Here is a 72089-nt window from a genome sequence, read left to right on the forward strand (position 1 = left end):
CATAGTTTTGACTTCTCTGACATTAAAAGTTGGCCAAGGTCATATACAAGGAGAAAGTAGTTTTCTATCTCAGGTGTATATCAGACTGTTGTTTACACTGTGGCTTAGACAGTTTTCTAGCTTTAGACAGTTTTCTAACTTAAGACAGTTTTCTAACTTCAGACAGTTTTCTAACTTTAGACAGTTTTCTAACTTTTAATTAATGAGCTGACATACAGAAACTGTCACACAAAATCACAAGCACTCTATGTCAAGTAAGCTGAAATAGAGAATTATTGAATTATGGGGAAAAACAATATGAAGACAGTTCTACTCTTTACCAATATAGATTTAATCAGTTTATATAGCGTCAACAAAGACACACTCAGTGTGTTTAGTACACATATGGATTTCTGCAAGTGGATTTACAAACATGATCTGGCAGATAAAACACAATGAACACACATCTGCTTTTTCATACACTGTATACTATTCTGGCAGATGATGATGGAAAAGGGAAGACAAGTTCTGGTAAAGGAGCTTACCTTGTTGACCTCCGAATTTTAAATCTTGTGAAGAATTTCTGTAATTTTTTTTATAATGATTCAATACACTTCTATAAGTCAATAAACCATTACAGGGATATAAATGTACAGTGAACAGTCTACAGAAGCTTGTATGTTTATACAGTGAACAGTCTACAGAAGCTTGTATGTTTATACAAACTGGTTTATTGCTACTTTCAATGTAACAATACAGGCATTCATTGGGATGGACCTTCAAATATTAATACAGACCTTTAAAGGCTTTGTCAAAGCTTGTAAGAAACAAGGTAAGTTCAGTAGGTCCATCCTTATTTCATAAGCAAACAACCCTGGTCCAACTGGAAATTTGATAAACGAAAACGACCCTGTTTATATCAAATACAATGAGGCTAATGTATGTGTTCAGATCAGACAGAGGTTACTACATTGTACGCAGCTAAATCTTCATTTTTGTACAGATCTATCTAATTAGCAAATAAGATAAATCTACCTATTTAACATTTACCCAAATTTATCTCACCCTCTTCAACCTTCATCTGCCAATTTTACATGTAAATATATTTTTTATTCATATATTGCATAAAACAGCAAGAAAGTATTCTGTATTTCCTACAATAACTTCCTGAATTTGTTGACTCTTTCAACAACAATTCCTAAATAATGAAAAATTTCAATAGTGCTAGCCAAAGAAATTTCTAAACGTACATATCTCTGTCTTAAGTCACAGTGAAGACAGTAAATAAATTCAACAATCTCTTAATAAGTGAAAGTTGAAACAAAAGATACCTTCATTTATCACCTCCTATTACCAGCATTGAACTGGAAATAAGCACAGCCATGAAATATTATGTCATTTCCCTGTAATAAGCCCACCTCTGGCATTGGATCAGAGGTTGTGATGACCCCTGGTGTCCTTTTATAAGCCCAACCCCGATAAATATGGTGATTATTTTGTAAACCTAAATCCTCAGGATGAAAAATAATCACTTAAAATGAGTTAAAATATGAAGCATCATGTGTAGTACAGCCCATCACCATTCTTTGGAAACAATAAACATAAAAACAACTTGCTAAGATTGTTCTGCGGGACACAACTGGATTTCAAATTAATAAAATATACATAAATGTCTTCAACAGAATTTTGTTTCTCAAATTTTTTCAGATTGTGAATGAAATAAGAATTTTTTATATTTCTTCCATCAACATACAAAATGTTAATCCAGATAACAGATTATTTCATTTAAAATGTGAAAATTTGATCAAGCAAATTAAGTCGTATGGACAGCATTTTTTTGGCAGAGGGACAACACCGTACAAATTAAAACGTAAAACAATAAAAACAAGGAATTACATTATCCACATCAATTCCCTCCCAATCCATGGTTTAAGAAATAGTGTTCACGTAAAGAATCATCCACTTATCACAATTAAGTAATTTCATAACAACAGACAGCTTTGGATGTTTCTAAGCCTCTGTATTAATGTATCAAACACATAAACTTAACTTTGATACAGCCAATGTAAAATAAGTCTAGATCAACCCCAGTAAACAGCTCCTATCATTGATCTTGTGTCATCTATTTTATAAGAGAAATTTTCCACATTTTACCTAAGATTGCACATGCACACAAAACAAATATCTTAAAAAGCACCTTCTAACATTTAAAGCAGGTTCATTTAATTAAAAAAACGAAAAAAAGAAAGAAAACTTAAGTATTCCATGCATGTTCACATACCAGTATATGATAAAGACTATTACTACTGTATTAGATCCATAAATTTCAGATGCCTTTTCAACAAAACCCATTACCTTTTTTTGTACGAGCTTGCTTTTTGTGAATTTTGTAATTGAAACATTGAGACAGTTTTAATAAGCATTTTTAAAGTATAGCCTAAATGTAAATCTCCACCAATTTGTTGAGGTGAGAAAATTCAGCAAAAAAATATTGGTTTACAGTTATACATGTGGGTTAGTGGATTAATGTGTGTAGGTTACCAATATTATCTGTAAAAATCTGCTTCAAACAATGTTTACAATAATATTGTGTCACAAGAATGTCTCTCTCTCCTTCTTTCTCTCTCTCATTTCATAACTTCAATAATATCCATCATACACAATAACAAAAATGTATATCACAAAAATTCAGATGTACATATATCCTTCACAAAATTCAGAAATGTCAGTGTGAAAAAATACGGCACTATCACAGAAAAAAATTGTTTCTTTATAAACTTATTTAGGTACTCATCATTCAGATACATTTCAGAAATTTACAAAATGTTTCCTTTCCTTTGACATGAAAGCAAGTTATTCACTTTGATTTTATTTCAAAAGTAGGGTAAACATTTTTTCCTGTGTACAGTATAGATCTCTCTAACATTTTTCTTTTATCCATCAGTAAGCCCATGTCAGATAAAAAGCCAACTCTCCATCATTTGGAGTGTAAGTATACTTTCAAACAAATACTATATCATAGTTCAACTTGGAGAGAGAGATTACATCTTATCCCTATCCTTTTTGGGTTTATTGTAGAAGAAATAAAATATCTCTTAAAGAGTGGTATCTACATGTCGTTTTTATATTTGATATGACGCCTGAAGCAATGTCCTTTATTGTTGGTAACAACAGCTGGCCTTTTAGTAAATCAAAGGTTTCAGTAGCCATCTAGCATTAAAATGTTTTCAACCCTTCCATATTTCTTTAAAGTTCTTTAAATTTCTCCAAATTTTCCCATCAAAACACCTTTACCATGTAGCTGGTAATATTTCATTCTGACCCACATTATTAGATTTGACTGTTTTCTTTATAAAAACATGCAAGTCTGCTTTCTAAATGTACTTTCAAAAGCAAAATAAGAACTTGTGCATTTTGTGTCAAATATGGTAGTTATTTATAAAACTGATATATAATAATTCTACAATAATCCAGGTGGTCTATGATCATTTTGTGCTTTTTCAGCAGTTCACAACACTAGGCATACTGAGAACTCTTTTTTTTACATAAATTTAAATCAAGATTTACATCGGTATATCTATATACCAGTATATCAAATGTCTCTGTAAACGAACTCACTCTCACGATAAAAAAAAAACCCCAGTTCTGAAGATTATGAGAGATACTTCTTAAGGCAAACATTGAACTACAAAATGAATGTGATTTTTTAATGAATCAAATATCAAGGTATCCAAGATGGACATTGATGTCAACCATTGTTTGATATATATATTCGTGAAAAGTTTCATTATTTCCCATTTTTCTTTTATTTCCTATTATTTGCTCTTAATTGTAAGTAATTTGAGATAATTATTTGAGAGTTATTTGAGAATAACGATCTTTACCTGTCAGAACAATGATAGTCATCATCAGCCATTTTGTTTTTCTGATCAGTCCCAAACTCAATGAGCAGAACTAAACCAAGGGGAACATACTTATGAAATTTAAGAAAGATCCAAAGTGAAAACAAACATTCATTATAAATATTCAAACTGGGCACGTGTCAGTTATTTTGCTTCTCTTAACAGCCCAAAAATCAAAAGAACACAACTGGGGACCAAAGGAAACCTTCATTTGAAATTTAAGAAAGATCCATTTAGTACTTCTAAAGAAACATTGATAATAATAATTGTTTAAGGATGGGCAATGGATGGACAAACAATGGACAGGAGGCGACTCGCACAGCCCATAATAAGCTCACAATCTTAAGATGACGGGCAGAAAATACCAATCTATAATATAGAAGCTCTTATAAATAATTTTTCTTTTTTCTATGTTTGTTTTAGTTTGATATGTTACTAAAATAATTTGAATTAATTTTTAGCTTGAGATACAGAAATTTGGAAAAAGATATGTTGGAATACTAAAACAGCATAATAAATTTCCAAAACATTGGGAAATATCTGAACTAATATACTGCTACATGTATATGCTACCTGAAATACCTGTTGCCATCTTGTAAATAATTTTTTAAGCTGCGATTTCTAATTAAAAAAAAAAACGAAAGAAAAATGTTTTTACATGTTCATCAAAATAACAAAGTTGAATTCTGAGCACAATAACGATAAAAAATAAGACAATGTTACTTAATGGAAGACAAAACAAAACAAACAAACAATAAGAGTACTTCCATACAACAACCAAAAAGATATTGTGAATATTCTTCAATGTGTTTTGGCATAATATTATAAACATACATAAAATCAAAATGACAATGTACATATTTGAAGCTTAGTGATGTGAACACCACCATTCCCACATGAATTTTTATCATCATATTTTGAAAAAATTTCTAAAAAATACTTGTAATAATGACCTTGACCTTGAACCACAAGTTTATCCAAAGTTCTGAATATTTACCAGTTAAAGTCAAAATCCCTAAAGAAATAGATTTGCTAGTGACGACATTGATTCAGAAAGGGACAGAATAGAAGAAACAAGGTAAATATTTCATGTAATGCCCTTTCTTGACCTCCCCATTGTAAACTTGTAGAAATATAACCAACTGGCCTCAATCAGAAGGAAATGATGAATGATTCTAATCATTAAAAGCATGTGTTTAATTACTACAGGTGCCAAAATCCAAGTCTGTGGTGTTACCGTCAGACCATCGGGTAGGAACTGTGGATGTGGCGATTAATATGACAATAAACCTGGTAAAAAGCCTTATAACATTCTTGATAGAAATACTAATGAAAGCTTTATAATCACTGTGTAATAAGCCTGCCCCCCTACATGGTGTCTTAGGTTATATACACATGATATTGGTTTATTGCAGAAAAGATACTGTAACGTTAAACCTAATGATTTGAAGCATGAATCTTGGGCATAATTAAACCCATACATATGCCTTTCTCACTTCACCAACATCAAACAATGAGAAATGACAGATTGGTGTAATAATTTTTTCCCAATTAAACAGTCATCAAAGCCAACCTTTGACCTTTTTGACAGTAAAACCTGCTTACTCAAAAAAAAGGAGTCAATAAGTCTCAACAGTCAACAAAATTTTTTTTACTAAGCATATTATACTGTTAATCACTTTGATTTTAGCAAATATTTTATTTCGCAAACTTTCGTGAGATTTGGATTCTTCAAGACTCTGATATTGGTTTATGAATCAACATGGATGCTATCCAGAGTTATTTGAGAGCAAATGACAAGGGATTTAAATTTGTGATTGACTCTCCCTGCATATAAACACGAAAATATATCCCAAATGTAAGTGATTCACAATATATGAAGTTACACTCACTAAGCCAAATTTTTCCATCCAACACGCTGAGAAAAAAAACCAATATTGTATTTTCTACGACTTTATGAAGAATATGAACAGATCTTTTTTTGAAAATATTTGCATAATAAAATATTCAAAGGGTGTTCAAAATCACCTTACAAATTGAATTTTACACCAACATTCTATCTTTCATGGATTTAACTATTTGAAATTTCGATACTTTGTCTATAAACACATACAGGTACCTGCACAGGGTTTAAACAACTTTGTGACCATTAGGAACATGGTGATATCAAATAAGCTATTAATTTTTGAGTTGTCGTTGAAAAATAACACTGCTTAAAAATTTATGTATACTATTCAACATGGTGCTAATTCACTTGTAACACCAAGGATGTGGTCTGTAATGAATCAATAAAAATAAAGTTGCTGTTAATTTGCGTTGACGGCTTGAGGTGGCTGTGGTATTAAGGACGTAAAAAATGTTGATATAAAGCACCAGATAATAGCTATGACACTTTCCCTTGGAGGCGGTTGTTCAGGAGAGGTTGGTCTCTCTTCTTCTGATGGATTCTCCCCTGCAGGTCTTTCATCTGTTTCTGGATTTACCTGTGAAAATATGTAGCATAACATAGTTAGACTTGACCTAAACTGTATCTGTTTCTTACACAATACCATAAAGGTTGTTTTTACTGATAGTTATTATTCTCACAGTTTAGCCAAAGGCCTTCAGAAAAATGGATGTAATTTATTCAAGAAAGTCATAAATGGACTATCTTTTCTCCATTAATTGAATGACTTTAAGGTACCTGTTATTGCAATTTTAGTTCAACATCGAAATAGGGTAATTAATAAATCCTCGAAAATTATAAAACATCTACAGAGGAAAAGAAAATGATTTGCACGACAAGTAAATCATCTATTTCTGGATTCAATACGAGATGTAATCTTTCTTGTTAGTTTTGAATTTTCTGATGTCGTTTCTTAAGTAATTGATAAATGTAACAAAGCACTTCAGTGTATTGTTTTTATACAAAATATGAAACCCAGGCGAACACATATTAGGAATTTGTTGCTTAATAAAACTTTGAGACTTTAGCGCCCATGTCAAAATTGCAAAAGAAACTGGGATTTTTATCTATAGTTATTTCCCTGTTTGGATTTTTTCTGTAAATGCATGAGTACATACAGATTAGATAACATGACATACCTACATATACTTCATCACTTTCTTAAGCAGGAATACTTCTCCTAAATACTTCTTCTAATACACACTAGCAAATCTCTTATTTAATAGTACTGATCTGTTTCCATTTCTGCAGTTGAAGTTACAATTTACACTGGTACATGTAAGCTATATTCATTTCTAAGACAATGGAATTGCAAAAAATGAAAATACAGAAATTGAAAACAGTACATTTGGAGTATTGTACATTGCAAATATCACGCTGTACATCTTCTGTCGCAATTCTCATCAAGTAAACTAATGGCTGTTTAGTATACATTTGTGTAATATAAAATCTCCTTAAACTTCGCCTATCAGAGCAAGAAACTTATAGAAAATAAAGCATTCTGAGATTTTGAATGTGCAGATTAACAGCTTTGTGGTTTATCCCCTTATAACAAGAGGCCCGCAGGACCTGTATCACTCATCGAGATATGGAAGTCAATAATACAAAACTTTACATTTCTTTTCCCCTGATAATCCTCACCCCCACAGATACAGCTTCGAATTCCCTAGGGATGGGGACAGAGATCAGTTGTTAATCTCTTGATGTCGAGATATTAAGCTATTAAGTTATGGGATGATAATCTCAATGGCTTCAAAGATATAATCTGTCCTGGGGTGGACCAAACCCCAGGATAATTAATCAGTTATGATTGTGTTTTTCTCCTGATGCACAGCAATGCTATAGTTATTCAGTGGAGATAAGAGCTTTTTCAAACAACCAATGATCCAAATGAATTGTTCATCATGCAAAGCATTGGTAAGGAAATTAACAAAATTTTGTTGGGGTTAGATTTTCCCTGTTGTGCCCCACCCATCTGGCCTATGGGGGCCGAAACCCACGTTATACAAAACTGATTTTCCTTCACCCTAGCATGCTTTAGACTAAATATGGACAATATCCTGCAATTCCTGAAGAACAAGATAGATTTTTAAGAAATTCATAGATTTTTTCTGTTGGGCCCTGCCACTCTGGCCCCAGGGGGCTGAGACTGAAGGTTTAAACAAAACTGATTTACAGTCACCCATGCATGCTTCAGACCAATTCTGGAAAATATCCTATAATTCCTGAAGAATGGGATAAATTTTAACTAATAGCTTTTCCCTATGAGCCCCACCCAACTGGCCCCAGGGGGCCGAGACCCACCGTTTATACAAAACTGAATTAATTTTACCAAAGCAGGCTTCAGACAAATTTTGGACAATATCCTGCAATTCCTAAAGAAAAAGATTTATTTTAAAGAAATTGATAGCTTTTCCGTATGGGCCCCACCCTACCCCTCAGACCCCCGGTTGGCCAGACCCACCATTTACACAAAATTGGTTTCCCTTTCCCCAAAGCATCCTTCAGACCAAATTTTATTTGTTTATGAATAGTTGCAATATATAGTAAAAGTTGTCAGACGACGCACAGACGATGCATGCGCTTTGGACCTGGTACGTTAAAAAGTCTCCTTAAACATTTGTCCAATCAGAACAAAGAAATCTGTTGACAACCCAGTATCTCTAACCTGTTGTTGTTCCTCCTCCTGATTTTCCGTTGGCTGTTGCTCCTGTTGTTGGGCATTCACTTCCTGCTGATTTTCAGGAACTCTCCTTGCAAGCTGGAACCAGCCAGTCTGATATCTATCAAGTTTATAAGAAAAACCATTTTCAAACTTTACACGTAAAACAGGACAAAGACAATCACTATTGGAAACCAAAGGCCTCTAAACCAGGACAAAATTTATTTAAATGTGACATCAGAATTTTAGAAAATTGTTTAAATATCAAATAAATCACTATTCAGAAAAAAAATATTTGTGTGTACTGAATATCCTCCAGGTTTTACCTATTTTAATGATGATTCTATGTTCTGTACTCTGTAAAACGTTGGACCAACATCAGACATCAGTCAAATATTCAATAGGACACAATCAAGTTGCTGACCTTTTGTAATATTTAAACTTATCAATCTTTTATCTATTTGATTAATTACAAAAATGATGCAAAAAAACATCCAAATATTATGATATATATATATATAGGATCAAAATCAAGAAGATCATTACTGAGCTGTTTGTGAGTATAACAACAAACACTGAGAACTACAAAAGTAACATACATCTCAACAGCTTCTCAACACACAAATATTTAAAACAAAAAATTCCACTTACAAATAAATGAGGAAAAAGAAAGCAAAGACAATCAGGAAACGTGTAAAGTTGGAGTAGAAGTAGACAATGCTTATGAGTACAGCAAAGCGAGCCAAGGTGTGCACATAGTCAAGCCAATCCCTTTGTCCGAAATCCTCGTCATCATCATCGGCAGCCATCATCCCACCTTGGGCATTCATCACCAAATTATTTCCATTACCATCGCCACCATTAGCTGGAGCCTGGTTGTTAAGATCATTCTGATTGGGTGTTGTGTCCTCCAATGGTGTTGTAGGTGTGTTAGGAGGGGTAGGGTATAAACCTGTCTGGTAGCTGTATGAAATTGATATCAATTAGACTACAGGTCAAATCACCTAAGAAGCTGTTTTAACAATATCTCTGATTAACTGCATTCTATATTGTACTTCAGCACTGTGGTGATATAACAATTATGGTGGTTACAGATGACCAAGCTTTGTAAAACTTAGTGGTTTATAATGATCATAAGTGCCATAACAAGAGAATTTTTCATGTTTACATCCCTTATCTATGTTATTGCCTATGTTTTAATCTAAGATAAACAACTCATTACTGAAAAGTATAATTTGTCAAGTGGAGCAGCCATTTTCAATGAGACTTGTAGATTTTCTATACCCGTATTAATGACTTTTGTTATGGACACATCCTGGATGACATATATTACAAATGTCACACTTAAAACACTTCATACTAGTTGGTAAACCTTGTGTCATTCCAATGCAAAATACCCTGTATAAAAGACTTATGTAGGCTTTTCTCAAGGCAGAGTAAATACTATATCATGTACAAAAATGTATGTTGAAAGTTAAAGCATTTATGCATTTCATATCTAATTTAAGATATTTCAAAGTGGTTGAATAATTGGGAAACATAAATAATTTCATTTGTTTGACCAAATTTGTCAAAATAAAAACAATATCAATATCATTTTACACACTTTCCTGTGAACAACTTTGAGGCAAGAGGACACATGTTCTCATAAATCTATAAAAGGAAATAATTAGACATTGATAAATGTATCTTACTATTGCATGTACTGCGCTGTTGCCATTTGGTAGTAGTAATTGTGCATCATCATCATCATCTGCTCCTGTGTATAAAAGGCTTCTGCACCAGGAGGCATCATCATCTGGGCCATCTGTTGCATCTGGGGCATCTGTAAGTTTGCCTGAGGTATCCCACTGCAATAGAAATGAAAGTCAATGGAATTAATGTTAAGCTGACATCATCAAAGAGGTTTACTTAATTACATAATCATAAAACAAGCTATTGTCCCTGCAATACTCTAAAGTAATTGCTTTTTGTAAGGGTTTTATTTTAACCATTTTTTTTAAAAAGCATTTTATTTACTAAGATACATATACAACATAGCAAAACTTGTCCTCTCACAGGAGGGCTCTCACTCTCCACATACATCAATCACACTGTCACAGGAGGGCTCTCACTCTCCACATACATCATTCACAGTGTCACAGGAAGGCTCTCATTCTCCACACACATCAATCACACTGTCACAGGAGGGCTTTCATTCTCCACACACATCATTCACACTGTCACAGGAGGGCTCTCATTTTCCACACACATCATTCATACTGTCACAGGAGGACTCTCATTCTCCACATACATCAATCACACTGTCACAGGAGGGCTCTCATTCTCCACACATATCATTCACACTGTCACAGGAGGGCTCTCATTCTCCACACACATCATTCACAATGTCACAGGAGGGCTCTCATTCTCCACACACATCATTCACACTGTCTCAGGAGGGCTCTCATTCTCCACATACATCATTCACACTGTCAAAGGAGGGCACTCATTCTCCACAAACATCATTCACACTGGCACAGGAGGGCTCTCATTCTCCACACACATCATTCACACTGGCACAGGAGGGCTCTCATTCTCAACACATGTCAATCACACTGTCACCGGAGGGCTCTCATTCTCCACACTAATCATTCACACTGTCACAGGAGGGCTCTCATTCTCCACATACATCATTCACACTGTCACAGGAGGGCTCTCATTCTCCACACTAATCATTCACACTGTCACAGGAGGGCTCTCATTCTCCACATACATCATTCACAGTGTCACAGGAGGGCTCTCATTTTCCACATACATCATTCACTGTCACATGAGGGCTCTCATTCTCCACACATGCCATTCACACTGTCACAGGAGGGCTCACATTCTCCACACACATCCTTCACACTGTCACAGGAGGGCGCTCATTCTCCACATACTTCATTCATACTGTCACACGAGGGTGCTCATTCTTCACACACATCATTCACACTGTTCATACTTTCAAGCTACATGCACATACACATTGAACATACACATCATTCTTTAGATATACAAACATTTTAATGACCAAGAATCATGTACATGTACATTTACAACATGTACTCACCCTCCTATCACATGTACACAAACATTATTCAACCTGGCAATCATCAATCTATCATGTTAAAATAATTCATTGTTTAATTACAGATAGTTCCTGAATAGGAAGACTAACTCTCCACACACCTTATCAATTGCCAACCAAAGAGAAATTTGTTTTGAAAAAACCAAGAAACTACAGTCCAATAAAGATATTTGATTTTACTGCATTTACTGTCTATAAATCATAGTCATTTTTCCCAATGCATTTACATATATTATGGTCACATTGTTGCTGGTAGTCAGAAATATAGTTTTAGTTACAGGGTTTAACTATACTGATGTTTGAAATGTCTGATTTGATGAAACTGTTGATGACATTTGCCAATATGAAATTAAGTGCTAAATAACCAGAGCTATCACATTTAATGTGAAGAAAGACTTTTTTGTTTGTTTTACTTTGTGTTCTATTACATGACCAATGAAATCTTATTGAAAGACCAAATGGATGGAGTTACCTACCCTTGAGACACTCCAGGAGTTGTATCTGTGCTGCCGTGATTCCTGTGACGCAGACCTTCTGAACTAGATGCTGTTGTGTTCATCACATTTGGAGGGGTATTTAAATTATAACTGGGATCTGGCATGCGGTATGTTGTAGGCTGTGTAAACATATTAGAGTAATAATAATAGGGCAAAAAAGAGGACAAAAACATGCAGAAATGTGAGTCTAATAGTACTACAAATGAACATAAAAAGGTGATCAATTAAGCAAAACAGAAAACATTTAACATGGATCACCTTATATTATCTACTGATTGCCATCAAGTTAATCTCCACTATCAAAAAGTAACAAAGGGCAATAACTGTGTTGTGAAAGGACATAATATGTGACCAGATTCAAACTTATGACACTCACATGTATCATAGCAAACAAACATTAATAATTACAATAATATCTCAATGAAATGATCTCCTTTACCTCAACTGTAGAGATATCCCTATAAAGCAGTGAACAATGGGCTATAACTCTTACAGAAGATATAGTCTCTCTTTTTGAATCACATATCAAATTTGTCAACCAAAATGTTCAGCAAGTATATTTAATTCTCTTATGTAATAATCAGTCATAATCAACAGTTTTGATTTATAGAGTGCTCTGTGAAAGCATGAATTTTGTAAATTTTTTCTTTCTATCAAGAATATTCCAAATCAATATTGCAACTGAAAGTCATTGATCTTATATAACAAACTTACCTTGTTTTCTAGTGTAGGGTTGAAATCCATCCCTGTAGAACACACTAGATGGACTGTATGTTGGGATGGACATCCCTAAAAACAATAAACATGACAAAGGTTGAACAGGGAGAAGTGTACATTATGTATTTTTGAAGTTGAAACTTGCACATTGTCAGTCTCCATATATTTGATATTCTTCAGAAAATTCTAAAATTTAATAATGTACTAGATAAACAATATACCAGTTCATAAGGTGCACAAAATGACACATTCTTTCATAACCATTTAATTCTAAGCTTGTGACGATAAACTTTGTTTGTTTCCTGGGTTTATTGACCCATGTACAGCCAGAGTAATTTCAAGGTGGAGTTTCCTTGTAGTAGTTGGTGGCTATCTCACTGAACAACATACGGGAGGCCTGTCACATGCTATCCAGAACAATGAAAATATCTTGCCTAGGGACACAACCAAGGTAGCACAAACCACTAGAGGTGACTATAGGGATCTTCAATCCACACACCTCACTTGAGGCAATGTTACCAGCACTCTAATAAACAGCTATTGCTTCTGACTTAAGCATTTACAGTAATCTATTTAAAAAAGCACTAGTTATCAAAAACAAATATATCATACACATACTTCAAGAATTAATTACAAGCAGGTATAAATATTAGCATTGGAAATTGGTTGAGATTTTAACTTTGAAAATGGGATATAATCAATTGGTGCCAACAAATTGATTTTCAATTATAATCAGCCTACCACTATATTATCCTTAAAAAATGTTAAGGTTATTACATGTTTTTTTCTTCTTTTTTTCCATATTAGCCTGAATGCTCGAGTTGTACGAGCACACTGCTTGTGCTTTGTATGTCCCACTGATGAGTTCTGAGTATACTATAGCATGAGCACTTCACACTTTAACTTCCGAAGGATGACACACTCAATAAAATACCGGTAACTTTTTTGACTTTTGACATAAAACTAGGCAAAATAAACAATAAATAAAATTTAAATAATGTTTATTTGATATCATTATTATTATTAATTTTATTCAGTATTTATGAATGACATAGAACTATCGTTTTCTCTTAGTGAACATGAAAGTTAAACTTGTACATCTGGTTTTGAAAACTACCATCAACGTTGATATCTACAAACCAATTGTCTGGAATCAGTTGCCTTTTTATGTTAAACATTGATAATCAATCATTGGAACAACACTAATAAACATAATACAAGTATTGAAATTACTACCTGTGACTGTCTCAATACATCCTTCAATGTTGCATCATCTGGTAATAGCTTTCCTGAATAGATCAATTTCTGTTGTGTTTCTTTCTGTTAAAAAAAGAGAATTTTTTCAATATGTGTGTTAAACTCTAAATCATGCATACACTTCAAATGTTCAACTCAATGTTTTATTTAAACACAACATCACGTGAAATACAAACCAAATCAACAATGAGAAATATTAATCTTAAAATGATTGTGCTGTACATGTATTATCAAAATTCAATTGAATCAAATAAAAAGGATACTGCTTGTTTGAGTTTTCTCCAGGCAAGCTCCTACACTTATTGTCATGAACACCAGACATTCCATGTTTTGACAGAGGTCTAGTTATGATCAGTTAATCGATCTCTATCCATTAAAATGTCTTAAACAGCTGGTGTAAGAGCTAGTATTTTGAATCAATCATTCAGTCATGCGTTACCATAGACAAATATTAATTTCAAAGTAGACATACATCTTCTGATATATGGCATTCCTTTTGCTTAAACTTGGCTGGGAGACCACCCAAAATCTTTATTTCACGATTCAAATTTATAAATGAAGAGTATATGAAACTATAATTGTTTAATTCAAGAAATGTGCTTATTGAATGGATGTCCATTAATTTCAGAACGATACATGATGTAAAAGAACAGGGAAATTACACTTTCTTGTTGAGTACCACAACCAGGAATTGAACCCTGCTCTCTGGCGTGATAATCGACCGGCTCTCCCAAATGAAACATGCCCCGTCAGCTGTGTGACAGAGACTGTATTCAATATTATACAACTCACACTGTCCCACATATTTTGTAACAATTTTTCAGTGACAACTGTGTGAAGCAGACTCGATACACACAACACCCTTAATACAAAACTTACTGGTTTACTGGGATATACGTTTTCAAGATGTTTCTTCAGCTTCCTAACCGTCCATCCTAACATACACTCGACAGTCTGGTCTTCAAGTCTCTGGTTCGGAGCTTTGATAACTAGTGTGATAGGACTATCCCCCAAGTCCATTTTTATACCAAGGATATTACAGACCCTATTTTGACAGATTGATCTTTAAGTGCAAAGAAAGATGAACACTTGCTATAGAAGTAGAATCTAAATAAATTATCATCAACAAGTTGACCAAATCACGAACGATAAGGTCAACCAAAACAAAAAGTAACTTGTTATTCAAGTGAAACTCGATAATATGCCTGTGTTGAAATCTTCCTTAACAGGGTATTATCACAACGAAGAATCCTTCAAGTTAGTAAGTCGGTCTTGAACATGTACACTGTATTCATATATCGACGTCAATGGCCTGTTGTGCTCTTCAATTCTCCGAAATTTGTTACAGAATCCCTAGAATGACACCCATACCAAAACACTCAATGATGACGTCACGATTTCGACACGGAACGGAGAGTTGTCGTAATCTGATTGGTTTAATAGTGATGCGTAAATTACGTTTCTTTGCATAATACTTCAAAATTTATAACAAGTCGTATTTAAAGACAAGTGATTTAATCCACACATATTGTATTAAGACAGCTCTATAATAATTTCTCAAGTCTGACTTTATAATTGTACGACATTGCAGGGGAGAAAACTCGCATAGTTTCAGAAGACACCATGCAAACTAGGAGTGATGTGTAGGATTAACTGGTTCCTATGTCAGTGGTTAGTAGCTCACGTTTGAAGACATGTTGATGCGCACTGGCCCTCTTGGCGTGCATAAGTAATGCTAAATTCAAAGGCATTCACTTACCAACGGGACAATGCATTTGGTGAGGTATTTAATGGGTACAGTGACGTTCGCAGTACCAGCAACTGTCACGTTCTTGAACACAATCGCCTATGTTGCAGAGGTTCGGGGAAATTCAATGCAACCTTGCTTGAACCCATATCTTTCGAAGTGTTCAGATTACGTTTGCCTAAATAAGTGGAAAGTTAGGAGCTACCGATTTAAAAGGGGAGAAATTGTGTCCCTACTTTCGCCAACTGACCCTAGTGTCAAATTGATCAAAAGGGTCGTGGCTTTGGAAGGCGACAGTGTGTGGACCCGTGACGGGAAAAAAAAGGTTAAAGTACCCCGAGGCCAGATCTGGGTGGAAGGTGACTACAAAACTAGTATGGACAGTAACAGTTTCGGACCTGTTCCAGTAGCACTGGTCAATGGCCGTGCAACACGCATAGTGTGGCCACCTAGTCGGTGGCAAAAGTTGCCTGTATCTCCACTTTCACACGACAGAGTTTGTTCATATTACAGTCAATACTGAAAGTTGATTTCTTTACTGTCTACAAGCTAGGACCCTGACACCAATGACTTTATACACACATGCAGATTTTTCATTCAGTCTGACACGTGTGTACTCGGAAAATATAACCAGGGTGGCTTTTACACTGGGTATTGCCAGTGACGTTGACTTGTCCACTTTATGTATGTCTTAATGAAAGACAGAGACTTGGATCTTTATTCTGAAACTTATATGTTAAGGAATTGTCCATTGTTTTTTGACTGCGTTGAAAAGTATACTGTACATGTTCTTGATGTTAACATATCCTTCTGTGTATATTAAAAACAACTACAAAAATATAAAAGATTCCTTTAGTGTTGTTACCTTTGTACACCGTTAGTTAAAGCTGTGTTGAATTTTGATTCTCCAATATTAAATTACATTTCTAGGTAACAATATTTGTCATTGCTCTAGTGTCATTTTTTAAAAATATGTTGACATATCTGCATCTAGTAGTTAATACTTGGAAAAGACTTATTTTTTTTCCAGCATGATTTTATTGGAAAATATTCTATTTCCGGTGAGATATCAAGTTAGATGTGACTGTTCAATGCTCATCAATATGTTCGGTGATCACCATGCCTGAATTTCAATCTTGCTCAGAAACATTCTATTTGTTAGATACTCAATAATGTGCCTGTTTGTTTTGTTGTTAAATACCTTGTTCCTAATTGATAGGGTGTTGGTTCTTACTTGGAATGACAAGATTTTCCTAGCAAGTGTTAATCTTTGATGGCACAAAAGATGCATGTGTTTGCACTTGTTTTTGGTCCCTAGTTATGAGAATTATTATACCGGACATAGATTAGTTAGTGATTTACACACTTTACATGTGTAATTCTAATCATGTTAGAAACCACATGTCTACTGTATTACAGAGACTGTAATAGCATAGCTTCGTTGAACTATTGTTCTTTCATTTTAAGTGATTGGTAGTTGTCGACATGCTAACAAATATCTAAATAAAATACCAACATATCCAGATGAATTATATTATTTTTGTTCAAAATATTATATTTCTGTTTAGAACAAATTGGCTAATAAAAGAGCAAAAAATACTGACGTTCAGGGACTTTGCACAAATGCCTGACCCACGATCCATACATGTATATATCAACAAACATTTACATATAGGGTGTTTTTTGGTTAGAAGCAAGCAGTAGGCACCTAGGCCTTGTTTTGCGAATACATGGTCTATACCTCGTTTCTTTTATAATGCTATGAAGTTGTAGAATGATTAATAATATTTGTAAAGCTATATATGGTATGCATGTCTAAAGGATGTTACCGGGAATGAGTAGAAGTGAATGGTAGTAAGAAAATACATTCATCATTTCATCAAGCTATTGTTTTTTGTTTCAGGTGTCACAATTAAGGTGTGTCACTTTCAATAAAAGACAATGATTTTGTTGGAGATTAACAGTTGTCAAAACGTTAACAAAGTTATTGCTGTAACATACAATGTAGATAAGTGTAAACCATTTTATTATTATAGGCAACCAAAATTATTTTTTCACATAGGTGCAATTGATTGGAAGGAAAGTTGCGAAATATTCTGCACTTTTATAAATCTACACAGAATGCCTGAAGTTAAAATTTCTCAATGAGAAAATAACTGAAGGTTTTTTTGGTAATTGTAGGGACAATAAATTTGAAAAACGATGGAAAAAAATGCCCCTAATACCTTCAGAGCTGATGGCATGTTTCCATAACATTCCAAGCGTCGCTGATTAAATTGTGGATACAGTTTAACATTTTTTTCGAGGTGAGGAAAGGGTGCATTCATTTAGTCTACACAGTAAGTCTTGTTATAGTTGAACAGTACATTAGTTTATATAAATAGTTAACTTTTATTTCAAGTTTGACTTGACTGTTGCAGTGAAATAGCAGTCATTTAAGGCACAACACTCACCACCAAACCTGAGGAAAGTTATACTTGTATAAGTTGGTTTGAACATGCCTTCAGCTTAGTCTTTTGAATGAACAATGTTTAGAATTTGTTTGGAATGGATTTCAGCTTAGTCTTTGGAATTAGCAATGTTTAGAATTTGTTTGGAATGGACTTTCAGCTTAGTCTTTTGAATGAACAATGTTTAGAATTTGTTTGGAATGGATTTCAGCTTAGTCTTTGGAATTAGCAATGTTTAGAATTTGTTTGGAATGGATTTCAGCATAGCATTTTGAATAAACAATGTTAACAGTTTGTTTGGAATGGACTTTCAGCTTAGCATTTTGATTAAACAATGTTAAGAGTTTGTTTGGAATGGACTTTCAGCTTAGTCTTTGGAATGAATTTACGGTATGTAAAAGGAAATTATCCATTTCACTTTATTCCTTTCGGGAAAATTTACAGTTTGTAGCTGCAAAACATATATAGTTTTACTCTTTTAGTTAACTTTTCATTCAAAGATGATATTCTGGTAACACCTGTCAAACATTGCCGAATTTTTGATACTGCTCAAATTTTATTGGCATGATAGTTTAGAAGTGATTTCACTTCATAAGACACCTCATTCACAAATTCATCTGTTTCTCTGTTCATAATCATGCAATTTTTTTCTTAATATTGGATATATACACTTTCACATGTTCAACATTCAATAACAAACTATACTCTGTGTCCATTTAAATTTTCTTAATCAATAGCAGTATAATTGATATATTCTTAGTCCAGAGGGTTATATTAAATATTCTAAACCTTTTTCTGGCCATAGACTCGTGCTGATCTCGCAAATGAAAGAAGTATATTTCATTACTTCATTATACTAAACAAAAACTACCAATGTGTGTTTTTTTGTTTTTCTTTTTTTTTTCTTCTTCTTTTTTTTAATTCAATCCTTTATTACTCTGAGCTTTAGGGCTCATCAATTCAAAACAACAACATATCCAGGAGTGAACAACAATGAAATACAACCTTTCTCACTCACCATATACATACCATCATTTTAGGAAGGAATTTAACATATAACCTAGGTACAATTATAGTGTTTCTTTTCTGGTTAGGCATTTTGACAAAATTTGATAATTCTTATCTATTTACAGATCTCATACATGCAAGTTGGATCAATGTTAACATTACTGGACCCATTACAATACTGTTTCTTATTGAAAGTCCTTAAATTTGCATATCGTTTAAGAATGAAATAAATTTTCAATGCACCCTGGTTACAAAAAGTAAAAATTTTATATTTCCTTTTAATATTATTATACCCCCTAATTTCAATGTTCAATTTGTGTGATGAAATTCTGATATTTGATATTTCCTTCAAATTCGAATTTCATACAGAGTTTGTAGATAATACTGAAAGCAAATGTCCTCATCGATACATTTTTATATTTGGAAGATAAATTTATCACTCCACTCTTGTTTAAAGAACAGTCTAGTTTTGGTAATGTTGATAATATATTTAGATGTGAAATATCTTCTTATTGCCTAATGTACCCTTTACCCAATCTAAAAAGTTCATTTTTCTTGTCATATCGCCATTTCTTTGCATTTTCTAACTGATCTTGGTAACAGGTTTGTAAAATACAGTTGTCAGAGTGGGTTTTTTTTCTTTTTTTTCCCAAAACTTAAAATACATATTTTTCTAACAATTTCCGAAGGAACGCTTCCTAGTTCTACCTAACTGTATGACACTGTTTACTTCATTAGTCGGTTCTTCTCTCTCTAAATATAATTTTACATTAAAACGTGATGCTTTGTTTTTGCACTTTTTGAGATGGAGTTATCTACCCTAGAGTCATGGAGTTATCTACCCTAGAGTCAACTCTCTACATTTTCAATATTCAGTTGCCGTCATTACACAAAGTTTATATAAGTTTTGAACATTACAAAGGTCTTCCTCATCCATTTCATATGTTCCCCATTATTGTTTGTGTCCGAACTCTGTTGATGTTAGTTTAAACAATATTTTATTCCATAATTAGCATTTAGTTACAGACAGGTACATTTAATCTTATGGGATAGGAAAGCAAGCTTAAATCTTATATTAATTCCTTTCCCATGTACATACAAAGACAAATATAAATCGGAACTGGAACACCTAATATCGACATTGGATGAAAAAGTAATATTTACACATAACAATAATATCTATAAACTTAAACACATGTGGTGGATAGAATTACAAAATGTAATTTCTAACTTAAGTAGTGGTGCCTTAATTCATTGGTATGTAAAAAAGGTTACCTTACAAAGCTGCTTTCAGATCTATGAAACAATACATGATGTGCAGTGCTGAGCTTGATACAATTTTGCACGGTCAAGAATATTTGTTCATTTTTCTGTAAGTGTCGTTTCCCCATAATAGAGTTTTTTTCAGTTAGAGTAATATCTAGCTGAAGTAAAGTATTTTGTCGAATTATGTTATAATTAGCACAAGACATTAAAAAATGGTGGGTACTTTCTACAAACCCACATGAACAAAATGGACTTTCTTCCAGATTTCTCTTAAGTATAAATGTTGTTTGAGATTACTACATTTGAGCCTCAATCGTGTATGCAAATTTTGAAGGTTTCTACTGCCAATATTAAAATAGTGAGGAATAATTACATTATCTTTTTGTAAAAATCTTTTAATTATCCTAATTATGAGTTTCTGATGCCTTGGTATTAGATTGGTAAAATGGAGTTTTCTTATGATACATTTTATGAAACTGAAAAAGTTTATGATTTTCTCGTCTTTTAGAAAGTTTTCCCCAACCCACGTCTTTGTACAATTAATTAATACTTGACAATTTAGTAGCACCTGTAAATATTCTTCCAGCTTCTATTTGGATGTTTTCTAAATTTTGACATAAATAATTTGGTAAATTATCCCAAACTACGTCAGAATATTCCAAAATAGGTCTGATAAAAGCAAACTATATTGTTTGGAGAGAATTCCCATCTAATATGTTTATTAAATTTCTTAAAACCGCTAGTCTTGGAGACACTTTCTTCAATATGTAATCAATATGGTTTTTCAATGTACCATCATCAGACATTAATACCCCTGAATGCTTATGAGATTTTACATTAGATACATTGACACTGTCCATAGTGATAGGATAATAAATTCCTGGCATAGTTTTTCGGCTACTTAATAAAGATTCTGTCTTGTCTGGATTAAATTTTACTAACCACTTATTTGCCCATACATGTATTTTTGGAAGATCATTATTGATGGTATTAATAGCAATCTTGGGATTTTCAACTATGCTATATAAGGCTGTGTCATCAGCAAATAACTTTACAATTAATATAACTAACTATATCGTTAATAAATACTATATATCTATTGATTTTGGTGTGTACTGTGTCTGCATTACTGTGTTTAATTTGCCGCGTCATCAATCCAGATAATGCCATATTTTATCTATGTTTTAGATAAAACCAGTCATGGCAAATAGCATGAAACTTCTTACAATAAAGTCATCTCTTTAGTTAATATAATATTGTATTCTAAGGCAACAACAAGTAAATGGATAACTGGAGCTTCCAGCTTGTTTTCAATGGCTGAAATTTCCTCAATGCCCGGAAATGATATTATACCTTGAGTAATTTTCAACAAGAAAAATCAGCTCAGAAATCTTTGAAAACATTTAAGCCAAATACTTATAAAGCGGAGTATAACAGTGTTGTAAATTATGGATAACTCGAAGATCAATGAAAACTGAGAGATGAATTATAGAATTTACACCTGATAACCGTCGGGTTTAACATCAGTGCGTTAATAGCCTGACCTGGATGTCATCTCGTGTAAACCTTTTATTGATCAAAGTCAATATTTTATGTCGGGAGGCATACACGGAACAATCCACTTTAAGTGTTCAACAGAAGAACGTATCAGAGAATTGTTTTCACACTAGTTAAAAGCAATTGTTAAAGATGAACATAACAGATAATTCTTGACGAACTAACATTGAAAAAGGACACGACAACATTTTTTGATATGCTGTTTTTAATTTTTGTTGTAAAGTACAATAAGGATGCTAAAAAGTGCAGTGCGTGTGACACATCTATCTACATGGATGCAATCGGGCTCGAGCCTGGTTCCAGTTTTTTTTTTTCACATGACCTGTTGGAAGAAAATGTAACCATACTATATATATATAAACACTGAATTTATTTCCACTTATCTTGGTTGATCAGTTTAATACTTAACCAGCTGTATCCATTTCATAGAAATACTTTATTCAAGGATGTAAGAATACACTGATAGTAAAGAAGATATTACTGGTTAAGGTTTCTCTAAATTATTTAGACTATATGAAGGATATTTTTGTTAGTTGTTAATCATACTAGGAAATCGTCCCTTTCGTCATGGTCAAGTACACAGGACATATACGGAAAGGAATATTAAATAAGTCAGTCACAATTTTTTTCTTATCAAATTTTTTTTACTAAAATTACTATTTCAGTATTATCATTAGCTGGTGCCATTATGGGGTTAAAATTATTTACTTTCAGAATGGACTCCTCCATAACATTCGAGGTATTTTTAATATCCGATTTAGATGGTATGAAAAATGCAGTTTTGAAATTGATAATACTTTCAATTTTGCGAATGAGTGATAATTCCAAAGTCTTAGTCCTATCTACTCTAGCTACCAGAAAAAGATTCTATACCTTAAACTCATTCCCCATTTTATGTCAATGTTAACTTACCATGGTAGAAGTAAGAGCTTGTTTTTCTCGTCGATATGAAGGAGGGCCGTCAACAGTCTCTACAGAACTTTCCTCGATATCCTCTGTTTCGCTGGTATGTATGTTGTCCTCTGGTCCAATCATTTCGTGGCCGACCGCTGTTTCTCTTCGCAGCTTTTCAGCAATTTCTCGGAGCAATGTCATTGTACTGGATCTTTCGTTCAAACTTCTTTGTTGAAATGGACTTTGACCTCTGATATTGCCACTAAATATTGACATATTGAAAAAAAAGTTAATCAGATACATATGACTATGTAGGTGAACTTAGCTGAATTCCTAGCATGAATTGCTGAATGTCCAGAACAAGGACAACATAATGAGAGATCGATGTAAATATTGAGTCGAAAAGTAACACTGATTAAAACAAATAATTATATACACTGTATATCATTAATAGTTATTGTTTACCTTTTGTTTGTCTTTGTTTGCATGCTACGTTTTGATAATAGCACAGTTCATAATATACACATGTATTTGACGTTCATATGGAAAAAAGAGAAATTACCAACATGGTAACATAATTATAATTCAAACTTAATTTCCATAAATTTAGGGCAAAATATGAACGAAAGAAAAATTTACACGGAGAATCATGAAAAAGTACGAGGAGACTAAGACCATATGTTCCGGAAGAGAAAGCGTCTTCTGCTTCATTGACGACACCCGAATGTAAACTTTGGTCGAGCCAAATAATTAACGCCACGTTCTCAAATGAGAACAAGATATAAAACAACAGAACCAACAGGAAACTAACGAGCATCAAACACATCTAGTTTCGTGTCATACAAAGAATTAGAGTATTTCTCAATGAGATCACAATGGCGACCATAAAACATAAATTTTTCATTAACTTGAATCTTTTGAACCCTTGTGTTATGAGTTTGTCATTCAGTTGACGACTTCTTGCGCGAAAATCGTGATAATGGGAGCAGGCTCTTGAATATCGAATCAAATTTGACATGTTTGGAAATTAAAGACATTGTCGGGCTATTGCACCTCTTTAGCCAAATATTTAAGTTTCTTTTGTTAAAAATTGAATGATAATAATTCATAACTTGACTGTTCTGTATCTTATTGAAAGTGATTCTTACTTGATACACACACGCATTTAATTAAGAAAAAAAATTAGAAAAAATAAAAAGAAGAAAATGAATGAATGAATGAATAATGAACGAATGAATATAAATTTAAATGATAAATAAAAAGGAAAGAATGAACTTTTAAAAATGGATGAAAGAAATCAATCTTTGGAATTAAATTTTGAAAAAAGCACTAAGCATAAACTTTGTTTCTTACCCTGGTCCGTACTGACACACGACAAAAATTGCGTTGCTGTATTGACGTCCGTTCACTACCATTGTGGCACACGTTTGGACAGCACATCCTACTGCCGTGGACTTAGCCCATACCACCTAATAATTAAGGACATCACAGTTAAGAATCTGATGTTAACATTTATGTAAGTACTAAACATTACAAAACCCAACCGATTTCAGATCATTTACATGGCAGGTGTCGTAAGTAAGCAAAAGATTCTTGCCCTTCCGGAACATCTGGGACTTTTTCAAAAGTCTTCGTGTTAATCTTTCTGTTGTTTATATTTTCCTTAAGTGTTGTTACATTTGAGTTTGAGATATGATTATGTTGATCTGTTGGTATTTTCTTGTTTTTGTTTTAATTATTGCTACTTTTATCGATAGTGACATTTCTGTCTTCAACCAGAAATGACTATCTGGATTTTTATTGATTGTACTTCGGAATGCTTCATGTCACGTCGTAAACTCAAACCATTATTTCTCACTTAAGAACATCATTATAAGTATTTTAGGTATAAATACTAGAATACATATACAGATGGATCTTAAAGTTAAACTGAAAATGTTCATATTGATAATTAGGATTATTAATTATTTGCGGACTGGCAATTTTTTCTAGTAATCGGACAGAACAAAAACTGATTCCACTCTTGCATTGAAAACATACTCTTAATATCCAAATGGAGTACATTTTTGTAATTGTAAATCAAAATACGAATGTTTATAAGAATACAAGCCTTACACATTTAGAGTAGAATACTGCACAAAGGACACACTAGTTATAGCACATTCAAATATAAAGTCAGAGTTTAGACAAAGTAGAGTCAGACAATTAATTAAACTGCAGCATACAGCTGTTTCGTTCTTCTAGGAACCGTCAATGATTCTAAGGGCCTAAATTTTGAAGCTAAGGAAACGACCGAGGAAATTCAAACGTAATAGACAGAAGTGTCAAAATATACATTGGAAGATGCACATAACTTAATAAATATCGTAATTTTCAAGTTATCACAAATATCAATAACATCACAACTCGTTTTCATGACAATAGCTACTTATTTTTTAACATTATTAGATCAGGTGCTTTGAACTAAAAGCAAGCGCATCGTCTACTGCAATACCACGTGACTACTTTTCAATAAATGTTGAGGCTTAATTATCATTCAGAGACTAAATGAACAAATACATAGGAAAAAGCACACAAAACTATATAGAATTTTTAAAAAAGCAAAATAAAATTAACGTTAATAAATAAATACGATACCTGAGTGTAATGACCACACACTTTTCCTGGTGTACAAGATAAGCTTGCTCTATCGTAATCCTTTTTTTCATCGTACCACTGTCCCACCACGTAGTCAGCCGACGCGACAGATCCTATGATGAAAACAATTCTTCAAGTATTATACTTTGTTTAAAAAATTGTGTGGAAAAGTATTAATGTTAATATTTTCTTGAACATGATGTATATTATAACATTTTCAATGTTGCCAATAAAACCTAGTCAATGATATTTCTTATTGAAGGAATAGTAAAACACTTTCTTCTTTCTGTCTGTAACCTGTATTTCGGTATTTATTAAAACATATAATGCATCCCTCAGACAAGTAGCTGATATTGAAAAAGCTCCACATTTTGCTAAAATATTTAATATTTTACTGTGATTAGATAAGGAGGCATGGCGAAAAATCCAGGTTTGACTAACAGACTATTATCTTGAAAAAGAAACAAGTTTTGACAATAATCTTTTTTTTTTTTGGTTTATGCATTAAAATCATATGGCATGATTTATCTATTAGCAATACATAAATGAATTAGGGAGAAATGTTTCAATATAGATAGTTATTTACTATTGCCTGGCTATACATCATTATAAACTAGCCAGAATGACGTGTGATTTCATGCGTGATACATGACACTCGGTGCGTGACCATTACATTATCACAATTGTAGGTCGTCATTATGGATGTTACACTTGTCGGATATCATTGTCGTTAACGTAAAGTTTATTTCAAATTTAATTAAGATCTTATCTGCATAAGACAGAAACATGCACAAGGAATATAAAAACACGAATCTAACTGTTTTATTATGATATTTAAGACAAAATGATGTTTGCTTGCAAAACTCTGTCATGCATAACTATCATAAATGCTGTAACAAGACAGTTTGATGGCTAATACGACTCTTCTAGCATATACATTTATACAATAATTTGCTATAATTCTTACCCGAACCCCATTGAAGGAACAAATTCTCCCCTAGGTAGCTGTATCCAGGAGTTTGCTGTCTCTCCGTTTGACTGCTATGTTTCCACAGGCATTTACTGGCGTGTTTCGCAGCATTTTGTTCAATAGCTTTATCGTATTTCTAAAATATAACGTGTATCCAAAATTAATCAGATCATATTAAAACTTAGGAATGTGATCACCCTAATATGATGAAATAACTGAGCAACCTTCTTCATAGATTTGAAAATTTATGAATGATGTATGTAATATCATCTTTCCTACAGAAACAAGTTAACCAAATTGAACTTAGGTAAATCAATTTTACAAACCATTGACGGAACACCCTCCATTTTTCGGTACTTGTTGTGAGCGTCCAAATAGGAAAGGCCCTGAGTCCCAATGAACAAAAATCCTGCTAAAAACACATATACAGTGGCCATCTGCATCATGTTGACGCTTTCGATGTGAAGACTCCAAGTGTTCAGTTGATATTGAAGTGTGCATCTGAGACGGATCTACAAGCGTATTTATACATATACTTGGTACCGATGTTGCCCGGGAAATGTTAAGGTATGACCTTCAAGTTAATTAATATGCAAACCAAGTGTTAAAGCTTGCACGTGCTCAATGAAATATGAATTAATACGGAATTAAGAATTAGTGCTGATGAATGTCAAAAAATCGTAGTCCTGTCAGATGTTTTAATTGCTTAATAACACTCATTTATGTTTAGGAATTAAAATATTGGAGATTATGTTTTTAAGAACTATTTGATATTCCATATTCATTTCGGATTTGTATTACTTCTTTGGGCATAATGCGTCGAAACCTAAGTTTGTGAAGTGATCACGTAATATCGTCACACCTATATGCGTTACCTTAGTGATTGCGGGTGTGGTTGTCAAACATGCAGGAATTTCGGTTTTTGAAAAACAGGTATTCTCGAGAATATGTAGGTGGATTTTCATCATAACTAAAGCTACATGTTTCTTTGAAAATTAATAATAAGATCAAAGATTCAATTTCATTATAAGACATTCAATACAGAACAGAGACGTTTATATATCTACGGAGCAACTCGTTGAATACTGACGGCAATTCTCGACTGCCTTCTATTTATCTGTTACTGATATATATCATAACTCATATTTCCTACATAAAATGTTAACTTTTGAGAGAAAACCCCCCAAATATATGATATATTGATATATTCTGTTAATTTAGTATCTGTGCTAAATTGTACTCTTCAATGACTGATAACCAAAAAAGAAAGTATCGTTAGATCTTGCTTTGATGTACTAGTCTTAAAATCACTACTTTTTAAAATCAAGAGCTGACAAACCCATGAATACAAGAATAAGAAATAATTGAGTCAAAACTTATAATTTAACTGTATCGTACATCGGTTTCGCCATTCAAGGATCCGTAATTGATCCCTAACTTGTGATGTCTATGAGACGTCTGAGAATAATCAAAATAGAAATAAATATCAAAATTTAGATGAGACAATGTACAACTGTTATTTCTGTTCCTTTGGTGGTCAGCAAACGTTATAATGTTACAATTAAATATACAATGATAATAAAATTATTTATTTTGAATACTGAACAGTATTATATCTAGGAACTGTACTTGAATATTCTATACACAATAACAAATAAATAGGGATGTCCTTCAGAGCTTAATATTTTCTACCTTTAGGTAAAGGTAATGCAGTATGAAGTTTGTCTTTATTGAAGCAACGACATATTAAAAGAAACACCATAAAGTTATTATATAAGTTACTATAAACTGTATTTATTTTATAACAATTTGGAGAAAAAAATTCTTCCATTTCTCCTAGTCATTCTCCTTGGCCCGGGAGTACGCGCGTGAGGGGTCGTATTGGAGGAGGAAACCGGCGAATTCACGTGGCTGGGCAGGCGATCTCTTTCCTTATCACATGAATTCGAGGAATAGAATACCGAGTTTACTTCGAGATATTTTGCTTTTTCGTGTTAATGGTTAAATATAGAATCAGCAATATTGAATTATTACTTTATACGTAACTCACTGTGTTATCCTCTGAAGAATTTTTTATCCCTGTTTTCTGAAATTATATATTCTTAGCATTGAGTAATTCACGATACCTTCATTATTCTAATGTGCCCGACCTTGTATCAGTGGATTGGGGATGGTGAGAAACCTACATGTATGCTTCATGAAGTCTACAATAACACAGATGTTAACTTTGACTGATCGCTGAAATATCTCCGATTTAGTATGGATCATATCTAAACTGGGTGTCATTACTACTCTCGTATATACAAATTAAATGAAATAACGTGCAGATCAAAAGTTGAAAAAAAATCAATCAGGACACTGAAAATATATTCAAGATATCTTGAAATGGAAATATCGGAATAATCATGTATTGTTATTTTCTTTTTATTTTATCTCATATTTAATCCTTTAAACCTCTCAATACACACTGGAATAATATCCAAGGTAGTTGATGTTAAAATGTTATCCAGGGTACAATTAACTCGATATACAACGACGGTAACCACCTTGTTATCTTATGGGATGTAACAACTAAATATTTTTTAAGTTGAAATGTGTGTAGCTTTGTGTATCGCCCTGTTTATAACATAAATCACTTCGATGGAATATTATATACAATTTAATTGATTTAATCATGAAATAAAAATATGTAATGGGATATACTTTATCCAAACGTAGAAATGTCCATAGAAAGGAGATAACGTATTTACTGATTATATACATAGAGGCGATGTGCTCTCAGATCCCTTGTTAAAATTCTGATGGTGTGATTCAACAACAAACTTCAAATACCCAAACATTTCGATATCCTTTCTTTATTGTCTAAAATAAAACAAGACAATAATGTGGTGTAATTTTTACATAATAAACATTATTTGACCATTTGGTCATTTTTCGCGGTACATGAGATTGTTTTTTCACATTTCTAGTTAAATTAAAGTGCACTATCGACACTTAAGAAGTCTCCTCTTTCCTTGTGAATATATCAGGAATACCACAAACAACACCGATGCTGACGTCAGATAGAAAAGGTACATCACCTGAAATACAATAAACACGTTATAATAAAAAATATTAAAGATTTCCGAACAGAGATGATTTAAGTTAATGATTGACCAAACAAAAATCAATGACGTCAGAAATTTTTATACCTCTCTGTCTGAATTCCATGGAATCGCTAGTACACGAGATTTCACTGGATGTTGGAAAACAGAGTTCTGATTGGCTGATGGATATGTGTCATGGTTTCTATCACGTGATTTACGCTTGGTATTCCTCAGACAGAATTCAGGACCGTTGGCGAAACCAGTGTCGAGGCCTCTCCTAAATTTGATCAAACAGATGTTATAACCCACTAATAACGTAAGTGCCATTGGAATTCTTTATATCCCATATATATTACGATTTAAAACATGGATAATCAAGTACGGACTTATGTTACATATCAATTAAAATTTTTTTAAGCGTAAACAATTTCCACAATTCTGGAGAGGCATCCAAAATTTAAACATTTAACATCTTAACCTTTGTTTCGCAGTAATGTCTTGTTTTAAACTAAATATATGTGACGAGCATTTTTTTGTCTACAAATTACTTACCACGGCTGTTTGATGTTGTGACATTATAATTTGTGATTTATCATACTTGACTGTTATAATGAAAGAGAAAAAAAGTATGCTATTGAAGCACACTTTGATGCACGAGTTCAACACACTTATATATTTTACTCAAGCATGTAAAAACATCACATTACTTCATAGGTATATATCTATGTTACCTGAGCATACGACACCTGTGCTCTTCTAATCTTCTAGCGGCATAGAATAGATCGAAGGTGTCCTCTCTTCTGCTCCAAAGACGCTCTGCTGCGGCGGATCCACGAGGCCTATCAAAGATTGAACGAAAGACACATATGAATAGTAGCACATTTGGATATAAAGAAAAAGATAATCGAAAACAATTTCAAAATTTCGATGAACAGATTCATTAGCCCACATAATTCGATAATTTCTCATATATTAGATAATCATAAAATAATGTACTAATTAAGTACATAATATGTAAAACATGGCATTATTCAAATTAATTAAAACGTGACTTGGAGGTTGCGGTCAATCGCGGGGATTTAAGTCCACCAGTAGTGTCTATCAACTACAATCCTGTACACGGAACAAAAGACACACAAGTTAATAAAGCCGTTGTGCAAATTTAATACACTATAGAGCCAAATAATGACATAAACTACATCTAGTAAAATATCAGTATTAATTATATATTTGTTTTGTAAAATCTGTCACCACAATTCATTTGGTAAATGTTGATTTCCTAAATAATGTATCCTAACATGAACATCTTGGTTTACACGCCGCCTACACAGTAAAATTATTTATAGAATGTACAATGTATAGCTGTATAGTGTAATAACGCACCACACATTTTGCTGTTGTTTAGGTGAGTTTGTGTCACACAAATTTTATCAGGGATTTGATAAATACATTTTTGATGGTCCTAAATTTGCGCGCTTTATGTATGAGTCAATGTATATGGGGTGTTTGATTTATTTTCATCACGAGTTACTTCCCCTGTTCCATTATTTAATCTTAGTTTTCTACATTGAGTTTTCATTTCAGAAAGATCTGAAATCATGTCATACAACTAATTATCTATCTATTACTCATTGTTTACGTCGGCTTTTGACGATAGCATTTGCATTTTGTTCGATCCAATTGACTATGCAGTCTTGTCAATAAAATTTGCTTAACTGAACATATACATTATACTAACAACTTTTCAATCACCCTAGATGCATGTAACATGTATTTACCTACCAGAGCCATTTCATCAACATTTCGCTGGACATGTACTCTCCCCACATACATACTTCTCCTCCGATGATGGACTTGTCATTCGCATATCGACCATTACCTGCAGTATACAAAATTAGTGAACCTAAAAATAGAAACTGATATCTTAGTTACTATTTAAGAAAAACATAAACATGAACGTCCTGACTGAAAAAAGAAGAGATGCTAAATTTCCCCCATTTTATGAATAATTTTTCCCCCTGGGTAGGTTTATTGCAAACAATTTCATGGTTTAAACAGGGGCGTGATGTTGGTTACAAATAGATGGCAGCAAGACAGTTCATGAGTTGTTGATTTCTTTCTTTTCTAACGAGTAAATGGGTGTGGTATAAAGGACACAAATCACCTCTAAAGTCAGCATACAAATAACAAAAAGTTCAGAAAGTCAATCAGTTCTTACAGCAAAAGTGGCACCCATCTTTTGTAAATTATTGGTAAGTATTTATGTAAAGTTACTGATGACCTTTTAATTAACGAGTCCTCATTTGTGGCTAATACTGACTTTAAAATATCGAAAGCAGGTATTGATGACGACTTTACTTCTTTAAAGAATAGTTTAAAAGTTTCAAAGTAGACAACATTCAAAGCAGTATGAAAGAATGGATGATGCGCCAAAAGTAAAAAGTATCCAAACTGTCATCACAGTCAAATGCACGTAAACAATCTTGGAATTCTTCAGAAAAAATTAATTTTTAATAAAGTTTTTTTTTTCTGATTTCCCCATCAGTTATTGCAGAGACATATACATACCGTAAGGATCACACTGATAAAACTTGTGCCAGTGAACGCCGGGATCCACTCTATCGAGGTACCAACAGTACGAGTATATAACACGGTAACCTTTCAACAAAATTTGTCTCGTATATTCGTTTGTTCGCCACACCTGGATAATGGTGTCCTTTGGGATCTAAAAAGTCAAAACAATGAAAAATAACTAGGTGAGTGTTCTTCTTCTTTATTAGCATAGATTACTGTAAAGGATGTTATTTTTGCGGGATTTACATTTCACTATTTTTCAAAGATGAATGAAAATCGCTTAGATACCACAGATACCTAGAAATATGAAATAATTAAGGATGAAAATTGTAAATTTTATGTTTTCTAATCTGAACCATCGGGAAAAAATATACAGTAATACACTGTGATTGACGAAATTGCCAATTTTGTTACCTTTACGTTTTCATGAAGGGCATCCTCCCACATAATAAAGTCCAGTTTTTCTTCTCGGACATTTTGCAACTTCTTGAACACTTTTTGCATCCTATATTGGTAGATAACAATTTTCATAGCATAATGACAAGCTGTCGCCATGACGTGAAATTCCAAACAATTTCTGTTGAAATTATGTTTTTAAAAGCGATGTTTATGGATGTTTAAGACTTGATAAGTTTTATGTCTTTATATGATCGTATTGAGCTAAACATCATTCATAAGAATGATAGATAACATTAATGTATTCCGTAGATTTTTCAGCCTTGCTAAGGGGATGGCGAAATAAGCAAGGTACATTTTTGCACTGTTGTTTTTGCAAAGACCGTACGATCAATAACTTTGGTCCCTTGTTTTAGTGTATACTTGACTGGTGTTTTGTAGAATATTTTCATAGGATTCTATATGAAAATTTATCCAAAATATTTAAATGATAAATCAATTTTACAAGTTGTATGTTAAATCTTTAGGTGTGTGTAGTTCGACACAACAAGAAAATGGTCCTGAATTAAACTCATTGTAATAATAAACATTTGAAAACTAACCTTTTCAGAAAGTATTCCCATACATATTTTGGTAACAACTGGTCTTGATTTTCCACTGTCATGGTACGTAAAGTCCTGTTAAGTAATCTATAAAATGGTAGAAGTGAATATAAAACAAATTGATGTCATTATGAAATTAAGTTTTCGTCGATTTGTGTTAAGAAAATCTACAAAGATCCAACAAAAGTTCTAAAAATTCTTTTTGAGTTTTGTAATCAAATTGTGACCGCTAAAGCAATTTGAGAAATTTTGCAGATCCTGGTCCTCACGGCTGGCATAGAAGTGTTTCTATGAATATATACATATATTTGCTTCTTTGAGGCTCAAATTTAGTAGTTTTTCAAAATTCTGATTAATTCGTTGACATTTGATTTCACTCATGAAATCAATTGATACTAAAATGAATAAAACAAGCTTTATTCCTGAATTCGTAATGAAGAATATCCACAAAATCAATGAAAATGAAAGCCCAACAATACTTAATGATTTAACAGTATCTGTATAAGTTGATCTATAGAGAATATACTTGTACAACGTAACAGGTTTGAAAGTGTTCCGTCTACTTTTGAAGATATTTAAGATTTAGAATCTTAATTAAAACGATTATGAACTCATTTTTACAAGGCGTCAATAAGAGATATAACTTTTGCGGAAAAAGTTATTTCCCTCCTTTGAATCTCGTGTCGTGAAATTAAACCTCGTTCAAATATCGTGAGATTTCAGATGACTTAATGTCGCAGCACGAAAAGGTTTTGAAAGACGAGTAATGAAAGCTTCCAACTTTGTTTTTACATTAATGATGGCAGATGTAGATCGTAATCGCCATATTTCTAATTAAACTGAAAGAAACAGGAGCTGCAGTATTCGTTTCTTCGTTTTGTTTTTCTTAAGTTTTCGTCAATGAGGGATAATGGGTTTAATTCTCCATTTATAGATACTCAATTTGGACCATCATGCTGAAATGATATTCTCGCATAGATGCTCATAGTACTAATTACTACTAATCAGGTAAAGGGCAACCAACCGCATATCGATGTCTACTGTTGAGTTTTGTCTGCTCTCCGTCGCCTTTATATTCTCCATTCCCTCCTCTAGGTAAAGTCTACGGAATAAATTTATGACCTTAGGATTTGATGCCCTGGATGAAAAACACACGAGAAAAAAGCACAAAACGAATTTTTAATAAAATATAAGCAATGAGACAGAAACAGCCATATTGGTATCGAACAGACTGATTGGAAATATACATATGGCAATAACAAAGGCTGCGAAGAGAGGGATACTATTAATAGATTAATAATTCATTTGAAATAAAGAACTCCAAACATTAAATGAATAGTTAAATCTCATAATGACTTTTATTTGTTATAATGTCATGTTCTTGTCAAGATATTGAATACATCCCAAATTAAAGAACATACATGGATGATTTAAATACCTTCGAGCACCGAGTGTAAAAAAGACTTGCTTGCATCTCAAACTTTTCACACTGTTATAAATCCTGTTTGTAGGGGACGGACTGACTTGTCAGTCTTAATGATAAAAAATCCTGAAAGACCTCCGTGGGTACCTTTTATTCAATATTGTTGAAACACCTTTGACGCATTTTAAAGCATCTCTCAAAATAGTTTTAGTTTTGTTTCTTTTTTCTTTTTTTATGAAACGATTCTGATAACTACGAACGTAAGTACATACCAACATTCCTTGAAAACTTCATCATTTCCTAAGTGGATGTAAGGATCTTTAAACAATGTAAGCACCTCCTTGAAAAATTCGGTTAGAAAAGAATACAAATGTTCATTGGAGGGATCCATGGGTCCAAGGTAACCCGGTACAGCCTCTGATTTCCCGGGGTAACACTGGGTCAACAGATCGGGATTGTAAAATCCCCACGAATACGTATGACCTTTATGGAAAAAATATCAATATATTAGAATAAAATGCAAATTGTATGTTTTAGATGAAAGAAAGCCATATATACAAAACCCGTTTGAACGACAATAGACAACAGACTTGTTGTCAAATCGTCTCAGATGTACTGCTATTTAAAAGTGCAAGACTGTTGTCGGATACCACATGATCGCAATCATATAGTTAAGACCTGCAAAATGAATTGAAAAGGATTTGTTCCTTTGGAGATATATCTAACACTAAATGAGCTAGTGTTAGTATCATTACTTCCCTTGTACAGAAAAAATGAAGACTGATTACTCTAGCAAGGCGTACGTCAAAGTTTTGTTTTTCCTGAGAACTCCAGGCCGGAAATACTACGGGATTCTTAACGATCATACCATTCCATGTACGATATCAAGTAACGAATAAATTATCCATTTGTGAATACATCTATATAAATACAAACTTTCAAATACTAATTCACACAAGAACGATATCAAAATTTCATGCCAATGCCAATTTCATGTTTGAAATTCAGCCGGAAAGATAAGTTTTCTTTTGCTTGTTTGAATAATTTATTTCAAAATAATATCCATTATTTGAATTAATTTCTTAAAACAGTGATTGACAAAAAGATATCTTGACTTTTCTCCGACGACCTGATAATACATCTTGATATTGACAGTAAAATCATATGAAATATATATAAATATACACCTGGTGTATCGAACTCTGGTATCACGCGTATTCCACGAAGTCGTGCGAATTCGATGATGTCCGCGACGTCATTGCTGGTGTAAACCATCGTTGAATGATACGCACCCTTATTTTAAGTGAGAAAAAAGAAACAAAGCTAATCATGATCAGAGCCTCGATTTGAATTCTTGTTATCCAGTTATTCTGTTAATTTCAGAGTGTTGGTGCTTTAAGTTTTGGAAGCATGCAATGTGTGACAGGAAAATACGAAAGCTCAAATGTTAACGAAACTCTATAGATATTAATACGTATCAAAATTCCTTGTTGAATAACCTAACGAAGCGAAAAACAACTATATGTCAATGACATAAGTTTGGTATAATAGAAAATGCAATGGTATTGATGGTGAAATACGTTTTTGCTGAGATCGGGAAATTTATCACTTTTGAACGGGAAGGACTGGTCGTCAACCATATGCCAGTGCAGCACATTCAACTTGTTTTGAGCCATTCCTTCCTGGAAAAAAAGAAGATTATAATAAAATTAGACTAATATTTGATATACTCTGGCTACTATGATGGTGTCTGTAGCCAGGTTTTATTAACAAAGTTTAAATGTAGTTAAAGAATGAACTTCTTGATCAATTTCTCTTCCATTTTCACTTCCATGTAAAATCTAAAGCTGGGGAAAGTTATGATGAAGCAAACTTCAAAAAGTAAACATTTTTATTTCAACTGAAACTTATGACTCTTGAGGGTTAAAAATAACCTCTTATATTGAGATTTTAATGTTATAATCAGCCCATTGCCGATACCTGTATAAAACCAGGAGAGTAAAACAGTAACGTAGCCAATGAATCTTAAGTGTATTTCAGTTAAAATTATCCTCGACGTATGTAACGCTTGATCTTAGCAAAACATACTGTAAGAGTTTTATTTCAAATGGAACATTTTATTTTTATAATTTTCGACAATGAAATTAAACCACGAAAAAGATTAATTAAGATTGTAAGGATTGTGAACTCGATAATTTCCATGCAAAAACGTGCGTTTTGCTTAATTGTTTTTAAGATTTGACATACGTGTAGGAATTTACCGGTTAAACCATTATTTTTTAAATATAATAATAATGAAGAAGAAGTACGCACCAAAACATCCAATATGACCTGTTTTGTGATGAAGTGTCTGGCAGTATCCAGTAGGAAGCCCCTATACTTATACCGAGGAGCATCACGTATTACAGTTTGGCGGATGTAGAACTGAAATGAGATAAAACCCGATGTATGTTAATCTTGACCAGCTATTTATGTGACGATCGACATGATGCATTCTATACAGACCTACCGGCGAATCAGCCATATTTATCTTTTCGAATCATGTTTATTGTATTGACATTATATTTGTATAGTATTTTATGAGGTATTTCTCTTCTATCTCTTCTGCAGATAATTGAATTCCATTGGAATTATCAATCAGTCGCTTATGATACGTAATAACTTATGTAAAAATTGAATGAGGGACAAAAACGCAAACATACCTGTCCGGCTTTGATGACTACTAACTGACTTAAAGTTTCTAGCCCTCTAATCACTCCCCAAGCCTCATCTGCTTCTAGTTTTATTCCAGTGGGAGCTACCGTCAACCGATCTACCCGAAATAAGAAAGGAGAGGACAAAGTAACGTTATCCAACACTGAAGAACAAGATGCCAAACAGAAGAAAAGATTTTTCTTTTTCGTGCGAGTTCTATACATTGAAATGAGAATATTTGGTTCTCGAAACAAGGAGAAGAATTAATCATTAATAATGTATCACGAAGATCGAACTTTTCCTCATTTCGAATATTTAAAAAAAAATCCGATCAAAGCACTGTTGATACTGAATATGAGTAAAAATCCTCACCAGCATTATTACGTCTAATCTGTAATATCAGCGACGGCTACTGATAAAAAGAGTTACCGTTTGAAGATAATAATACACTATTGAAACTGACAGAAGAGACATGACCACATTTATATCAGGCACTGGATGAAACAACGGAAATTCTAAACGAACATCAGTCTGAAAAATATACCTGTTACTGTGAATAAAGTGTATATGTTTACATTAAAGAAACAGTGTTGTTTTTAAAAGAATTGCAACAACCTGGAAGTCACAATAACGAGGAATTGCTTAGCAACCACTTACATGATTCATCTGAGGAGGCGCTAGGGTAGGCAACACAGTCCCGTTCTATACGGATGTGTAGGTAGGGCACGGAAGGTACGTCAATAAAGTTTAAATCAAGTCTCATTTCATCTTTGATTTTAGATTTTGGTGCATTGAAATAGTTCTCCTCAGATACTTCAATGGAGTCTTCGAACAGTGTTCTATTATAACGAAGGATGGCATCATTTATGACGTCACATGAGTGTGATTTGACCTCAATAGAGAAGTTGTGAGCGTGAAGTCTGTACAAGGTTTTCGTCGGTTTGAACACGCGTGGTATCGGCCAAGGCTCGGCTATAGAGGATCTAAGAGATCGGCGAATGTTGACTGGATTTCGTAGGCCATCAAAAGTGACTTCATAACTATCAGGGCCTCTTTGCCAGTTGATGGCATCATTTATTTTGATTGACTTCTCGCTGACTGCACGATTAAACAGAAAATAAATCCCTTCTTATTGAAATGTGCTAAAGCATGCAGCTATTAAAGTTGCAGAATCATTATTTGTCGTTAACGACCTGGGTCATTATTCAGTATGATTACTCTGGTTTAATCTTTCTATGACAATGCCTTAATATCACAATCTTTATCATTATGTTTTTAACACGAACTTGTAGAAGCACAAAAATACTCTTAAAATGACGAATGAGTCGGATTGCTATACATTGTTAAATGCGTCAAATTGATTTTCTTTAATAAATGAGACAAATTGATTTCTTTTATAAAAATTAATATCCACTCATTAATGAGTCAAATGGATTTATATTCATTCATTAGTCGCATTAATTTTCACAGATAAATGGGTCGAATTAATTAATGAGTCGCATTAATGTTAACTGACAAATTATTAAAATTGATATCCATTGATAATGAATCAAATTTATAGTAATTGATAAATGAGTCGCATTAAAATCAATTAATAAATGAGTAAAATTGATATATATTAATTGATTAATCGAATTAATATTCATTGATAAATGAGTCACATTAATATTCACTGATAATGTGACAAATTGATATTTATTTATTGATGAAAGGGCTTGATTTCTTTTGATTATCTTCATCAAAGTATGGTTTATTATATAGTCTTACTACGGAATATTTTTTCGGTTCTTTGTAAAATGTATCTTTTTTTGCAAAAACTTAAACTTACCATTTGCGTGAACAATCCACTGCTCAGACAAGGAAGATATCTCTTTACGCAGTTGTTCTATGATGTTGAGGTCTTCCTCTCTGTTTGGCGCGACATCTAGTGGTAGACATCGCACCGTGTAAATAATCGTTGTCAGCAGTAGGCAGGATTCATCTATTTTCATCACCTGTAGAGAGGTCACGTGATACTTCTGTTGTTGAATATAGTTAGGCCCTCGGCAGACATGGAAGATGTCTTTTTTCGACAAACAATAATATAAACCAAGCTAATAATAACACCATCTACAATTTTTATATTTGAACTCACTGACACTTTCATATGTGTTTTAAAAAATCTATCCTTGGAATCCTACATATGGAAAATTGACATCCATGACTCCGGGACGACATTTTGTCCCTAATGACCTTTTATCTGTTGACGGGCCGTTAAGAATGTAATAATGATAATAAAGAGACGAAATTTGATGCATATCGTATCTAGCATTAAGCGAAAGACTCAAGAAAAAAAATTCCTTCTAGGTTTTTCCTTTCTTTAATATTTTTTTTCTGAAATAGTTTATATACAATTTCAGTACACATTGAAATACTAACACGCTGTGTGATGTAACACACCTTGCGAATTTTTTTAAGAAGAAATTTATAAACAGGTATCGAAATGTGATTTAGACTTTTATTTCGATTTTTCTGCAATATGTTTAATTGATTGACAGTAACAGACTATTAAAGAAGGTTAATTGAACGCGTGCATTCAATTTATACATATAAGTATTAAGTATAAATTATTCTTTCGTAAGTTGTTTTATGTTCCTTCAGCCATAAAAAGGTAGATAACTCTTCTTGTTTTGTAGTTTCAAACTGCATTTTATCAGCCCTTGTTATTTTACGTGTTCAGTGTTATTATCAAAATTAGTATACTTATGAAACAGATATATAAATTTTCAAGACATTAACAGAATTATAATAATTATTGGAATAATTAGAACGACAGATTTTAAACTTTCATTTTTATATTAAATGTCAGACTTACTTAATAAAGTCTTTCGTTTCATATCTATATCTTAAGACACCGCATTTAAATCTTAGAAACGTAAAAAAAAATACAAAAAATAATGAATGTCACAGCTTACCCGTGCGCCGTCAATAACAATTTCTTCACTTCCCTTGTCTTTAAACTTCTATGTATGCAGTGCTCTTTGCAGTAAGACACATGTGCCTTGATTACCGATGATAAATGAGATAAGCGCTCTGCGGTCCGAGCTGGAACAGGCAACACTAAAGTTAAATCTAGAATTACCAGACAGAAGATCATCTGTCAGATAAATTAGTCTAACTGTAGCATGTATATCTGCATGACTTTGCATGATAATTGATATCTAACGTTAACCTTAAGATCCAATCACAGTTTATGTTGATATTTCATTTACAGCAAAATATTTTTTTTTGTGAAACTTTACTTTTAATTTCAAAGACATATATTTGTGGTTTTAATGTATGAATGTTTTGATGAATTGTCGAAGATTTCATTAAGCATACCGTTCTTAAGAGTCCAACTCAGACCACGCATGGTTGACTGACCAGATTGAGACCGACCTGTAGTCTATAGAATCACAGCGGCGCTATTGATCGATCTGTTGTTAATATCTCTGTCAGTCAGTAGAAGCACTATTTGACGGCCATATTACAAGTAACCGCAAACATTATTGTACAAACAACATTTCATATCTCAAACAGAGTTTGAAATTTTGCGTTCCTCTAGTAAAGCTATACGGTAACATAGATATATTGTGAAATAATCATGATTTTCGTGGCACATCTTCAAAAAATATTACGGCGTGTTTCTGTGAATCTCTATCGATAAATGAAGTGTCTATTTTTTAACACAATTGAATATGTATTTAAATGAATTCAGTATACAGTATATCTAGGGTAAGCTTGGATGGATCGAACACGATTTGCGGATGCCCAATTTCATGAATTCAAAGTGTTTGTCTTATCATTACTTTGTTGTAAAAACCGATGTTTTCGTGGGACTCAAATTTCGTGGATTATAAAGAAAAACCATTTCATGTGCATTTGATTTCGTTAAAGTCAAGAAATTTAACAGTTGTAACAATGGATTGACTTGTTAACATTCGTGTAACTATAATAACCAGGAAATCAAAGCAAATAAATACCTCACTAAAATGAATAATTTTAAAGTACTGGATAATGTCCCAAGTTACCCGGTGAATCTTTTTCGAGTATGTGTTTCATATTATTTGATATCATTAGCCAAACCTCTGATTTACGTACAAATCATCTGTTGGTTACTGCAATAGTAACTACCCAAACTCAAGGCCATCTGTAGTGTAGATATGAGCGAGGTCTTTGCTACATTATACTTTCGTATAATACCAATAAATAGACAGAATAACACATCAATGAATGTCTACTAATGACAAAATGGAACCAAGCTGTGAAGGAATGTCATTTATTCAAAATAGGTCGTAATAATTTGTGCAGTTATGTTAAAACGAAATAAGTCTCTCTGGACCAGTTTGTTGTTGCATGTTGTTATTCACAAGGTTGAACAAAACGTTTAGTGGAGTAATATCCCCAAAATAGATTTCATAATTTGGAAATAAATATCTTTATCGTCTAATCATGTAGTGCAGTCACAAATTGTTCCTTCGATTTCCCTTTAGTTGATATATCTCATGACTTTAATTTTACATTGAACATTCCTTTCCTTAGTAGTAACATACCAGCTTAACGTATTGTTTTATTTGTTATAACAACTAAAGCTTGAAGCGTCAATTATTTACTGTTAATTATGCCAATATCCTTCTTATTAATGTATTGCAGGAGAAGATTATATCGTTATCAAATCTATGCCATTAGTGTGTCAGTGTTCAATGTGTGTCAGTGTTCAATGTGTGTCAGTGTTCTGTGTGTGTCAGTGTTCAATGTGTGTCAGTGTTCAATGTGTGTAAGTGTTCAGTGTGTGTCAGTGTTCAATGTGTGTCAGTGTTCAATGTGTCAGTCCTCAATGTATGTCAGTGTTCAATGTATGTCAGTGTTCAGTGTGTTTCAGTGTTCAATGTGTGTCAGTGTTCAATGCGTATCAGTCCTCAATGTATGACAGTGTACAGTGTGTGTCAGTGTTCAGTGTGTGTCAGTCCTCATTGTGTGTCAGTGTTCATTGTATGTCAGTGTTCAGTGTGTGTCAGTCCTCAATGTGTGTCAGTGTTCAATGCGTATCAGTCCTCAATGTATGTCAATGTTCAATGTGTGTCAGTGTTCAATGTGTGTCAGTGTTCAGTGTGTTTCAGTGTTCAATGTGTCTCAGTGTTCAATGTGTGTCAGTGTTCAATGTGTGTCAGTGTTCAATGTGTGTAAGTGTTCAGTGTGTGTAAGTGTTCAATGTGTGTCAGTGTTCAGTGTGTGTAAGTGTTCAGTGTGTTTCAGTGTTCAATGTGTGTCAGTCCTCAATGTATGCCAGTGTTCAGTGTGTTTCAGTGTTCAATGTGTGTCAGTGATCAGTGTGTAAGTCCTCATTGTGTGTCAGCCCTCAATGTGTGTCAGTGTTCAGTGTGTTTCAGTGTTCAATGTGTGTCAGTGTTCAACAAAAAACAACACGAAGGATATCTGAGTACTTTATAAAGCGGCTTAGTATTTATTTTTGCCTTCATATTCTCGGAAACTTTTCGGATTTATAAATGACGTCATAATGATGGATGGTCGATTGGTTACAATTTTCATTATTTAAGTCACTCTCCCTATCGATCTCGGCGTTGTACCATCGCCAACCCTTATTGTAAAATGGTGAAGAAATGACGTCATCAACGTTACTTTCAAAAGGATATATAATTCCAGGAATGTTTGTCTTCAACATAAATGCATTGTGTGATATACCATCACGTGACACAATCTTGCTCTCTTTATATGTCATGACAGAAACAGAACATTAGCCTGTCATTAGAAAATTATATATATATATATATATATATATATATATATATATATATATATATATATGTATGTATAATTCTATTTACTCTAGATCTCTTCACACTCAATGAACCGAAGATTTATATCATTTTTTTCAATAGTTTATTCAATGTTTTATTTATTTGAGGTCCATAGAGTAATTTTAAAGCATGCATGAATAGTATTTGTATCAAAGTTGTCACGTGTCCTCAACTCGTCTCCTTGTAGGTTCGTTTCGAACGTCTAATATATGTGTCATGAATAGTAAAATATATCACTAACGCTCCTGCACTCGTTATATTTTAACTTTGAATGATCTTTAAGGCAGTCGAGAAACAATTCTTACTTTCAGGTGTTCATTGAAAGCATTGACAAAAACATAGCAAAACAATATTATTGATACATAACTACACTTGAAACACACGTCATACATTTGGAAACACTTTTAATGTATGTCTGTGTCACAGTCATATGTCATACATACGGGAATTCACACTGTTGATGTATTTTTACGTCACAGGAACATAACAAACATCCGGGAACACTGTTAATGTATAACGACGTCACAGATGCTCGTTATACATCCGGGAACACTGTATTCTGACGTCACAGATGCACTTTATACATCCGGGAATACTGTTAATGTTTATCGACGCTACAGATGCACGTTATACATCCGGAAACCCTGTATGCTGACGTCACAGATGCACGTTATACATCCGGAAACACTGGTAATGTATATCGACGTCACAGATGCACGTTATGAATCCGGAAACACTGTTAAAGTGTTTGATGATTAAGAGAACTGTTAAACTGTTTAACGTCTATGCTTTCTACGTAACATCATTAACGTGATAGATAGTACTCCAGTCATAGACAGTGCTAGACTCGTCAAATGGATCAACTAAAACATAAAACCGACAAACATGTTGAGTGAAGTTAATCATATACTACATAAACATAATAGTTTGTATATACCTTCTTACCGTCTGTATTTTCTTAATTGTTTGACTACAATAAAACATGGACTGACGAAATATTAGCAATATGAACTAATACTATCTTTAATAAAATGATGAAAACGCAACATAGAAACATTAAAATGAGTTGAAAACATTCAGCAAGATAATTGTTGATATATCTTATGAGTTAATGCTCAACTGAATTCAAATAAATCGTTACATTTTACTTTCATGGCATACTCCTTAAAATCGTGTATTTTCGTGGGATTAATTGAATTCATGAATACTAACTGTAAAAGTTGAATGGTATTGAAAATTGAATTCATGAGTGAAGATTAAGAATAACAACAAAAACGACGCCACCAAATTCCTCACGAAAATTGACGATTTCACAGTGTAACGATCTTAAACCATGTTTACTCAGTGAATGCTAATAATTATTAAGTTTTAGAAACAGCAATTTTAGGCTTCAAAATGTACTTATTTTTACCGTAAAATATCTTTTTACTGAAATTGGCATTAAAGAGGTTACAAACCTTCGAACCTTATCTCCTGTCAGTTTTTCTGTTTATCAAATAATGGACGAATGTTTACAGGAAAATACACATATAAAATTCTATTTCGTTGATTTGGAAAATGATCTTACAATAAATAGACTTGGTCACTTTAAATGCTTTCTGTTTTATTTTGCATACTCATTTAAAACCACAGAAGCGATTTCATTGATACTTAAAATGTACCATATTTGCTTTTATATTGATTTAAATATATTGTCCCGTATACTGTTTTAATGATGTAATATAAACATGTACAGATAGAAAGCTACATCATATATAGTGTAAAGTCTATTTCATAATCTAGACCCTCATGCTCTCCGTCGTGCTTACCGTATGATCTCTAATGGTGGCACCTTACATCACATATACCGTAAAATCTTTGTCACCCTATTTTAGGATATCATTGTCTCATTCATGCTTACCGTATGATCTCTATTGGCGACACTATACATCACATATACCGTAAAATCTTTGTCACCCTATTTTAGGATATCATCGTCTTATTCATGCTTACCGTATGATCTCCAATGGTGACACCATACATCATATATACCGTAAAATCTTTGTCACCCTATTTTAGGACATCATTGTCTCATTCATGCTTACCGTATTATCTCTAATAGTAGAAACATAAATCACATTCGGGGCATCTGTATATTTTTTTAGTCTGTCAATCAAACTATCGAATTCGTTTTCAGAAAAATATTGTTGATTTTTATTTTGTTGTGATTGTTTAGATCTGACCGTGTTCCCTCTGACGCAGTACTCTGGTCCATTTGCGAATCCTACTTCAAGTCCACGCCTATAATAGAATTAGATATATGTTTGTGAAAGTGTCCGTCAACAATACCATAAAATTTAAGTTTGCCTTTATGTATATTTTATCATTAAATTTTGGGAAGGGGCGGGTTGCGGTATTATGCAGAATCCGGGTAATCTATGTGATCAAACAAGTGGTCACGTACATTTTTCGATTATGAACCAAACCCTAGTCGTTTGCCTAAAAGGCAACTGTGTGGCCGATATGTGTCATACCCGAATCATACTGCAAATCATTAGTGATTGTTATTGCTAACATAATAAAAGTTTATGAAATGAAAATATTAATATTATCATATTGAATATCTCTTACCTTAACATACGACAGCGCTGTTCTGATAACCTCCTGGATACCTCAACTAGACTTCTAGGCTTTCGGCTACTCCATAGCTTCTCCGCAACCGCTGAACCACGTGGCCTAGACAAAGTAAACGATCTAAATATGATACGATATTACTACTTAGCCACAATGACCAGGTAGATACTGTACATGGTTTATGAATGAGTGTTAAGGAATTTTGAAATGGAACTCAAAATCGATCAAACAAGTCCAAAACCTAAACAGAAAACCATTCACACAGAGACATTTGAAACGAACAAGGAGAATAAAACCGTGTGTTCCGGAAGTAAAAGCGTCTTCCGCATCATCGACAACTACCACTATGTAAGTCAGGGTCAATTAAAGTAGAAAATCAACAAGAGACTAGCGAAAGAATAATCAGAAATATGGAAAGATGGTTGAGGTTAGTTTTCTTTCCTTCTCAATTAATATTGTTTGCATTTGTGCCAATGTGCACATACAATTCCTGTAAATTTGTATTGATTTTTCGATGTTTTATGCACATGCTCTTTTCGTAAACAGCTAGCGTGTCACCAGCATACTATCCTGCCGACTCGTCAATCAGTAATATAGACACATACCACAGCATGCTCATCACCATCTCATTGCTGACGTACTCGCCCCAAAGACAGGCCTCTCCACCAAGAATCTGAGTACCCTCCATTGCCTCGATTTCTGAGTAATATAAATTTGAATAATTAAAGTAAATTATTTTTGCGTTTTGTTTGTGTTTGTATCCTCCCTCACCCTTTTTTCAACACGTTTATGAAACCATGAAACGCATAAAAACACGATTCCATCCAATTTTTAAGGGATTAGTTTTGGAGCCCTGAATAATTGCGACTTTTTCAGTTAAATGCATTTATTGGATGACAATAATGTTGCCACTTAAAGAAATAGTGCAATAAATATCATGATTGTAAATAGAGATACTTGACTAATATATTTTGGGAACGTGCCATTTGTCAAATTTGCAATGGAGGTCTAATATCATTTTGTTCTGTTGAGAATGAACCATATAAAATATATATAAATACATATATATACCGTTTGGTTCACAATTGTAAAAGTCCTGCCAGTGAACACCTCCTCGTACATGGTCTAAGTACCAACACGTGGAAAAAATGATGCGATAGCCTTTCCGGACGATGGTACCAATTTCGTGAGCATTTGATTTCCACACTTGTATAATTGTGTCTTTTTGGATCTAGAAAATAAAATACACAAGTATTACCAAAAAGCGACGTATGAATATTGACTACATGAGACAGAAAAGTGTAAACATCAACCGTTGTGTAAATATTGGCAAACACGACATACAAATATAAGAATGTGATGTACATGTGTATATTCTCAACCATGCGACAATTCGAATGACCTATAACATATCATACCTGTTAAACATCGACAGAAGCTGCTGTGGTGCAATCCAAGTAACATTAATGAAATTCTTGTGAAAAAATCAACCTTAGATAATGCAAGGTGCATGTCTACCTTTCTTTTGATAAATACAAAACAATTACTATCTTATCACTTCTAACAAGAAAGATATCAGAAATTACTATTGTAATGCTTTATTTTGTATGTATAAGTATTTGGTATGATAAACAGAAATCATATCTGAGTTTAAGTGTTAGACTTACGTTTGCTCCTTGTTGTAAACCATCCTGCCACATAATGACATCTAGGCCGACCTCACGGTCACGTGCAATCACATCTAATTTATCTTTTAATCTGTAGACAAAGAGAAATATCATCATTAGCAGCGGCAGCAGAAAAAATACATTCCTGTTTTGATTGTTGCATCAGTAAGACAAATAAATCTGCAATAAGATAAAAAAACAAAGCTAAGAAACTTAATTGTTATGATCCAGACTACAACTGCGGGTATTGTTAATCTTACCTGTTGTTGAAATAATCCCAGATATATGCCGGAAGAAGTTCATCTATCTTTAATGAATTTATAATCTTGTGCAGTTTTCTGAAAGCAGAATATTTCAGTGTTGGACATTTGAAATGGATATGTTAAAACATTATTATTGCATATTGGTGTCGCTATCGGTTCTTTGTATGATTGTATTAAATGTATATTGTCACTAATTATGATGTCACATTTAAGATTCTGCAAAAGACATACACATATCGCCTGTCAATATGAATTTTGAACTAGAATTAATTAAACTGCATCATACAGCCGTTTCGTCCTTCTAGAACTCGTCAGTGATGCTAAGTGCATTACTTTTACCTTGTAGCGATAAAGGAAGTAAAACTATGGTCAAAATATCAAAATCTCTCCAATAACACCAATAAATTTAGTAACCTTAAGCACATGTGTATATATTTTGAATCTTGCCACTAATTTAGTGGAGACTAGCACTGTCTACCACCTGAAATATCGACGGTTATACAAAAGACACACCTATACTGAAATATAATACATCAATTTAATATCCGTTATCATCGGAATTGCTTGAAAGTGCTCGTCATATGTCTAATGATTACCTTCATTCTTTCATACTAAGTTATTCTGACGTGTTATCAAGTGACATTTGTTCATCGTTTATAGAAATCGAATACCAATATATATGTTATCTAATAAAAAGTTATTTCTACGGTAAAATAAATGCCAGTAACAGTAATTAAATAACTTTCCATGTATGTTATAAGAATATTTATTGATAGGTATTAATAGATTAGTTGAAAATATACCAACATGGTTCTTATGGCTCAGCAAGTCTATAACATCATATTGGGCATAGTACAAAATGATTTGTGTAGCATAGGTGTGTCTATTAGACTTACTTGATTTTGTTGCGTAAGGCAGCTGACATTTGATTTTCAGTTAGAAGGTCTGTGATATTCGTAGAAGTGGTGTTGTTGGTAAAGTGCGTCGATTTAGATTGCCTTAGCTGGGATTTTAGATTATCTTTGATGTAAAGCGCCCGGAATAGCTCTAACACGTTTGGATTTGATTCCCTGAAAACGAGTTCATTAAAGAAAAACATGAACAAAGGCGTACAGGTCAATTGCACCTTTTCATGCAAATTTAGAGTTAGATACAGTAGAGCCAAACAATAAATGAAATTGAGTCATAGACCTATTTCTTCCCTCTAGGACTCGTCAGAGATGCTGAGAGCCTAAATTTGGAAGCCTAGGAGGCGACCAAGGAAACTCCAGTGTTCGAAAGCAAGGTCAAAAGCTATGGTAAAATGCAGTAAGTAGATTGCAATTTGAAATACAAAAACTTCCGAGAATGTGAGCTTATAATCCAAATCGGGTTAAAGAGATATGAACTGTTTACTTACCAACAATTAGTGTTAACTTCGTCACCGCCTAGATGAACAAATCGATCCCTGAACACATTCGTTACTTCCTTGAGTAGTTTGCTGAGAACTTTGAACACATTTTCGTTGGTAGGATCTAACGGCCCGAGAAATGCTGGCACTGGTTTGTTATTATGATAGCATTGGGTCAGCAGGCTTGGATAGGAAAGACCCCAGGAGTATGTATGACCTAACGAACACAAGTAACGCCTAAGAAAAATAATTACTTGCGAAAAAAATGTTAGCAAGTCATAACTACAAAAGACTATATTATTGTACACAGAGATATCTAAAATTGAGAAACACCAAAATATTTAATAGTAAACACGTCTGTTGTGAATTATCGATTTATCAAAACATGGAATTGGTGTTGGCAAAGTTGCATTTTTTGCGAAAATATTGACAGAGAGCGAAAACATTTACGTACCAAAAATGCATTCATAGAAATATTGTCAAAACTTGGGTATTCACATTGCGAATAGACTGAAAAGGCAATAAAACATGAAGACGACTTTTGTGCATAAACTTGCCTGGTATATCAAACTCTGGTATGACGCGGATGCCCCGGAGACGTGCATATTCTATGACGTCATTGATGTCATCACGTGTGTAGACCATGTTTGGATTGTATGCCCCCTGTAGTAAAAAATATCAAAAAATTATAATTTCGATTGTTTAATAAAACTAAATATCGAAACCATGGCTAAAAGCAATTGAAATATGATGTTGTTTTCTGGTCTTCGACAAATTACTTTACTTAGCTAAATATTACTCTAACTGAAAAACTCTATTATGGGGAAACGACACTTACTCTTAACAGAAAAATGAACAAATATTCTTGACCGTGCAAAATTATATCAAGCTCCGTAAACGTTTTACCTAATGGTTTTGGTCCTTTAGTTCTTATTACCATACTACACATCATGTATTGTTTCATAGATCTGAAAGCTTTGTAAGGTAACCTTTTTTTACATACCAATGAATTAAGGCACCATAACCTAAGTTAGAAATTACATTTTGTAATTCTATCCACCACATGTGCGTAAGTTTATAGATATTATTGTTATGTGTAAATATTACTTTTTCGTCCAATGTCGATGTTAGGTGTTCCATTTCCGATTTATATTTGTCTTTGTATGTACATGGGAAAGGAATTAATATAAGCTTTAAGCTTGTTTTCCCATCCCATAAGATTAAATGTACCTGTCTGTAACTAAATGCTAATTATTGAATAAAATATTGTTTAAACTAAGGTATGTAAAATACAGTTCTCACCTTTTGACTGAAGTCAGGAAATTCGTCACTTTTGTAAGGGAATGACTGGTCATCTGTCAGATGCCAGTGTAAAACGTTCATCTTGTTTATCGCCATTCCTTCCTGTCAGTACAAAGTCAACAATATAAACAAGTACATTATTTGTATCCCTAGATGGTTTATGGGTTGCTAAAAATACGCACAGACATGCTTGGACAATGTATAATTCATGATGTCTCTATTCATATTTCGTTTAAACGTTGATTAAGTTAAACAAAAACTCCGTGAGGAAGATATTGACGACTCAATCTGCCTTATCATATATTCATAAATTTAAAAAAAAATTACAGATCATTGAATAATTTGCATAATTATTCTAGTTTTATTTTCGATCTACTTTATTTTCGAACATCGAAAACTTACTGCTACTTTAATAAATCTTCTATGACTAAAACCTTACACATAGTTCGTAGAACTATTTCCACTATTTTAAAAATAGGTGATTTTCTTATCTTTAAAACTTTTTTTAAAAAAATAATCAAATAAATAATACTAGATTAAAAAAACTGGTAACCTACCAAGACGTCAAAGAGGACATCCTTCTGTATGTAATGTCGTGAAGAATCTATTAGAACTCCCCTGTGAGGAAACCTGGGGAAGTCTTCAATCATTGTCTCCTTTATAAAGAACTGAATTTAGACAGATAGTATACAATTATATCAAGTCCCATTCAAGTTTTCTGCGTCATTAGATAATAGTTAAATTCATTATCCAGCTCGTTGTGTGATTTTGAAATTGGGTTTTACGAAAGGTTTTTTTTCACTTTTTGTCTTTTTCACACTCTTAAAAAATATGTGATTTAAGACGTTTAGAAATCAATAATACTGCACTTGTATTGATATACCGTATATATTGCGAAATATGCTTTATAAAATTGAAAGCAGATAAAATTGGATCAGCTAAATTTCTCTCTTTAGACTCAACGAGTCACGTAATATCAGATAGTAATTTTAACTATACCAGACCATGATAATATGTCACAAGCTGACTGAGTGTTTCAAGACCACGGACTACACCCCATTCCTCATCAGCACTCAACACAATTCCTGTAGAGTTCACTGTCAGCATGTCTACAATATATTTGATAATCATGTATTAGTGAAGATGTGCTTCAAGCCTGAAAAATATAATTAACATACACTCACCCGCTCCAAATGTTCAATTGAATATGTTCATTTCCAGCTAAAATATTCTAATTTCTTGAACAGAAACCTTGTCTCCGGATGATGTAAATTTTTAAAATGCCTTTAGTCCAGAAATGGTCACATGATAGCTATTAAAATCGATAATACTAAACTGATAAGGACAATGTCGCCTTACTTACATGACTCGCTTGAATTCAGTGAAGGGAATGGATTGCACGTTGTCATAGATCGGTTTGCTGGAGTGACGTCACAGACGTAGTTCACTTGTATCGTGAGAATTTCTATATATTCAGCATTCATATAACTAAGTTCGTCTCTATCATACTGCATCTCCTTGTTAACGTCAGATTTGGGTGCGTTTCTAAAATTTTCTTCTGTAACTTCAATGGAATGTTCAAAAATTATCTTTCTGTATCTAATTATAGCTTCGTTTATGACGTCATTTGTGACGTTTCTGTCGACTTTCATTTTGAAGTAAGTAGGGTGTAGTCTAAACATAGTTTCCCGTGTTTTGTACTCCTGAGGTAGAGGCCAGGGTTCCCCCTGAGTTGCACGCAGAGCACGTTTAATATGAAGTCGGGAATCACCCCATGCGAACTCCACACCAAAACTTGCTTCAAGTTTTTTCCATCTTATGTATTCTCCGTTACCGTCATCTTATTAAAAAAAATTAATACGTTAAAGCTAAACTAAAATATCTTCAAAAAATAGTTATGTACCAGCATCAAAATATTACACTTACTCGTCTTTGGGTTAAAGAAATAAATGCCACCATATAGCTGCTAAGATTTTTGCAGTGGTTTTTTATGAAATGAGAAAAGTCGACGAAGGTTTTTGAATGTATACTAAGTATAGAAGACCTTACACAAGTGTAAAGAGTTTTCACTCATATAAAATATTGATGAAATTAATTTTAGAATTTCTCATTTTACCGCAGTACTGAGAAATGAAAACCGTAGCGAGTTTCATAAAGCTCATATCAAATTTAAAAGAGTGTAATGTTCTGTTTGTTACATAATTTGGATGTTTTTGCAACCATTTCGAACACATTTTACTAAATTGGTCCAAATCTCAATTGACGATATTCTCACTCCGTTCGGTAACGCCATGTAGTTTCATAAATACCAGAGGAAATTAAAACGTTTGTGAGATTCTGTTTATAACATAACTTGGGTACGATATTCCCATCCACACTATATCTCATTCTTTGGTGATGTCACAATAATCATGACGCCATGCAAGTATGACGTCACAACAAATGGAAGCCATCGACAATCATAACTGCACTATGCAATTTTACACAAGTGTGATAAAAAAATAAGTATTATGTGTCATTACACAGGTAACAAGGTGGTATATGTTCGTTATTATTTGTCTTAGTGTCTGTTCGGACAAAGAGATATGTGGTAACAGAAATTAATATTTCCTTGACGGAAACAGAAAATGGTACTTTTTACAATGACTCACCGATTATCAACGCCGCTTTTCTCTTCTGATCTTCAACAAGTGCTTTAAGTATGAAACTTTGGTCAGGGACGGGTTTGAACACCGGACCACACTGACCAATATCCACTAAACACGTGACCAAAAGTATGTATACAATAGCTGACGTCATCGTCCGTTTAGTTCACTAAACTATATTTAGCATCTATATATGTCTTACATTTTATTGTGTGTGACAAGAAATGCGAAACACATGATATCTCGAAGTCTTTATAACACGTAACATGTGGATACCTCGATTTTCAGATATTTTTACGGTCCAAATGTTTCCTCGGTGACATCATGAACTTCACGTCTACCTTTTTCACCGACAATCACAAATATGACACGTGATAAATGTAGATTCTAGTAGTTCTATGTTATTGTTATATAACACAACTTCTACCAAGAGACAGGATACCTCGAATTCAGAATCTTTCAATTTGATACGGGAAATACAACGGGGCCAGAACTATCTAGACACAGGAAACACGACATATCGAGTCTGGTAGTTCCCACTTGTGCACGATTTGAAATCTGAATGATCAACTTCTTCAACAATATTGAATAGTGCAAATAAACACATCCGGATCAAAACAAATTATTTCCTGTGACAATCACTATATATACAAATGGTCAATGTTGACATAATTCACACTACTTATTCTCCATGTATCTCCAATAGAACAACGTGTTTATAGCAGGGAGTACACACTAACTTCTCTTTATTTAAAAGCCTTAACTGGAGCACAATAGCGTGTGTCACTTTAAACATTTAATCCACCTGCAGATTGAGATAGTGTCAGTTCATCGACCCTGACGGTCACAAGGAATTCTTTTCAACACGTCTCAATAGTTTGATATATTTCCAAACATTTAAAATGAATGATATTGTTCTACTTATTTTACAATCGGAATACAGTGGGTGGTGCAGATTCTACAGTCTTTTTTTCAGTTGGTTACACTGCAGTACAAATCACACATTTAAAAATGGACACAAGCAAAATATTCTCATTTTGATTCTCAATATCTACGTTTTTTTCATTATTGATTCAGTTGTAACAACTGTGCATCATATTACGGTAGCTTAATCCGACGTTAAAAAGGTCTTATTTAAACTACTGATATCTTTTTATTTGGAAAAAATATCACCATTAAAACACACTTTAAAAATAAAAAAAAATATTTCAATTTCGATTAATAAAATCGATTTAAACAAAGAACGAATTCAAATGTAATTGAAATTATTTTATCAAGAAACAACTGAAAGAATATGTGCCTGTGTATTAAGGCAGACGGATATATTTACCTGGGTAGTAGGATTGATAGTATGTATATGACAATATAGGTTCATTACCTTGCTGACCTATTTGTTATAAGGTAACACAATAACACAAACACGTGAACCGTGACAACTAGTCTACCTTTAATATTAAGTAACAAATAATTAATGAATGTTAATTCTCAAGTTCAGTTAGTATTGACATTTTAATTAAGTTCCCGGTGTGTGTATAGTTGAAATAAAAAATTTGAAAAAAAAAATTGTCTTTAATTGCCATGTACAGATAGACGAGACCTCTGTCGTAATATTAGTCTCTTTATAGATTCTGGCAGCTGAACCTTAGATCAGTTTGTTAAACATTAACTAGATAATGACATTTCATTTATCAAACATGAAAATAGTGTATACTATACGGAATATTATTATATAACTTTTTTCTACATGTAAGTAATGAATGTAACTGCATCATACACTGTTTCGTCCTTACAGGACTCGTAAGTGATGCCAAGAACCTAAATGTATTTTCCCTGTCCTGTAAAACAGAGGGGTCTCGTGCAACATATTTTATTTAAAAATCATATTTTTTCTGTATTCTCTATAATTACAAATTGGAATTACAAATATTTTCCCAATTTTTCTCTGTTATCTGACAAGTTTTACGATCACGAACGAACTCCGCTTACAGCGAAATAGAATCAAAATAAGAAAGCAACATAGATGTATTAAATAGTTATCTTTATGTCAATGTCAAAATTCAAAAGTGTTTTCTGATAATAAATTCATCATCTCCCGTAGTTATTTCACAATTGAATGATGCGAGTTTCTTCCTACATTTCCGTATGATGCACATTACGTCAATATATGACTACACTCAGTTTAAACTTTCATGCACATTTTGTCTTTTGTGCTATCAATGCAGGACAAACAAACAGGTAATTCTATTCATACAGGTAATATCATTCATACAGGTAATAGCATTCATACAGGTAATTGCATTAATATAGGTAATTCTATTCATACAGGTTTTTCCATCCATACAGGTAATTACATTCATACAGGTAATTGCAATAATAAAGGTAATTATATTCAAACGGGTAATAGCATTCATACAGGTAATTGCAATAATAAAGGTAATTCTTTTCATACAGTTAATTCTATTCAGAAGAGTTTCAACAATAAACATGTTAATTATAAGCTGATATGACTTAATAACATCACAATGAGATTCTTTCTTGTTGATCAATCAGTTCATATTTATATGGCCTGTAACGAATATTGTCAGAAATTATGAATAATGGTGACTTCTCACGTCAAATGATCAACGCTGAACTACCCTTATATGTTGTATACATACTTTTTTACGAATACGTTCAAAATTGAGAACATAAGATTTTCTTTCCTTTTTTTGCCCCATCCCACATTCGGTTTAGTCAAGAGATAAAATTGAAACATTGCCATACTGCACTAGTACTAGTAGTAGTGTACGACTGTGTAAATCCGACACATATGTTATATAGATACACTTGTGAAACTTATCATATTTCCTGACAAGTCCTAGGGGGACGAAAAAGTCAGTTGGTCAGTTTAAATAACTTTCAATTATACTTTATCATTTCTAACATGTATATAAATGTATTATTAACGTGTGTGTCCATCTTTTTAAAACAAATTGAAGAATGTTGATGTCATATTACAACCAAAAAATCTATTGCCAAATAACATGATGACAACGTTTCATTATTTACCATTTTGATATCACGATCGTTTAGGATTAGTATTTTCTGTTCAATAAGCGTTTACGTATAAAAATGAAGCCGTACTTCATATACGACAATGATAATGAAACAAAGGGAACTAACTCCTGTCTTTTACATGATAAAAATGAAATAAATGTTCCTGTGTTGTATTATTGTATTGTAGTCGACTGGTTTTTACCTTATTTATAACATTTTCATTATTTATTCGAAGGAAAGTAGACGAAGTGACACTGATGGAGTATCACATTGTCAGACACGTGACTGTATCAACTTGTATAATGTTACGGTAATGGTAAGTGCATCTACACCTAACCTGTTTGTAAATAGAAATATTCGATTTGTTTAAGCATTCTATTTCCACAATATGTTTCCTTGACACGCTCACCATAAAGTGCTGACTGAATGAATAATTGTTTGTTTCAAATCACGTTTACACTTACTTTTGAAATAGCGGTATTTTAAGTAACAAAAAGCAAACGATAAGATATCATATTCTAAAAATACCACAACGTTGTATAAAATGCATTAGTACTTCAGAAATTGTACGATGTTAAGTAATAAACATTGGCTTTGAATAAAGAGATATTTAAATATGAATCGATTTTGAAATAATCAAACTATGGATATTTCATTGAATTTGTTCTGAAGTTACTTTATATGATGCGGTGACGTAACAACATATGAGGTGTCTTGAAATATCCTGTAGAGCTGAAGACACCGTTATGCTTTTAAAGAAATCTCATTCTATCAACATGGTTGTCATATCAGACCCTCCATGGTGAATAAAAAATAGCTATCACACGACATTTTCAAATATGTTTTCCATTGTGCCTACTTCATTTAAGAATATTTTTTAAAAACAAATCAGTCTCCAGTGTCTGTGAATGTGTATCACAGAATTTGTTTTTTTCAAGTCAGTAAACGATGAATACCACTATGAAAATATATTGATGTTGTTATATGTGAACTTTACTGATGTACAGGTAAGCTATAGTTCTATTTCTGTTGTGTCTTTACACAATGACTTGAACAGCAGAAACAAACACTGAACGCTTCAATCGAAACAGACTTCAACAAGTCGAAGGGTGTCGACTGCTGTTTAGAAGGCTTACAACCTAGAGAATTTGGTGGATTCAGGTTAATGAAGAGTATGCACGGTTTTATGGTCTCGCCGTGATCCTATTTGGATACGTCCTTTTGGTATATGAATTTGAACATCTAAAATGGGACTTGATATCACATATACTGACATGACGTGTGATGGCGATGAAGCAGAAGATGCTTACCCTTTCGGTACACCTGGTCTTATAATCTGTATTCTTTCTTTGGATTATACTTTTTCTCGTCTCATCGCCTTCGAGTTTAAATTATGATTATGTTAACATGGCGATATTTTCCCTCGATTTCAGTGACACGTTTAAGCCAATTTCAATATCATGTCTATCATTAACCACATCTTCAATGAATAAATAATTCACTTAGAAAACGAATGCTTTAAAATTTGCAATTATATAAGTGCGTTTTACAGAGTGATGTTATTATTCCTGTCTTTAAAGGGTTCGCTAACCAAAGTAATGATACCTGTAGAAATTGATTTCCCACCAGGGCCCTGCGAAAAAAGGACGACAACATAAAACAAACATTTCTCAACTGATAGTAACGAATGCATGAAAGTGATGTAAGTGATGTTGAGCTATAGTCAACATACCCTTTTCCTTAGACTTACTCTCATGTATATCAGACAAAACATTTGAAAACAAATTTTTTTTCGCAGATATACATTATTTACAATGAGAAACAATACCAGTTGAACGATATCGCTTTTAACCACTTTCATTTACTCTTGGCGTTCTTCTAAGATGATCAGTAATATGAAAAAACGAAATATATTGAATTCTCGTTCTAATGCTTCTCTCAATCTACATTTCTTTTTGTCGATTTGGATTTTCTGCTTCTCCTAGATTCAAAAATTTAAGTCCTTAGCATATTTACGGAGTCCTTGAAGGACGACAACTTAATGTCATGGATTTAAAAACGATTTTCCTATTTTTAAGGCTGAAAGGGGTATGCAATATAGAGTGAAATTGCAGTTGCAAATAATTGAAACCTTTGATTGTTTAAAAAAAAATATCAAAAGTGACCAGAAGTTAATTGCCACAAAAATCAATCAGCTGCCTACGATGGCTTATATTGAAAAGCCTATTTACGTATTTTTGAAGGAAAATGGTATATTGATACAGCAAGGCTAGTAAGCTCAGAGTTGATTAGCTGTATCTTAAAAAAGACTCAAAGAGACAGTATCTTGTCCCTTCATTATAAGTCACTATTGACTGTTGTCTATACACCTTTACACATCAAAGGCTTTGTTGTGAAGACTGACTGACAGAAAAAAGACGATACGTGACAATCCAATACACGAAGAAGATGTAAAACGACGTTTTTCATGTAAACATGTACTACTTCAGTACTGTATTGATTTTCTTATGTAAATGTATTTCTGTTATCAGCCTGAAATAACAAGAAAATGCCAACATTTCAACAGAATAATAATCCAATTTCAGATTCAATCAAAAATGATGAACAAAAGAAAATAATACACGGAAACTTCTGAAAATGTACAAGGTGAATAAAACCAAGTGTTCCCGAAGAGAAAACGCCTTCTGCTTCACTGCCGACAACAGCCATGTTAATCTTGCTAAATCAAAGCAAGTAATGTCATGTTTCAAAATGAGAACAAGGCACGCAGACAGGTAGAACCATCAGGCATTCTATAGAGCATCAAACACGTCCAACTTTATTTCGCACAAAGAAATAGAATTTTACAAAGAGATCATTATGACGATCGTAAAACTTCCTCGTTAATTTCATCAAGATGTATCAACGAAAACCATGTGTTGTGAGTATGTCTGCCATTTGCCAACATCTTGAAAACCTTGAGCTATGGGTAATTTTTTCTCGTTGTTTTTATGTTGGGGTATTTTTTTAATCAGGGACACAAAATGCCGAAGTAAGGCAATTGACCCCGTCCTGTCCACGTCAGTTTATGGCACCAAAAATACAATAGCAAAGCCAGTACACTACGAGGACATCTTATATGGCTCTGCTTTCTTTATCAAGGGTTTACATCCTTGTAGCAGTTGCTTTCAGAAAACTGTTGTTTCGAAGATTCATTTTAGGGCACACAATGTATCAAGAAACGATTTGTTCTTGTTGATTGTAAAACTACATAAGTTTGTAATAAAAAGTGTGTTTAACCCTTTAACAATGAACTACCTAGTTAAGGTTTTCTTCAGTTGGACCGATAACTCTCAAGTCATGGTTTTCTAGATGTACATCAATGAATCACTAGAAAAGGGATTTCTTCTTTTTTTTCCGGTCGACTACTTAAGGTTGATAAATCGTTGACCGATCGACAACTAATGTAAGGCTTTCGACCAATATACTTCATAGAAATGTTATCGACTCGATACTTCACTTGTTGACCGGTATGCTTCCTAGATAGGCAGTTCTTTTTTTAACTAATCATCTACTTATTGACGATAATTCTTCATACACAGGGATATATACAATGTACAATTAACTGAGTCAAGAATTTCTTCTGTTGACCTATAATCTTATTTCGAAATTTCTAACTATTGACTAAACCATAAAATAGATGAAGCCTAGTCACACATTAATATGTATTGAGTCTTGCTCTCCCGAGGCTTGCCAACTTATATAGTTTTGGAATATTCATTCGATATCAATGAATTCTTGCAGTGATATCATCTCTTCCCTTCTCTCTTAAGGATATGACAAGGCAATCTTTCCCTAATAAAAGTGTGGATACACCTGTCCGGGGTAAGAGAATAACCTAGACAAGCTGCTCTTCATAGGAGGTTTCGAGTTCAGCCATGTTGCAATAATCATCACGACTAGACATCAAACTATACTATGACTTAATATAGCCTATGTACAGTGTGTCTAAGCGATGTTTTTGTCTATTCTTTAATGTTAATACTATTGGATTATTTGAGAACCAGTTATCAACGAAATCAGATGCCAAAGAACTACTGCAGTGGAAACAAAGAAATTCGAAAACATAAAATTTATAGTATAGGAAAATCCAATTCTTCCGGAACACTGTTCTTGCATGACACATTTTCTCTTGTTTCCTTGTTTGGGTCTACTGTATCTCACTCTAAATTATGAAAAGGTGTTATTCACTTGTGTGTCTGTTGTACAATCTTTGTCAGGTCAATGGTTCTGGTTACTTTGTTTTGCTTAATACACTTACTGGGTGACAGAACTTGCCAACATACAATCGATAGAATCATACAGAATACAGGTTAAGGAATATTCAATCAAGTTTTTTTCTAAAACTCACGATCGATAGTGCATAACATCTAAAAGTCAAAACAAACGGATATATATAATAAATGATGAAGAGTGTTTGTTATCTAATACACAAGACATTTTGTAAAACACAATTTCCACGTATTTTTATGATTCTTTAAATGGAAACTTGATTTTTTTATGATTTTAAAATGTCATGTGTACCTTTGATGATGAAACAATAAATTTGCATAATGTCATTGACAACCAATTAGGTACACTAATAATGATGAATATACTTTGTCCGGTCAATGTTTTTTTTAAATAAGATCATCAAATACTTGGACAGTTATAAATATTTCACTTTCCCATGTCGAGTTCCTTCTTCAGTCGGTTTATCCCTGAAAGTTTTGTATGCGAAAATGTCGGGAGAATAATAAAGAACTTGCACGGATCTACCATTAACCCACACGTCCTTAAAAATCGATTACCTCTTCATTTTAACCGTAGTCTATTGTAAATTTCGTAATCTGATATCTGTCAAAATATCTTTTAATGTTTGATGCCAGTAAGGTGAGTTTATTTGCATCACACTACAATTTTTGTCTTTGATGTTATCATTCATTTGGTTATGTAATTACACTTGCTGAAGAGCTCGATTGATACAAACAATAAAGGAATGGAATGAGATATGCTACCATATTTGACTTTTCTCAATATACGTGCTAAATCGTGCGGTTTTTATACCATTTATAAAGATATCTAGAGATATCTAAAGGTACCAAGATATCTAAACCGGAGTGAAGTAGACGTGGTTTTATCTACTCTATACGATCACAAAATATCTATTACCCCAATCGATTTTGAATAAATCATAAAGTTTATTCAGATTTCTGACTCGCTGGAATTTTATCCAATCACATCGCAATAGAAAACATCATTCCATTATCTGAAATACAAAATGCAAATAACATTAATTTGATCATAAGTAGATGGTTATGGTTTGATGTTAAAAAATTATCAATCTGTAACAATTCGTGTATCATACATTTTTGGAACAGAAACCCGATGTTATCAGTAAGGAATAAGGAGACTTTGTGCTATATTGAAAACATAGCGATATGAACTGTTTTGAGTTATGGTTGATACATACCGTAGTATGAAAGAAACAGAGCAATGCATATAATTTCAAAATATATTTTATTAATAAAATAGAACTGACAAATAGAAAAAAAAGCACATCGAATTTAATCAAACAATCCTATCTATCGTGAAATACACAACGATTTAACAACGATGCTATCACGTGCGAAATCAAATATCTAATTACATGCGAATCGATCACTAATTTTTTTTCTCCTCTTCTCGTTTTTCTTACTTTTATTTTTACATTTGTCAGACTTTTTTTGTCTGTTTGTTTGTATTATCCCCACATAAAGATATCATATGTACGTTTTCCCCTATATTGAGAGAAAATGGTAAATCATTACATTCAAACTCTCAACATAGGTTTTAAAATTTTTTCTTTATGAAATGGAGGGGAAGGAAGGGAACAAGCTGCGAATATCATGACAAATTTTCACAGAAAAAATACGAACGAAAGATGTAGACACAAATTCTGACAATATTCAACAAGCAAAAGCGATCAGCACACACTATCAATACGATTCAAGAAATCTGTCATGTAAATGACGTAGAATATTACAAAATATTTTTTTAATATCATTTTCAATTCTTGTAAATGATTGATCGACCTGTTACCCGAAACCGAGAGAGATTTCGCCATGACATATTTTTCACATTTCAAAAGTAGCAAATGTCAATTGCAAAACACATATACTCAACTGAATTTCCTCATAAAAGGAGATCAGATAGTCACAACTTGAATCTAGGTTTGTGTAAATTGTAATAATTGTGTAGGAAATATAGTGTTGCTCATTTCAACTGATGTTTTCATCATACCTCTCTTGGTTTCAGGTACTAGGTATACTGAACATATTGCTGAGCCAAGTTTTATTTCATTTTTTACAAGTAACTTTAATGAGTGAACAGATCTTCTGGGTCATTTCTCCACGTCTGCTCTCTGATAAGGAGAGTGTATAATCCATTAGTATAGAATAATCAAACATGAAACGAGAACCTAACGATTAAGGATCTAAACACTAAATAAGAAATGATATCTCCTTTTGATGGGAAATTCAGGAATCCAATGATGTATTTTCCCTAGTCTTTCTTGATCTAAGATGAAAAAGGATATGAGTAGTTTCGTCGATTTTTATACAGCATAGAAATAGACCGAGGACGATGTCAATCACTCAATCAATAATGCTCTTTATAGTACTAATAATCTACACTTTTATGCTATTTCTTTTTAGCTAAATATCCTTTTTCTCCATAACGATTCAAAACGGTAATTAACATTGTGTTTAACCATTTTCTATGGCGTCAAATAAGTCATGCATGATGTATAGACACCAAATATACGATCATGGATTGATCAATGTTTCGCATTCATACTACAAATACGTATATCAAAGTCAACTTTCGACTCCACATATCATTATTTTGATGAAGACCATTCTGAATCTGTCTAAAGCTCTACCGAAAGCAATTTTAAACTTTCAATTATTATATATTTTTTAAGATCATCAACTCATAGGGAGATATACAAGTTAAGAAATTCAAAATTTACAGCCGGTAACAAAAAAAAAAAATAACAATAAATTTTCAAAAATATCAATCACCATTTTTTTTTATAATTTGCTAACGGATTTTTAATCTGTAATTTTCATACAAACATGTATCTATAAATAATCAGAGCATGATAATCGTCATCACTGGAATTTTATTTAAGTGTGACTGAGCTGTAAAGGCCAGGATAATGTGCTTGAAGTGTATGATACACCTTAAATCATTAATATTTTCATCATTTTACTATTTGTCAACCATAATAACGCATTGCAGTAGCAATACTGTGATGTGAAGTTCTATTTTAAGATAAAAAGATCACTTAATCAATGAAGAACTTTACCAATCTATGTAGTAGAAAAAGTCAAAAATGGAAGTTATCAGTATTGTGATGGAATAGGCCTCCGTATATAATACGTTGTATATATTCTGTTTGTTCTGTTACAACTAAGTAATACAGAAGTAAACATCAGTCGTATATATTGGTATAAAGAATCTCACAGTTTGCTCTTTTCTATAAAATATATATGTAATGTTGACTTGACGACAAGGTCATACACATGAAATACCGCATAGCCGTTCATTTCCTGACGTATATAATTCAAAAGTGTTTACAACATTGTACAACAATAAATGTAAGCAACACACATGAATAGCACCTTTCAATACTAATTAGGAATACAACACAGCCCAACAATGAATTGAATTGCATCATAAATAAAACTTGTTGTGTTCCTTTTAATCAGTGATACTATGAACCAAATATATTAGGAGTGAAAGAGGAAAAAAATACGAAAACATAGAAAGGAAATGCACATATTTAAAAAAAAAAATACAGTATAACTGGTACTTATCAAGGGTCAAAATTTTCGTGATTTTTTTATGGAGTTAAATTTCAACGAATTTGAATTTCTTACTCTGTATGTTAGAGGACATCTCAAAATACGTCTTTCGTTATTTCACGACCATTTAATGTACTGCGAAAATAAGTGACAATAAGGTACATATTTTTTATAACTTCAATTACGTGTGTATATTCTGAACCATGTCAATATTCAAATGATTTATCAGGGTTATAGCATGCCATTTATAAGACTTATTCATGTAATATTATTAACATATATAGACTGATATTATATATTATACAACTAAAAATATTCAAAATTCCAAATAGAGACGTCTATATGTCTATAATGTTTGATTGAATTTAAAAAAGGTATATAGTAATTGCATTGAATTTAATGTATAATTCTATGTCATCAGTATTGTGACGTCATGCTCGTTTTATGACGTCTTAAACAATGACGTCACTTTTTGTTTTCAATTAGTATATTGCCGATAGGAAATCGATATCAGAGACATAATTTTCATATCTTTACTCATTGTTTCTACTACATCTCATCTCGAACAAATCAAAACTTAATGATTTGGTATCTTCTGAAAACACAGAAGTACAGAACTTAGGTTTGGTTTAGGAAGTCCAGACGATAGCCCTTAACCATCAGACATTTCAATAATTCATTGTTTTCATTTCATTATTGCTTATTATTAGAAGCCTCTGGACAACAGGCGGCTAAATCGGCGAATGCACCAAGTCCAACATAATTGGCGAATTTGTTGTTTTAGTTTATTTCACAGTTCATGTTGTTTCCCTGTTTTGTTTCTTGTGTGTTCAGAGCACAGGACTTGTTTCTTCGTTTCTGTGATATTTTATCATTTATGCCTAAAATCTTAATATTATCGTTGTTTAATCATTTTTCCCATTTCTTCCTATGACAATTTTGCTAAACTTTTGACCACACTACATATGAACAGAATTCACTTGGTCATTTCCATCATCGTTCAATCTTCTGTTCAGTCTCTTTGTCTGCACTTCTTTCGCCGAACAAAAGAACTTGAAAACTATACACATTAAGATGATCAGAACTGCAACACAGACGAAGCCAACAAGCAGACCGATCATCATATCCTGAAAGGTTGAAAAAGAACTATCTTTATTAGTCATCTAATAATAATGATGATATGAAAGGACAATAGAAAACATATTGTCCGTTGATATTTTAAGTTACATAATTTATTAGAAAAATTACTACAGTTTACAGTCGGAAACGACGGTGCTGATTTTGTTTCACTAACAAAAAAATGAAAAAATGAGTTAATGAATTAAAAAATGACAAAAAGGGAGATTAGTTGACCTAGTATTAAATGAAAACCTCACCTGCTTGCTTTTTTCAGTCTTTTCTGCAGCGTGTACACCTGATAACAATAAAAGGACAGTGATTAAAGCTAATTTGTGAAACAGTAGATTAAGACAAGGTGTTCTCAGTAACAAAGATTGGTGATTTTTCAAAACGACTTTCAGTATTAAGAATAGATAGTACTTAACTAACACTTTTTCAATCCACTGTTAGTAAAATGCATACAATACACTGAATATGGAATGTGTACATCGTGCACGTGTAGTTATTTTTTTCCGTTTAAGACTGTAATTTGAAATTATAAATTTACATTGGAGATTTATTTCCGTTGATTACGATGACGCTCTTAATCCACGAATATATATGTCCACGAATTGTTACAATAAGTAATGATATTTTATGGAGCTATCCACGACATCAAATATCCGCGAAATATATCTATTTTTTCATTTACATTATCTCATTTTTTTTATCCTCACTTAATTTCTGATTTCACAGTCAGCAAATACCAAATAGATATATCAGGTGTGATATATGGATGATTTGGGCACTAACTCAAATATGTAATTTTTTTTTTTTTTTTTTTTGTAAATTTACATATTAAATGATTTTAGAAACATGTAACACCGTTTTAAATTTCAAATCTGAGAAATTGTTTCAGCTACGAACCAGTAGGTGATAGGTTACCGACTAAATCACATTTACGAATACTAAGATATCGAATATTCTTTCATCATCAATCAATAGATCATAAATCAATGTGTAGGATCAATAATTAAATGTGTAGGTAAAGCGTGTGTGTGTCATACTAATGTGTAGGTAAAGCGTGTGTCCTAAGACGCCCCAGTCAGAACTCATACTAATGTGTAGGTAAAGCGTGTGTCCTAAGACGCCCCAGTCAGAACTCATACTAATGTGTAGGTAAAGTGTGTGTCCTAAGACGCCCCAGTCAGAACTCATACTAATGTGAATATTTTTCACGCTAATTTTATTTCTGTGCTTTTTGTGAAGTAAGTATGGAACTATAATGTTAATGTACTAATTACATTGTCCCTATGTTTTTAATATAGCAACTGTGGCCGATACGTAAATTTATCAATGCGCTAATTTGTGATTAGATAAAGTACGTTAACAATATACGGGAAACTACTTAACAGTCTGATTGATTGTATTGTTCTTTATATTATTCGACGTTTATCCCTAAATTCCATAAGTATCAGAAGTAGGGCGGATAAGGGGAGGGAGGATGTATTTTACGTTGACGCTTCCAAAGCTTTCAAAACTATGAACAAAAAATATTTGCTTCTTTGCCAGATTTATTGTCAGGATTAACTTTCCAGAGGAGTTACAGTAAAGTGTCTTGTCCAAGGACGCAGGTACTACAATACATAATGATCTGTTTCTCAGATTCCCGAAAAAAATCACCTCTTAATGATCATGGAACTACATTACTCAGATCTTCATCTGATGATACGTAGTCTGATCTTCTACCGACTGAGCTTTGATCTTCCCTATTGTGATAACTCAATGACACATGATACATACTATACACTGCCACTTCAAACATACGTTCACAAAGAATAACTCCCTTGAAACTCATTACTGCATTCCGATTAATTTGGGGTAATTATCAATGAATAATTTAATTGTCGATTTTCTTTGTTGTTTTGATACATATGATATCCTTTATGATTCCGCTTGATTGATGTTCTTTTCTAAACATGTAAATTTCTATCAGAATATTGAATAGGACTGTTGCATCTGAATGTTTAGCAGTGTTTGCTTACTTCATAGTAAGCCATCAAACATGCACTAGACTAGAACTGAGACTATATGTATTGTTTTCCTTATTAGGCACTGACCATGGCATAGAAGTATTCAAGACACTTTGTGTCTTTTTGAAATAAGCCGTTACACTATACTAAAGCGTCATTCGTTACCAGACGCATACCTTTGATTTCATTTGGACTGATTGATAATTTGTGAGCCTCATACCTTAGGACTTATCTGTTAGCGGACATATTGCATTATTTTTCAACTCAATCCCCTGAAGTATCAATACACTTTTGCCAGCATTGTTTTAGGGACTCATTGCCACTTTTAAAGAAGCAATTTTCTTTATCGTTAGGAGAGTGCTTCACTGCATGCATAATCTAACCGAAAGTAGGTACCGAAAATGATATATTTGGAAATAGATGAAATTCTGATGGAGCGAGTTCAGGGGGATAAGCCAGATGTTCAATTGATTCAAAGATTCAATCGTTAATGGCATTCAAGGCAATGACAGAGTTGTGAATTGGGGCGTTGTCCTGGTGAAACAACACCTTTACTGAGTTTTCTATGGTGCTTGAGTTTGATATTTTCTCTCGGCTGCCTAAGTGATGCATTATATGTGCCATTGACTGTTTGTTCTCTTTGAAAATAATTTACCATCTGAATACCCTCATCATCCCAGAAAACCGAGGCTATAACATTTCACTTTGATTTCGATCGTTTCTAGACGAGTCCTTTTAATTTCACTCGTTACCAGACGCGTCCCTTTGATTTCGATCGTTACCAGACGCGTCCCTTTGATTTCGATCGTTACCAGACGCGTCCCTTTGATTTTGATCGTTACCAGACGTGTCCCTTTGATTTCGATCGTTACCAGGGGTGTCCCTTTGATTTCGATCGTTACCAGACGTGTCTCTTTGATTTCGATTACTACCAGACGCGTCCCTTTGATTTCGATCGTTACCAGACGCGTCCCTGTGATTTCGATCGTTACCAGACGCGTCTCTTTGATTTTGATCGTTACCAGACGTGTCCCTTTGATTTCGATCGTTACCAGGGGTGTCCCTTTGATTTCGATCGTTACCAGACGCGTCCCTTTGATTTCGATCGATACCAGACGTGTCCGTTTTATTTCGAATGTTCCAGACGTGCCCCTATATATAGTTTTAATCGAAAAATCTAAGGATTCACATAACAAAATTTGTCTTCACTTCACACATAGATCTTTCTATAAACTGTCTTTCATGTCATTTTCTTTTCTGGAAAAGCTATTTCGTTTGAGTGAAATGGTTACATAATTTGTCTTACCTGTGGTGTGGATGATAAGCAGCGCTGTTAAAAGACTGAGATAGAAGTACGATAAATCCATGTTGTGTCCTCTTTTCTTCACACCGGTGTTGACCAAAATATGAAAATGTGCTCCCTATATATATGTACGTCAAATTTCACAATACTCCGTTAAGTTACCACAACTGATATTCCAAAACTTTGTACAGTTTTGTCAGTTTATAACATTAATGTACAGCTATTCAGTGACGATCGTCTCAAATGAATGTTTGAAATATATTTAGTTCGATTTTATATATTTTTTCAGATATTTTCGGAATGTTCAAAGTAGAGACAGAAATAATCTTCAAGGTAGATACTAGATTGTCCTCGGTGTAATACCAATTGCTATGTATCATCTGAGTTATTGATTTTGATAAATATATCACGTGGTTTTAATAATTAATTCTGTCGAACGAAATAGTTCTGGGAAAGAATATCTGAATAGTCACATAAACATACAACAAGAACGTCACGCCGTGCTAGGCATATGTATTGTCTACAATGCAGTTGTAGTGTAAATATATGTATCCCTGAAATGGAGCATTTTTATCCACGGTTGGATGAACTAGGAACGAACGACAGATCACCAGATAACTAACTGAAAATTATTTTACACTTTTGAAAATACCTCTCTCAGGTTAATACAATCCAAAATTCACTTCAGTCAAAATAAATAATTGAAAAGAAAATAATGTTATATTCATGGAAGAACACAATCATTATATATTTCAATCAAATCACTATGATTCCCAAATGGAAAAAAAACAAAGCTGAAATGATTACATCCTCAATGAAAGGTGTCTTCATTGAATCAAAATTGATATGGAAATAACTTGGATGATGAAATTCCTAAAACTGAGTTCGGGTTACTAGGGAGATGGTGGTTTTTTTTTTTTTTTGTTTCATGACTCACAATTGATTGTCGTAAGAAACCAATTATCGACCTTCCCACAGTTTCCACTATAATACGGTCTAGTGTACTAGATACCTAGAACATCAGGACAAGTTCATAGATCAACACAGGAATAATTTATCATGGATAATGATTAATGTCTTTTTACAGGCGTACGAAAAGATCCCGTGCATTACAATAGTGGATGGAGTGAATAGCGCCTTTCTAAACAAATCTAGCATTTGATACAGTAGAGAAAGACAATGAACTATACTTCATAATACAGTTGTTTTGTCTTTGTTGGACTAGATGACCAGGGCCTAAATTTTAAAAACCTAGGAGGCGACTGAGAGAAACAACCAAAACGATTTCTTTACGAATCATACTATGAAACAGACATTCACTTAAACGAGCATCAATGTCGATAAAAAATATGGAAGTGTTAGATTCATGTATGCAAATTGTAGAAGTTTTATGAACGAACTCAATAATTTCATATTAAAAATCATTCTTCGTGTTACTATTCAGGAACACCTGGTCTTTGCCTCCTTTCACTTTTCATGAGTTTCCATGTAAATCCTTCTTTTATTCATATTTCGTCGAATTGAGATTGAATTCTGATTCCGTGAACATGTTTTTATTTCCTTTGTTCTTTCTGTCCTTTTCAATCCTGGTCAACCAGTGCTCGACAGAGTTTAAAAGGTAAAAATATTAAAAAGTCATTGCCAACTAAAAGCTGCGTTCCGACACAGTTACTGCAGCAAAACGGCAAAGTGTAGATGGAATCTGATAACTACTACTAGTATACAGATTCATGAAATATTTATTGCAATGATAAAAAGTACAATACATCGATTATTGTAAACATGAAAAAGCTGATTTTACATTTTCTTTGATCATAAACACATGATACACACACACATAACCCCCACATAATGACACTGTCATTTTTCATCCCTGATTGAATAATTCCTTCCTTAAATAATTCTTATCTGATAATGATTACCTATCTCGATATTGAAATTTCTTTCGATCAAAGTTATGCCCTTAGCAACACTGACGAATCCCGGATGGACGAAACAGCTGTATGATACAGCATTACTTACGAGTCCTAGAAGGACGAAACATCTGTATGATACAGCATCACAGACGAGTCTTAGATGGATGAAACAACTGTATGATAAAGCATCACTGACGAGTCCTAGAATTGCGAAACAACAGTATGGTACAGCATTACTGACGAGTCCTAGAAAGACGAAGCAGCTATATGATACAGCATTACTGATGAGTCCTAGAAGGACGAAACATCTGTATGATACAGCATTACTGAGGAGTCCTCAAAGGACGAAACAGCTATATGATACATCATTTCTGACGAATCCTAGAAGGATGAAACATCTGTATGATACAATATTAGTGACGCGTCCTAGAAAGACGAAACAGCGATATGATATAGCATCACAGACGAGTCTTAGATGAACGAAAAAACTGGATGATTCATACATCAGTTCATTGTATTTACTGTATCTTATCCACATTTGTATCTAATGGTGATATTTATCTGTGTGTCATTTGTACAATCTCCATCCTTTAACTTATTGTTATGTGTTAAAATATTCTCAATACCTCAACTAACCATTGCCGTAACTATTACCTGACACAATTTCTCCGTTATTTAACATTTCTTTTATGACCCCCCCCCCTCCTTCTGCCACACGGAGGGTCAGCCATACTCTTTATTCAAATGTCAGAGTTTCACCTCAGGATGCTTCAAACAAAATTTGGGGAAAAAAATTCTATACAAAGGATCTTGTTTTAATGGTAGATATATTGTATGAAAATAATGAGGAAGCTGTACAGTCGTCATAATTTTCTCATTGAGAAATATTCTATTTCTTTGTGCGATATGAAGCTGGACGTTTTTGATGCTCTTTAATTTGAATGTTTGTGCTGTTGAGAATGGGACATTACTTACTTAGATTAACCAAGATTTACACGGCGGGTGTCGTCGATGAACCAGAAGACGCTTACTCTTCAGGAGTCTCCGTGTAAATTTTTCTTTTGTTTATAGTTTGTTTGTATGTTGGTATATTCTTGTTGCATTTTTTCCAGAACCAACTCCTCAAACCTCCTGGGCCGAGACCCTTTATTTATATAAAACTGGTTCCCTTTCCATCAATGATAGTGCTTCCCCAAAGGATACTTCTGACAAAATTTACTTAAAATGCCCAAAGCACAACAAAAGAGATTCTAAATCTTTTCCTCTATTTTCTCCATTTGGCCCCTTCCCTCTGCCCCCACGGTGCCAAACCTACAGTTTATACAAAATTGAGTTCCCTCTATCCAAGGATGCTTTGTACCAAATTTGGACAAAATTTTGCAATCCCTATAGAGGAAAGGTTTTACAGTTGTTCATTTATTTCCTCTTTTAAGTTTGATTCATCCGCCTCCATGATGTCAAGATCCACAGTTTATACAAAATTGATAGCTGTTATCCCAGAAAATCTTGTCTATTATGATGACGAGGCTGTAATATAACAACACTTTGCTGGCATCCTTTACTACACAATTCCTAAACATTTTCAGTTAAATACACCTATCGAGCCGAAGTTGAAATATTTGGTTTTTATCAAGATGGTGGTCATATTGGATTTCTTACTAGCCCAAAACAATAACGACACCACTTGGTTTAGGCAGTCCCAGGATCATTCCTGCCAATTTTAGCTAAATCCAACCTTCGGAACTT

At 33.2% G+C, this 72089-nt stretch overlaps 3 protein-coding genes across 3 annotated transcripts; all 3 read right to left on the minus strand.

The window, feature by feature from the left end:
• Positions 1–307: 307 nt before the first annotated feature.
• On the minus strand, positions 308–15431 carry LOC132544233 (homocysteine-responsive endoplasmic reticulum-resident ubiquitin-like domain member 2 protein). Its single transcript, XM_060207806.1, has 8 exons — positions 14948–15431; positions 14048–14131; positions 12809–12883; positions 12074–12213; positions 10183–10338; positions 9140–9451; positions 8495–8609; positions 308–6364 (listed from the first exon to the last, which is right to left on the minus strand). Exons 1-8 carry the CDS (start codon positions 15086–15088, stop codon positions 6188–6190), a joined length of 1200 nt encoding a protein of 399 aa, XP_060063789.1. The 5' UTR covers positions 15089–15431; the 3' UTR covers positions 308–6187.
• A 6978-nt stretch (positions 15432–22409) lies between these two features.
• Positions 22410–27043, minus strand: LOC132544223 (uncharacterized). Its single transcript, XM_060207795.1, has 6 exons — positions 26924–27043; positions 26595–26733; positions 25628–25740; positions 24344–24459; positions 23009–23252; positions 22410–22418 (listed from the first exon to the last, which is right to left on the minus strand). Exons 1-6 carry the CDS (start codon positions 27041–27043, stop codon positions 22410–22412), a joined length of 741 nt encoding a protein of 246 aa, XP_060063778.1.
• A 2538-nt stretch (positions 27044–29581) lies between these two features.
• Positions 29582–32812, minus strand: LOC132544224 (beta-hexosaminidase subunit beta-like). The gene is made up of 6 exons (XM_060207796.1): positions 32672–32812; positions 32252–32408; positions 31466–31562; positions 30415–30522; positions 29789–29960; positions 29582–29677 (listed from the first exon to the last, which is right to left on the minus strand). Exons 1-6 carry the CDS (start codon positions 32810–32812, stop codon positions 29582–29584), a joined length of 771 nt encoding a protein of 256 aa, XP_060063779.1.
• Between the last annotated feature and the right edge of the window lie 39277 nt (positions 32813–72089).

Source organism: Ylistrum balloti, unplaced genomic scaffold (assembly GCF_031769215.1).
Source record: "Ylistrum balloti isolate Yb309-2 unplaced genomic scaffold, AGI_CSIRO_Ybal_v1 Utg369784, whole genome shotgun sequence".
In the NCBI taxonomy this organism is placed as follows: Eukaryota; Metazoa; Mollusca; class Bivalvia; order Pectinida; family Pectinidae; genus Ylistrum; species Ylistrum balloti.

Coding starts and splice junctions, on each gene's coding strand:
- LOC132544233 (XM_060207806.1), bottom strand. CDS start 15,088: ATGGACTTGGGGGATAGTCCTATCACACTAGTTATCAAAGCTCCGAAC. Junction 14,132..14,947: donor ACGTATATCCCAGTAAACCA/GTAAGTTTTGTA, acceptor TTTTTTTAACAG/AAAGAAACACAACAGAAATT. Junction 9,452..10,182: donor ACAGCGCAGTACATGCAATA/GTAAGATACATT, acceptor AATTTCATACAG/CTACCAGACAGGTTTATACC.
- LOC132544223 (XM_060207795.1), bottom strand. CDS start 27,043: ATGATGCAGATGGCCACTGTATATGTGTTTTTAGCAGGATTTTTGTTC. Junction 25,741..26,594: donor GTTCCTTCAATGGGGTTCGG/GTAAGAATTATA, acceptor TTTTCATCATAG/GATCTGTCGCGTCGGCTGAC. Junction 24,460..25,627: donor TGTGTGGTCATTACACTCAG/GTATCGTATTTA, acceptor CTTAATTATTAG/GTGGTATGGGCTAAGTCCAC.
- LOC132544224 (XM_060207796.1), bottom strand. CDS start 32,812: ATGGCGACAGCTTGTCATTATGCTATGAAAATTGTTATCTACCAATAT. Junction 30,523..31,465: donor ATGTTGATGAAATGGCTCTG/GTAGGTAAATAC, acceptor AATCTTTGATAG/GCCTCGTGGATCCGCCGCAG. Junction 29,961..30,414: donor CACAGGTGTCGTATGCTCAG/GTAACATAGATA, acceptor GATCAAATTTAG/GAGAGGCCTCGACACTGGTT.